The sequence below is a fragment of the Papio anubis genome, chromosome 3 (assembly GCF_008728515.1).
Source record: "Papio anubis isolate 15944 chromosome 3, Panubis1.0, whole genome shotgun sequence".
Classification (NCBI taxonomy): Eukaryota; Metazoa; Chordata; class Mammalia; order Primates; family Cercopithecidae; genus Papio; species Papio anubis.
The window spans coordinates 51913447-51985535 of NC_044978.1; positions in this window are offsets into that span (position 1 = coordinate 51913447).

Sequence of the window (72089 nt, forward strand, 5' to 3'; positions counted from 1 at the left end):
TCCACCTCCCAGGTTCAAGCAATTCCCCTGCCTCAGCCTCCCGAGTAGCTGGGACTACAGATGTGTGCCACCATGCCTGGCTAATTTTTGTATTTTAGTAGAGAGGGCATTTCACCATGTTGGCCAGATGGTCTCGATCTCTTGACCTCGTGATCCACCGGCCTTGGCCTGCCAAAGTGCTGGATTATAGACAAGAGCCACCGTGCCCGGCCAAGTGGGACTTTTAAGTGAACCAAGACTGTATTCAAGTCTAAGAAGTTTAAGCGCAAGAGGCCACAGCTAGTTTCCTTGGACTGCTCTGAGAGCACACTTCTACTTGCTGCCAGGCAATGACATTGATTTTCATGTGTTAATGGGAAATACTGAACAAGGCAGCCAACAGTGAGCCATCTCTAAAAGACCCTTTCCAAGAGGACTGCTAGCCTGGGGTCAGGGTAGCTCCCTAGGAAAGGCTAGCAGTTTAGTCTGGCCTGTAGGAGACGGGCTTTAGTGGTGAGGACATAAACAACCAAATGACAGAAGGAACACCGTAAACCACTTTAGGAATTCCAGGAAAATACACGACTCTCAAGAAAATGCCACTAAAGAAAGAGATAGCTTTTGTCATATACTAAGCCCAATGCTGCATTACGATCTTCCAACGCAGAAGCTCTTTCTGACCCTTATTTCTTCCTTTTCTCTTGCCTCAAACTTTAAAGCTTCCATGAAAATCCATGGAATGGGGCAGGAGATCAAGAAAGGAGCACTGTGCCTCCCTTTTCTTTGCTTATCAGCAGGGGAAAGAGAAATCTTAGACTTGAAGAATGGTTAAAGATTTGATGGTAACTGACAAGAATTTATGTTATCTGAAAGGAACCAGAAATCATAGAGATCTTCTTGTGATTTCCTTCAAAGTTAGGGAAGAAAAACAATCTATTAAATGCACTGAAAAGGGAAATTGTGAAGAAGAATAAAGTTTCTCCCTGATTACATCCTACAACATCCAATTTTTCAATAAGTTGGTTATATGCAATTTTACAAATTTCATTAACTTCTTCAGTAGGTTATAATTTATTCTATTGGGAACTTTGTTGATTAGATTCATTTGTTATTTATTTAGAATTAGAGATCAGTTCATTTACTAGGAACAATTAGGAAAATTATTCTCAATAATACTGTCAGGAATAATTGTGAATGACTTTGAAATGCACAGAAAAAGATCATTGGATGTTTTGTCTAGCTAATCCTTCACTGTCTTGATCTGTGTTACCACTCTAAATTGTAGACAACTGATAGTGATGAAAATCATTTTTCTCATAGGCAATGCAAAATGAATTTTCTCCATTGGAGGTACTATTGATTTCCTTCTCTCACCCAAATAAGTTAGTTTTCCATCTATTAATCAAATTCATTTCAACATTCCTGATAATTTAATATATGTCTCTCTTTCAATTCTCCTTTGAACTGTTTTATAATATCTCATTGGTGCCTTTTTTAACCAACAAGTTAAATAAAAGTTTTGATACTTGTTCATTTTATATCTGTATGTTCATTTCATATGTGTATATTATATATTATATGTTTGTAAAAATTATTTAAAATCTTGGAGATTCTATTGAGATGTTCAAGTGAGTTACCCTGGGGCAGAGCAGGTGCCAGGGAAATGCAACTCATACTGCTGGTCTGCTGCTATTTTCTTGCTGCCAGAGGGAAACACAAGTGACAACAGAACTTTAATTATGTTGATTTTGTATTTCTTGTATTTTTCCCAATAATTTTGTGCTTTGTTTAAGTTTCTATTATTCTTACTGTGTTCAAGTTATTTGCCATTGGTGACAGCAATGTTTGAAAATTCGGCTTAATGATCTGGTTATTTGGTGATCATTGCTGTTGGATTATAGAATCTGTTTTCTGTCAGGTAAAGGATGACAGAGAATGAGGTTTTTATTCTTTTTTTCACGTTTTTATAAAATTCTCAGCTCAGACATATGGTGCCCACGTGAAGAAAACAAACTCAATCTTATCAGTATCTGCATTTACTCTTTACCTATGGATGAAGTTAAAAATGTGAAACTATAAGTACTCTATGTATATTTGTGTCTATATTTCTGTAATTCAGACAAGCCTTTACCTCTGATTGTGTTAGTGTGAAATGTTTTACTCTTTCTAGGGGGTATTAATAACCTACATTATAAAGTATCTTAAATTATAAGCTCTGTTCCAATTGGCTTATAGAGATAAATAAATATGTAAACTAAATGTTCCAAAGTCCCAGAAATAAAGGAAATTAAAAAAATGATTCGTTTAAATGTTCTCAACTTAAAGAAATTTCTTATAGAAAATAGAAGTCTTAAGACTTTTTGAAGATACCAAATTCACATAATTAGAATAAAAATTGACAAATTAGTTGAATAATTTTTGTTTTAAAAAAGCTAGCTGTGTCTCTTCCATGATTAATTTGCTTTAAGTAGAGTAAAAGCATACACAACACTTTATTCTACTTAGGTTTGTTTTCTCAAATTTATACCAGTATCTTGACCAAATAAGGTGAAATTACCCAGGCATAATGTTTAAAATTAAGAAAAATTTAATCTATTCAAATAAGTTGGATCATTATTTTGTCAACATATTTATTTCTACAGTAATTATGCTCTGTAGTATGTCAGTTTGAAGATACTTTCTAAGATGTTTAAATAACTTCTTGATTTGTTATTAGATTAATTAAAGGATATTTTTGTATACCTAACAAATATCCAAGTAAGATAGAAAATCAAAGCATGTATGAAGCATCATTTTAAGTTTGTATGCCTTTTAACATAAATTTTCTATTATAAAGAGAGACTATAGCTTTGCATCATGAATGTGTGAAGGAGACCTATGTGGCCTTAGAAAGTTTCATTACATGTTCTCATAATGGTAATGCTGTGTAAGACAGACAGTTCTCCTTTATCCAGTCAGCTGCTTTTGCTGTAAAGTAGAATTTAGTTACTTGGGTTAAAAGATATTGTTAATATAAGGATTTGAAACTATACCAGTAACAGTGGTGTCAGAGAAATACAATTCTGTGTGTGTTTTTATCAAGTGAAAAAGTGAAGGTTTTTTCCTAAATTCGCAGCAATTCTCAGGTTTCTTAATTTCTGGATTTTTATACTCTTGAGCACTGCCCAAATAACTTTGTCTATGTGGCTATCTATATTTACTGTATTGTGAATTTAAACTGACATCTATTAACACTTGTTTATAAATTCATTTGAAGATAGCAATAATAATGTATTGGGTTTCAACATGATTATCATCTTAGTATTTTTATAGAAATTGTTTTGACCTCATAGACCCCTGAGAGAACTTACTGTCCTAAGGTGAAGTGTCAGTTGGTTCAAGAAAATGATCAAGCATAATGAAGGATAACATTTGGAAGGTGAATTTTAATTGCCCTGGTTTATAATACCTACTTCAAAAAAAAAAAAAAAAAAAAAAAAAAGCTCTGAAATATGTTAAATTTTAGCAACATTCACTCAATTTGTACAAACTTTCGGCCTTCATTTCTAATTAGTGCCTTTAGCAACTATAAAAAAGGTTATTCTTCAATTCAATGCAATCTTCCTGGATAGCAGTGATTCTGTATTATACCAGATTAATTTTCTGTGCCCTATGCTCCATTTGAAGTGCTCTTTATTACAGAGAGAGAGAGAGAGAAAGAGAGAGAGAGAGAAAGAGAGACCAGAATTTCCTAACTCGTGTAAGAGATGTAGTTCTTTATAATTGTGTTATAGTCTACATATTCTATAAATATTCTATATATAAACATATTCTATGTTTCTTTAAAATGTTTTATTGTCACTTTAATTAAATACACATGCCAACTGTGGCTTCTCAGGCACCTGTGTCAGGCACCCTAATCAAGGGCCAAAATTTCCGACAATGCTTTTGATTTTGCCTTTCCAAAACCAGCATTAAAATTGTAAAGAAAAAATCCACTTAAAATTTTATTTGAGACTTTTCGGATGGATTTTGGAAAATCACACATATTTTATTTTTCTCTTTATATGAAAAGAAACGCTAGAAAAAAATAGGCTTGTTTTCTGTGTTACTATTGTAAGAGTTGCATAGAAAATTGTCAGATCAGAAGATATGCTCAACTTTTTCTAAGTTAAATTTGTATAGGTAAAATGTTATTAAAATAAATATTTCTGAAACTATATGCTTTATGGGAAAACTCTGGAGTTTTGTCAATATGCTTAATTTATATAATATGTATATACCCTTGGGAAGAGCACTGATCAAAACTCTTTAGGGACAGAATGTACTATACTGCAATAGAGAATTTTACTATCTTCCTTCCTGATAGACTAATTATAGTAATAAACTAAAAACAGCCAGAAATTAATCCTCTTATCATCTGTGGGTAGTTTTGATTTTACTCTTACACTTGCTTGAAGGTTCTGCTACAAGCCAGTCTTTGTATATTCAACAAATAAACATGGTCTCAGAGTTTTGTAGAAAAGTATTGTACCAGACATGTCAAACTAGTGACCCTTAAAAGTGGACTCATGTGTGTAGGTTTCTGACCAAACATCACTTAGATAACTTCCAGACCATATCTGCTGACTGAGGTAGGATTTCCAGGACTCAGTTTAGTCTAGTGTAAGTCAGCTGCAGGCAAATGGATGGATAAGCCAGGATCCAGCAGAACAAAAACTAATCACATAGGACTGAATAAATGCTGAAGGAAATTACCCTGTGGTTGCTTGGAATATTGTTGATGTATTTTTAAGGTTTCATTTTCCAGATATGTAAGGAAGACTCTTTTCTTCTTTCTTAAGCTATTCACAGTCAATAACAATTTAATAAACTCTACTTCTATACATTGAAATATGACCTCTTAAAATGATATCTGATTCTCTCTGACCTTCCAGAATTTATAAAATCTTGAGTCTCCTTAATTTTCATTGCAAAAACAAAACAAAAAGTAGATTACATAGTTTCTACTGCAATATTTTCTCCTTCTTACAAGCACATAATTGACAAATTGTGCAGTCATAGCCATACTTCAAATATCTTATTTGAGAATGAGGTTTACTGAATAAAGTGTAACAAGTTAGTTTTAAGTAATAATGTTTAGCTTTCTTGACAGAGCCAAAGCATAAAAGTTCTGTCAGAAAAGCTGGCCTTTTACCTTGTTCATTTGGCTTAGTCTTTTAGTGCTGGGGATAGACACCAAATCTGGCCATAAACTGGTCCCAAAACTGGCCATAAACAAAATCTCTGCAGCACTGTGAAATTTTGTGATGGCCATGACACCCACACTGAAGTGAGTGTTGTGTTGATTGGAATGCTGGCAAGGAATACCTGGCTCACCCAGGGTGGAAAACCGCTTAAAGGCATTCCTGAACCAAAACAATAGCATGAGTGATCTGTGCCTTAAGGACATGTTCCTGCTGCAGATAACTAGCCAGAGCCCATCCTTTTGTTTTGGCCCATCCCTTTGTTTCCCATAAGGAATACTTTTAGTTAATATATAATCCATAGAAACAATGTTTATCACTGGCTTGCTGTCAATAAATACGTGGGTAAATCTCTGTTCAGAGACCTCAGCTCTGAAGACTGTGAGTCCCTGATTTCCCACTTCACACGCTATATTTCTCTGTGTGTGTCTTGAATTCCTCTAGCACCACTGGGTTAGGGTCTCCCTGACCGAGCTGGTCTCCACATTTTAGATTGTAAGAAAGATGAATTCCTTCTAGTGCAAGAGCTTTGAGAAATGTTGGGGACCTCAGGAAGAAAAGAATTTACTCAGATTTACAGGCACTGCAGTTGAAATCTGGCAGAGAACATTTCTTGGTTTTGTTTTGTTATCCTCCCAATAGCAAATAGAGACCTTTAAAAGCATAAACCAAAATTCCTTATGAAGACATTCATAAAGAAGTGAATTTTGTGGCTTACACAAAAGATAAAATATCTAGGAATATACCTAACCAAGGAGGTGAAAAATCTCTATGAGAACTACAAAACATTGCCCAAAGAAATCATAGAAGACACAAACAAATGGAAAAATCATTCCATCCTCACGGGTAGGAAGAGTCAATATCATTAAAATGTCAGTAGTGCCCAAAGCAATCTACAGATTCAACACTATTTTTATCAAATTACCAATGCCATTTTTCATAGAATTAGGAAAAAAATCCTAAATTTCATATGGAACCAAAAAGAGCCCAAATAACCAAGGCAATCCTAAGCAGAATGAACAAAGTTGAAAGCATCACATTACCTGACTTCAAACTATACTGCAAGGCTACAGCAACCAAAACAACATGGTACTGGTACAAAAGATAGACACACAGACCAATGGAACGGAGACCTTTGAAATAAAGCCACACAGCTGCAACTAACTCATCTTTGACAAAGTTGACAAAAATAAACAATAGGGAAAGGACATCCTATTCAATAAATGGTGCTGGGAAAACTGGCTAACCATGTGCAAAAGAATAAAACTGGGCCCCTATCTCTCACCATTTATAAAAATTAATTCAAGATGGATTAAAGGCTTAAATGTAAAACATCAAACTGTAAAAAAGTCCAGAAGAAAATCTAGGAAATACTCTTTTAAACGCTGGCCTAGGCAAAGGAATTACCATGAAGACCCCAGAAACAAATGCAACAAAATAAAAAATAGACAAATGGGACTTAATTAAAGAGTTTTTGCACAGCAAAAGAAACTCTCAATAGAGTGAAAAGACAACCTACAGAGAAGGAGAAAATATTTGCAAACTGTGCATCTGGCAAAGGACTAATATCCAGAATTAATAAGGAACTTAAACAAATCAACAAGAAAAAAGTCAAACAACCCCATTAAAAAGTGGACAAAGGACATAATCAGACTCTTTTCAAAGGAAGATATACAAGCAGCCAACAAACATGAACAAATTCTCAGTATTACTCATTATCAGGGAGATGCAAATCAAAACCACAATGAGATAGCATCTCAGGCCAGTCAGAATGACTACTATTAAAAAGTCAAAAAGTAACACATGTTGGCAAAGTTGCAGAGAAAAGGGAATGCTTATACACTGTTGGTGGGAATGTAAATGAGTTTCGCTTCTGTGGAAAGCAGTTTGGAGATTTCTCATGGGACTAAAAATAGAACTACCATTCAACCCAGCAATCTCATGACCCAGTATATACCCAAAGGAAAATAAATACTTCTACCAAAACTACACATAACCTTTTATGTTAATTGCAGTGCTATTCATAATAGCAAAGGCATGGAATCAACCTAGGTCATCAACAGTGAGCCGGGTAAAGAAAATGTGGTACATAAATATCATAGAATACTATGCAACCATAAAAAAGAATGGGATCATGTGTTTTGCAGGAACATGGATGGAGTTGAAGGACATTATCCTTAATAAACTAACACAGAAGCAGAAAACCAAGATAACACATGTTCTCACTTATAAGTGGGAGCTAAATCTTGAGTTTACATAGACATAAAGACGGGAATACTAGGCACTGGGAACTCCAAATGGCTGGAGTAAGGGAGGGGCCAAGGGTTGCAAAACTTTATACTGGTAACTATGTCCACTATCTGGGTGATAGGATCAATAGAATCCCAAACTTCAGCACCAAGAAATATACCCTTATAACAAATCTGCATGTGTACCCCCTGAATCTAAAATAAAAATGAAAGTTAAAAAAAATAATTTTATGGCTTTGTAGGTTTTTAAATATTCTGTGATATTTGATTTCCAAAAGAACACATAAGGAGAACTACAGGGTTAATTAAAACTCTTGCTGAACCTATATAAACAACCAGGCTAAACCTAACCAAACTAGTCAATTCTTTGTAACTATTAATTACAAAGTCTTTCTTTGTTATTATGATATGAAAATAAGTTGGAAGGACTGTCAGAAAAATAACTGTGAATGGACAGATTGAAATGCAAGGCTACAGCAACCAAAATTATTCCTGGGTAGCCTTTTCTGCAAATACATCAGAATTATCTCTGTTTTTCATTTACCCTGAGCTATTTTACACTTTTTTTTTTGGACAGAGTCTCACTCTGTCACCCAGGATGGAGTGCAGTGGCATGATCTCGGCTCACTGCAACCTCCGTCTCGTGGGTTCAAGCAATTCTCCTGCCTCAGCCTCCAGAGTAGCTGGGATAACAGGTGCGTGCCACCATGCCCAGCTAATTTTTTGTATTTTTAGTAGAGACTGGGTTTCCCCATGCTGGCCAGGCTGGTCTCGAACTCTTGACCTCGTGATCTGCCTGCCTCAGCCTCCCAAAGTGTTGGGATTACAGGCATGAGTCACCGTGCCCGGCCTTTACACCATTTAAGTAGTAGGTACTGACAACGGTGAAAGTAATTCTTATCCATATACAGACAATGCATTTTGACAGGTGGAGGTGCAATTGATTTTCATTTACCCTGTAGAAGCAGCCAGTTTATTATGTATTATATTGAGCACAATAATTTCATCATTCCTGTTTATGTACGTATGCTTGCTTTTAGGATAATCTGTTGAACAGATATAACATCTTACATGTTCTCTCATTGATTAATGAGTTAAATTACATATTTTAAATGTGTTCATATTATATTTAGATGAGAGTTGTGATTTTACCTTTTTAGAAATATAATACTGTGTGTGTGTGTGTGTGTAATATCAATTTGCATTTCAAGCCCTTTATTGTTTTTTTCTACCTTTACTGTGTAACAGGTGCTATTCAAGTAGATTTACAAGTCTTTTCAATTCTAAGAACAGCTCCGCAATGGAGTTATTATTCAGCTCATTTTCCATCTAAGGAAATAAACTTGCAAGATATTAAGTGGTGAAATGATAATTTAAAGTTGATTTTTTCCAATGCCTGTAACTTTAGCAAAAGGTTAACATTTCAAAATATTTCATGAAAAGCCAAAATGCAACTGGCGGATACTACCATTTACTGCAATATAATAGAATGTGACATAATTGTTTGGATAATCAAATCAGGAACTAAGCTATAAGAAAACATTATTTCGGGAAAATTCTCAGAGAGATGAAGGAAATTGGCATCTAATGTGCACATTCTGTTGACAATAAAAAACATAAATACACTGGAAAATTTGCCAGTATATCATTCATGGTATAGTTCTATAAAATTGGCTAGTTTCCTAACTTCCAACCTTCCAGCAAGCCTATTAACCTTAGCTGGTATTGTTTTGAACAACTTTCAGAATCATCTACTTTATCACCAAAAGCAAGGAATTGCTTGTTCTATTTTTATGTTGTTTTCAGTTTTTTTTTTTTTTTTTTAATAGAATGCTTGATGGAACTGCTTTTTCTTACATACCTCAGCAATATGACTTGCCTGTACTTAGATATGAGGTAACATTTTGAATGTCTTGCTGTAAAATATTTCTCTCCATGTAAATTGCAATGCCTTTGCATTTTGCTTCCTTTTACAAATTTTCTCTAGTCTATAAACATAGGTTTTCTATAATTATTTTTGTAAGAACAATAAAATGTTTCTCTCCCTTGTCCCAGAATTCTATTTGGAAATGTCTGCTTGCTTTCAAATATTCACCAATTTTGACTTCCCTGTAAATTGAAAAGTCCAAAACAAAAACTTCACTTGTGCTTGTGACAGTACTAGATAGTCTATGTCTTAATTGATTATCTTTTCCTTCATGATTAAGTTTTGGTAAGCCACAGACAACCTGTCTTCCCCTGTCCATTTCTATATGTCCAACAATATTAGAGTATCCACTTGGGTGAGTAATTGCACGGCCTTTAATCTTTTACCTAATATAAAGTTACGTATACTGAGTGATCCCCTTCTGAGCACAAAGCAAATTTCATTTTTCTCTCTTCTTTTTCTCTTTTTTATGTTTAAATTTTTCTTTATAATTCTAGCACTTATTATCAATGATATCCCAGACACACCACTACACTCATGCAGTTGGAGTGAGTGGGTACCTCCACTCCTGATATCACCAGGATTAACTACTCTGCACCTTCAACAGACTTGTCTGACTCCTCTACTTGAATATTTCTTTGGAAAAAATATGTTAACGCTTTCATGATTCTTAGATATTTTGCTTCTTTCTCTGCCTCTAATGTGGTTTTCTTGTATGTTTTTTGGTTGATTGCCTTACTCATTAACCCCATGTTTAATTCTTTTGTCTATGTTTATTTCTTTCTCTACTGTCTCCTTTATACCACTCATACATCCAAGTACTGGATTTTAAACTGATCATTTCAAACGATCTCAGCCTCTTTTTATCCTGGGCTTTCCATTGCGTCAGTATTACTCTAACGTTATATATAAATTGTTACTCAAAATTAGCAAGTCAAGGCTAATTTTATTAACTTCTCTAAGAAACATAACATTTGAACAATTCTTAATTCAACATCATTCTGCCTTACTATCAATCTTTATTCAAAAGTGGCATAGGTAGAAAGCAACTATATGGCTACTTTGACTCACCATCTCATTGGCTTCTCATGTGTTCATCCTACCATTAAAGTCTGCTTATACCCTCTTAAATAAGCATCTTGGTTTCTTCTTCCCTTTCTATTTAAACAGCTACTACTTACATTGAAACCTTCATAATATGCATCACGCAAATAGGTAAACACTGATCTTTACATTTCATATTCTTACCTTAATATAATAAAGCTACGCCTTGGAATTTCTTAAACAAACTTTATCCCCCCTACCATTTCTATTGCATTACTTCAAGATTCTTAACTCATTAATTAAAACCCCTCCACTTTTCAATATCCATTTCCAGATTCAGCTATTTAAAATCTTTCAACATTTCTCACAAATGGCTCCTTAGTTTGTTAACTGTATTTTTAAATACATTTGGATGGACATTAATTGTATTTTATATACTCTGTGATCATTATATTGCTCAGACAAGTCTAGCATGTTTTCTGTTAGCCACGTAGATAAGAGTTCTAATATTTAAAATCAAATAATGCAATTAAATGGGGAACAGTTTTTCTTCGAATATATGGTCTAGTATTAAAACAATGTTTGGGTAAATTACTTTGGAATTTGACATCCATATTTGAATTCAGAACCATTAAAAATCTCTTTATCTTTTTTGACCAACCCTGGAACTAAATGCGGCGTTTTCATTCTATCCAGTATTGAAAACATGTGATTGATCATATTTTTCTCTCTTCATTCATTCTCTCATTTGTTCATCCACTCATTCATTAGCCATTTTATGAGCATCAACTTTGTATCAAACCCTTGTGAATGCACATATATACTTATATATGCATATATATACCCACATATATATATATACACACACACATACACACACCCCATATACATATATAAACAAGATGTCACTGTATTTTAAATGCTTACATCCAATTGGGCAAGAAAACAAATACAATATTAAAATGCAATGTGGTAAATATCACAATGCTATGAAAGAACAATCTCTGAAGTATTTGAATGTTACAAGGGAGAAGGGGGGATTCAATTTTGTGGAAAGAGAGACAGCACAAAGTCTTCTAGGCAGAGGCACAAAGTATTCTCTTGTGAAATGGCAGGTGGCTCTAGGAAAGCAGTGTGAGGTAAGGCATGAGGCAGAGTTTGCTTGTGATTTTAAATGAAATAATTGCTTTCCCCTGCTTTCTGTCTTTGTTTCTATCAGTAGTTCATAAGAACTTTCTTTTGTCGCCCCCACAGTTTGCAAAACTCTTTTGAAAGAGTTTAGGACCAGTACTAATCTAGTGCTTTGTTTTAATGAAATGAAAATAACTGTTAAAACTCAATTTGCAAGTGCCATGGTAACTGTGTAGTTGAATTTATTTTCTTATTCTCTATAGACACAACATCTGAGCTAGCCTGTCACAGTAGCCTCTATTTAATAAATGGAATAGTCATGAAGTAAATTAATGAATGTCTCAACATGTACATTTTTACACCTTTATCTAGGCTTTCACATGGACAGCTCTCACTGGTTTGGCTCAGATTCACTTCAGTTCATACACTCAAGAACACATTTATCAGGCACCAGACAGTGAGGCTCTTTTAGACAGTCAATATACTGCAGGAGAGAAGCTGAAGAGTGAAATTCTAATTATTCTTGACATAGGGCATTCCAAGAGTGTCTCATGCCAAAATAATGAAAGTTATCTTTTTTCAGGAAATTGAAAGACGATGCAAGAAGTGTCTTCAGGTTTCCACAGAAATGGAATTAAATGAGAAACATGTGGCACTTTCTGATGGATACAGATCATCCTGAAATCACTTCACATCTGCTGGCTAAATAGAGAAATAACTATAAATCTTTTCAAAAACAAAGGAGAGAAAAATGTAGGAAATACATCAAGCAATACTTTTATGGCACCATTAGTATGACTCTATAAAGAAGGTTATTTATAATGGTGGAATTGTTTGTCACACAGCATATGAAAAAAGGAAATTCAAATTATATAGATGGGTTACAGTGTTAAACATGATCTTGTAAACTCTAGATATGTCACCTTCCTAGATGCAAACCTTATTTTTAATTTTTAGCAATATTTTAACAAATTAGAGATGTATGCATATTCAGCATGGTTTAAATTCAGATCATTCGGATATTTTTCAAACAATCCTCAGTAGAAATTTAAACAAGTTTATCTTGTTCTCATACATGTGTTTATGCACAAAGGGTTATTTTGAAGTATTGTTAATGGTGAATAAATGTATGCTATGGAATAAATTCTTTACAACTGTGGAACTACTTCATGAAAAATGTGTATAAAGCACACAGAATTCAGACTTCTTCCTTCCAAAAATAAAGTTTCTGGTTCATACTTCTCCCCATCATGCTCCATTTCCAATTATGCACCATTGAACTATTCACATGCAATTATATAAGAATGTTTATGTTTAAGCTTAGCAACAATAAATTTTTCATCACTTCAAGAAATAATATATGTATCCATGAGTGTTAAAAAGACAATATTTTATCAATCTATAACTAGTCTCATGTTTCAAGTGCAAAGGCAAACTATATTATCACAATATAAATATTTTCATGTGAAAATATAAGAATAAAGTCTCATGCATATTCATGTAAAACAAAAAAAGTATATGGCTACAAAATGTCCTGTGTTGGCAATATTTTCATCATAATCAGCATTCCTGTTTCTCTTAACCAATCTTCTATCATTGATAGAAAAGAACTATCAATATTTTAATAAGATTAAGTTAGAAAGGAAAGTATAACAGTGCTTATTTTATTCCACTCAGACTCCACTACAGACCTGGATGTGGTCGTGCCTGTGGAGGCAGAAGGGCTGTGGGGAGTTTTCATTCAGCAGCCTAGTCTGGTAAGCTAATGAATACAAATTTGACTCTTTGCTCTCTCCTTCATGTCTTCATATACTTCCCCAGTGGTATCAGCTGCAAAAAAATGAAGACTGAATCAGACTGAGACGTAAGCAAGGATTGCACTCTGAGTTAGGCAGCTGTCAAAAATAATGTGATTCCTTATGTAATATTAGAGAATAGGTAGAGATACATACATAGTTGTATTTTATTATTTGATTTGACCATTAAAGTACAGTTCTGTCTGCCATACATTTTTCCATACTGGAGAGTAACCTCTATTAAATATTAGGTTCTAAATTCTGCCTGCTATGAATTTTCAACCAAAGAAAAGAAAGCCATTTCAATAAACTGCTATACAAGATACTAAAATTTAATGATATAATTTAAGTGTTATAATTTTTTGAAAGGACATTAGAGGTCAGAGTTAAACGTCTTCATTTGCAGATGCAGAGGCAGTTGAACAATACATTTTAACGGCTTGTTCAAGGTAATTTTTAGCTTTCATTGGACATAAATTGCGTGTTTTATTTAGGTTCAAAATTCTTGTATGTCTAATGGTGCTTCTCAAAAATTTTCCATTACAATATAAGATGATGCCTGTATTGAGTGGGGAATATATAACGGGGAAGTCATTCTACCCCCACGAAGAAATAACAGAGTGGTAATTAGGAGATGTAACTGAAAGATGAATCTAGTTCAGAAATCCCCCCATCCCTCCTCACAGTTCAGAATAAAGGAACTTTCTGTGAGAATTTTGTTCTAAACTAGGGTTTTAACTGTGACATGTTAATTTGCAACATGTTAATTTGAGGCATGTTAATTTAGGGTGCTGTAAAAGAGAGAGAGAGTAGAAAGAGAGAGGGAAAGGAAGAGAGAGAAAGAGAGAGAGATAGGGAGGGAAATAGCTTGTAAATGAAGGGGCAGATAAAGGGACAGAAGTACAATTGCAAGCTGACTAGGCATGACTTTCTACGCAATGCAATTGGCACTGCAGCATCAACTTCCTCCTGCCTGCCTCATTCAACAGTGCACAGGTTCACTGCCTGTCCATTTCATAGTAAGAAGAGAAATAGAGGACATTTAGTTTTTTGGTTAAGTCTTGATGATTTAATTAATCATTAATCTTGATGATTTTTAGGAATCAGCTTAATTACTTTGATGGGAAAAGTCAAAGATTTAAAAACAGGCATGAGAAATTCACAGAAAGATGTGATTTAAAAAAAAAAAAAACCACCTCATTGTACAGTGGTATGCAAGGAAGCATTTTTTACCACTTTCCCGTATTTAAATCTGGCCTCTTGTTTCAGAGTTATGACAAGTTTAGTCAGAGCGGCGGTGGAACAGAGGTCATTTTATCAGGCGTGAGTGGTATGGAAATTCTGTCCCACTTCCCACATCCCACAAAGTAGTGACCTAAACACATTTGAGTTTGAACAGAGGGGTGCATAGGCTAGAGCAGAGAAAGCAAACTATTATGATCACTCTGATTCACTGAATATCAATACTTCTTTACCATCTTGCCTCACTGTCCACTTTTCTACATATTGTCTAGTTACATTCTTTGATTTTTTTTTTTTTTTTTTTGATTGCCAAAGTTACTTTCTGATCTGTGGTCAAATCTTTTCTTTTAGTTGTTAGAAACTCTCTGAGGGTGGAGGATAATACATAATAAGACAGCCACATTTACGAAACTGTGGATGATATGTCTGAGCATCACAGATTTTTGGCAACATATGGATATTGATTAGATTTTCACATTCTATTTTATTCCCTTTCCTCGGGATTTTGTTTCCAATCTGCCAGGGAAGGGAAGTTAAATTATTTTACTGCAGAATTTCAATATATAAAAAGGTCACTATTTCATAGCTACTCCTTAGGTAAAGATAGGGGCTTAAAGAAGAACAAATATTAACTCTATATATGGTCACAACAAAGAATCTAAATATATTTAGCATGATAAATTAGGTACTTCCAATGCAAGCTGAAAAGGTCTACAGTCATAAACCATATGACATTTTGGTCAAAGACAGATCGCATATATGAAGGTGGTCCTATAAGATTATAATATGATGATGGTCTCATAAAATTATAATACCATATTTATACTGTACATTTTTTGTAGTTAGATACATACACTTACCATTGTGTGACCATTGTCTACAATGTTCAGTAGTAATATATTGCCCAGGTTTGTAACCTAGGAGCAATAGACTATACCATGTAGCCTAGTTGTGTGGCAAGTTTCACCATCTGGGTTTGTCTAAGTATGCTGTATGATGCTTGCACCATGATAAAATTCCCTAATGATTTATTTCTCAGAATGTATCCCCACTGTTAATCGATGCATGGATTGCAGTTTTTAGAATCTCTATTCTGGGCCATTAATCATATATTTAGAGATTAACAATATATATTTTTAAGACATCTATTACTTCCTGTCTGTTAACTAAGAAAGGGTTGAACTTGAAAGAAGGGAATTAGTACTTATTTAGCACCTATTTTGTGCCAGGTACTATATTCTATGTATTTTTTTTTTCATTTAATATAGTATCTTATGAAGTATGTGTTCTTCATTTTTTAGGCAAAAAGTCTCAGAAGTTAAGGAAATTTAACATATATTGAATGTTATTTAACATATATTGAAATTTAACATATATTGAATATAAAGTATTTTCTTTTTTTGAGACATCAAGGGTTTTTTCTTTACCATTTATGACTTATGTCACTGGATCCTATCTGGTATATAAAGTTGTAATGGGAGACTTGCGTTTCTGACTTACTCTCTAGATGCTGCCCTACAGTTCACTGAAAACGATCTCAGAGAAAGAGGGAGAATAATTTCCCTGCCAGTCCTTCTGTAATATGGAAAATTGCAGCTTGAGAAGATGGTCTCAGATTTAACCAATTGCACAATCAATGATCTCTATGCAATCAGAGAGCACAGGAGAGGCCGGGGCACAGCTGAATTGCTCTGAATTCTCTTCAAGTCTGTTCAACTCTGCAGGAGCTACCTTCCACTAGAGACCCATCTTTTCTTTCCTGGCATCTTGTGATGGCCTCTTTACTGGGCTTCCTATAGCTTTTATAACTATATTTGTGCTCCTTCCATACAATCTTCATATAGCCAAAATTATATTCCCCAAACTCATTTTCAGTCATCTTACACAACTACTTTTTAACCTTTTAGTGGGTTTTCCCTCTCATTAAGATAAAGTTCAACATTCTTAAACTGTTCTTTAAGCCCTTGTGTTATCTGACCCCTTTGATCTGGGCATTAGAGTATAGTTTTCTAGAGAAATGTGAATGGGTTGTGGATATTGACAGACGGTTGTGCATGTATACATATCTAAAACATATTTTTATATCTAAACATTTTTATATCTAAACATATATTTAGATATATCAAAATCTATAATTACTAATACATTTCTATGAGGTTGTTTTCTGTTGCTGCTGTTGTTTTAGAAGTGGGGTCTTGCTCTGTCACCCAGATTGGAGTGAAGTGGTGCAATCATAGCTCACGTAGCCTGGAATTCCTAGGCTTAAGGAATCCTCCCACCTCAGCCTCCCAAGTAGCTGGGACTAAAGGCATGTGTCACCATGCCCAGCTAATTATTGTTTTATTTTTGTAGATATTGGGTCTTGTTACATGTTCAGGCTGGTCTGTAACTCTCGGCCTAACGTGACCCTCCCACCTCAGCCTCCGAAAGGGCTGGGATTACAGGCTTCAGTCACTGGGTCCAGTCTCCCATGAGCTTTTTCCTTATACAGAAGATAAAATAAGGAACCTTATCGTAAGAAATCATTAGGAACCCCTTTACCTAAGATTTTGATGAATCTTAGGTAATGCCTGAATTTCTCTCTCTTGTCTTTCAAAAAATATCTGAGGTCAGTCTGAAGCTAGGATATTGTTTGCGTTAGCCCACCTTAGAGCATTCCTTGGAAACCATTTTTATAAGACGGTGTCTGAGTAAAAATTATTCAACTATGAAACATAAAGGAGAAATATGGAGCATACAATATAGCCAGTTTTTATGAAAAAACTAGGTGTTAGAGGGGAGACAATTCCCAAGGCCATGCAAGAGTTAAAAGAGAACTAGTCACTGTGATTCCAATTCATTGCTTTTCAACCACTCCGTAATCACTTGCTTTCTAAATTTCAGAAAACATTGTAAAATAGGAGTATCCTTTCTTATATTTGTTCTGTCAGCCTATTACATTGCATTTGAGGATAAAAAGTCAGTTTCTGTGCAAATAAGCAAAGTCTCTGTGCCAGGTACTTTGGACAAATGATTAATAGGGTCAAATTTTAATAGGTGCGTGAAGTCCTACATTGCTATACTATTGCTTAAAAATCACACACATATTTATTTATTTTAAATATGAACAAAAGGAGCTAAAAATCAAATCAGATATAAGCAGGTGAAACCACTCCAAGTACACTGGAAAATTTGTTGAGAAATGTGATATATTTAGTAAATTGAAACATACTTAATGAACTGTAATGATACAAGTTCTTTTTGTATGTTTTGAAAGTGGAATGTCATAACTTCTTATCAGAGAAAAAAATCAACATCTATTTTAATAAAAAAACAGGATAGATGATTATATTAACATGCTTTTCATGTTCCTGTTACACATAGAAAGGAAAGTTTAAAATCAAGAAAACATAGACTTAAAAAAAAAAAAAAATGACTGTGTGGGACTAACTGCTTTGTTTCACTTTTTGAACTGTTTCTCAGTTCATGGTCTGCTTGTATCTCTCTGCTAATACACTTTGAATAGGGAGAATTCTTTTCAGTGATTGGCATGACTTTGATTCAGCACAACAAGGACAAGCTAGTTTGGATAGATAGATATACATTTTTTTTTTTTTTTTTTTTTTCTGTATGGTAAGATCATAGAGTTCCACTTGTAGTGTGTAGTTTCTGACTCTCTCAGTTAAATCAACACAATTGAAATATGCTTTGTTGTTTTAAATAACAGCTTGGGCAGAATATGTACCTGCCATCAAACACAGGAAATAGATTTGACACAATCTTTTACACTGGTCAATTATAAAAATGAGGAATTTATACTTTGAGCCACCACATCATCCAAAAGTAAATCACTCTTTTATAACTACTCTTTGTAGTAACTCATAGATGAGATTCCTAGTAGTTCTGTGGAGTCAAAAGTCACATGATTGAATGATCTCTCTGCTATTAAACAACTAAATAATGTGCTATGTTGCATAAATTAGATAATTTACTTGAAAATATTTTATACATGGAAAAGATGTATTGTGGTAATTATTTGAGAAACTTAGAGGATAATTTACTACATTTCTCTTTTACAAGGAAGTGTTTTGGTTAAAGGTTATAAGGTGTCATTAAACAGTAATGGAAGGATATTTTCATTTTAACTGGATAAACAACCTGCAACACTCAATCATTGCATGCACAACTGACTCATCTCACAGTGGACTTGATGTAAGTGTGAAATATTACACTGTAATTTTAAACCACTGAAGATTACGTTTTACAGTCACATAACTTAAATTATGTTTTCCTATATATTATACAAGAAATTTTTAAAAAAATTTTACAAAACACAGTATAAGTGAAAATATTGATACATACGGTAATATTAAAATAAGCCACTATCAAATACAAACATAAATGCTTCTTAGAGACAATAGGAATTATAAAAATATAAAACTAAATGATTCAGACTTCAAATGTATATAGATATTACAAAGCAATAAGAACAACAAAAAAAAACCTAATAGGAGAACTGTTAAAATGTATCAACAGGCAAGTCAGAGAAGAAATCACAGTAGCCAAGACACTTTTGAAAAAAAATAAACGACATACAAAAATTCAAATTCAAAGGAAATATCGTATTTTTAACTTGTATATTGAAAATAAATATTAACATTCTAAAAATATTAAGTGTTATCAAGGATGTAGAGCAAAGAACCCAGATTGTGTGCTGGTGGGAATATAAACTAGGTAATTTTGGAAGGTAATTACATAAATTGAGTAAAGTTGAAGATGTACATATTCTAAAACTAACTGCTTACATTCTAAGTTTATTTCCTCAGACATCTTTTACTTGTGTAAAATCATTCATTAGGACATTAGTTATAAGAGTGAAACATTTTTTTATCTAGAGAGTGTTAATTTACTTGAAGTATATTTTTACAAATGACGCTATTTAGTTCATAAAATATTTGAAGTAGAATTCATGTATAAACAAAGCAATTTCACATAAAAATGTTGTGAAGTAAGACAACTGTAGAATGGGAATCTCAATATTATATTTTAAAATATAAAAGTATGCAAACTGGTTAGTATGTATTAGGTATGAACTCATATGTATGGAAAAACACTATGAAATGTTTGGAATAAAAATCACTATAATTTAGGATAGTAATTCTGTGCTAGACAAAGGGAAAAAAAGAGGTGAATAAGATCAATGTATTACTCTGTTCTTGTATTGCTATAAATAAATACCCACAAGTAGGTAGTTTATAAAGAAAAGAGGGTTTAACTTGGCTCACGGTTCTGCCAGCTCTACAGGAAGCTCAGGAAACTTACAATTATGGTGGAAGGGGAAGGGGAAGCAGGGATGTCTTACATGTCTGGAGCAGGAGCCAGAGAGAGCAAGCAGGGAGGTGCTACACACTTTTAAATGACCAGATCTTGGGAGAATCACTCATTGTCACAAGCAAGGGGGATGATGCTAAACCATTCAGGAGAACCAACCCCATGATCCAATCACCTTCCGCCAGACTCTACTTCCAACATTGGGGATTACAATTGAACATGAAATTTGGGTGGAAACACAGATCTAAACCATATCAATCAAGGAAGGAGAATTCAGAATTTTAATTATATCTGTAATGTTTGTATTTAAAAAATAGTAATGAGACTTTAGCTTCCAGAATTGGTGCACTAGTAAATCTGAATCAACAATCCTACTGAAAACTACAAGAAAAGCTGGGCAAAGACTAAAGAAGCATCTGCTTGAAGAATTGGCAAATCACCAGTTCTCCAACTATTGGAGGATGTACAATTCAAGGCATCTGAGCCTGGCATTTAGGGCCATTTTAGCCCTCTGGGTATGTGCCAATCCAGGAAGAGGTAACAGAGTTTGAGACCCTGGGAACTATTTTTGAGAGTCTCAAGAGACCAGGGAAACAAAAATTAGATTCCATACATTTCCATGATGTAAAAGATGCCCTAGAGAAATTCCTCATCTTTGTATTGAGATACTAAAGTGTTGGAATACAGGAGCAAGTTTTACTTACAGTGAAATTGACATTCTGAGGAACTGCAACCCAGCATCAATTAAATTTAATCACGGATACTTGATTTAGTTGATCTGGGATTGTTATGATGCCTAAGCCCCTGATAGAAATTGTCAAGATTGTAGTTACTTTAGGAGAGGAGACGGAATAGAAATGAAAGAGGACAGGAACGCAATCTGTGGGTTGTGGCAAACGTTTTTTTTAACTTGGGTAGTGGCTACGAAGGTAGTAATTTTGTGATAAATCTTGGGCAGTATTTTTTTTGTTTTGTGTACTTATATTGAAATATTCCATTCTACATCAGTCTAAGTCTTTTAAAAAGTTAGTAGGAATTCAAAAAATGTGAACTCATTTTTCAAAAAGTCAAGCAAATAAGACAAATTTATTAATATTTGATAAAGCTGGTTTATTGCTACATTGATTGCTTTTTTGTATCATATACATCACAAATTAAGTAGTAACAGAGTAATAACACATCAACAGCATGTTCATTCTGAGAAAGACAGGGCAAAAAAAAAAATCACTGTCATTCCAAGGGAGCAAAATCTACCTTAGTAAACAACTTGTAGGTAATATTTACGACAGCTGGAAGCCATTTCAGAACATTGTTTAGGGATCTAGATTTCTCCTCTTATCCAGTATACCTTTTCATTGATTCCATTGTTTACAGGAAAAAAAAAATAAGTTTTTTCACAGGTCTTGGAAATGAGCACTCGCTCATGCAGTTTCAGCTCACAAAGCGAACTCAACTATCCTGTAAAAAGGCAGCAAGAACCAATATTTTGCCCTTTGAGCTTCCTAGAATAGTTACCAAGTAGAAAAAGTTTGGGAAAAGTAATTTGAATGACAAATCACATTTTTTGAACCATACAACTTGATACTTTTTTATTGCATTGCCTGATTGTTTTATTTTAGTATGCTATATACAATATATTTCTCTTTCCTAGGAGGTCAACAAGGTTGAAATTTATTTTTCTTCTATTGTTGATCTTGACAAGTCATCCAATTAGATTACTAGAGCATTTGTAAAAGCAAGTGTCATTTTTTTCTCTGAATTTTCCTGATATCTAAAATATGTATGAATTTTTGTTTTTATGTCATCCTATATTTGAAACATTTTCTGATACACTTTTGCAGCATTTGCAGCCTTAAGCACTTGTCCTGTATCAATGGGGATCTTCTGTTGTCATTTGTTTACCTCTCTGTCTCTAGAGATTAACATGAGGACACAAATCATGACCTAAAAATCTTTATACCTTGTGCCTGGTAAGTCATTCAATACATGTCAGCAAATTGGTGAAAAAAAAATAAACTTCCTAGATATTTTCTTGAGAGATCATCATGTCAATGAAAATAGGTAATCCTTGACATACTAGAACGATGGTAAATAGGAGATAGGACTGGCTTGCAGCTCCCACTTGCATGGATAGAGCAGCGTGCGGAGAGTCACATCACGAACTTTTGCTCCAATAACTACCACAAGAACATACCAGAAAATCTCAGAGAATCCACAGACCCTTTGAAGGAACTGGGACACCATTGCAGGCTCCCTGAGGTGCCGAAAAACTGAATCTGCTTGCTTTCTCCATGGGGAGGCTCACGGTTTGGGGCAAGTTCTCAGCCCTTGTCACTGGCTGCCTGGAAATAGACTCCGTGCTGTTGTGCGGGGGATGATGGGAGCAAGACTAGCCTTTAAGACAGTGGGCTGTGTGGGAGCAGGGTGGAGCCTGTGACTGCCAGCTTTCCCCCACTTTCCTGGTGACTTGTATGACTCAGCAGACACAGCCACAATCTCCCTGGGGAATAATATAACTCCATTGGACTGGAAACCACACCCTTATCTCTCACAGTAGCCACAGCAAGCCCTACCCATGGAGAAGCTGAGTTCAGACAAGCCTATCCCTGCTGATACCTGGTGGTCTTTCACTACCTGCCCTGGCTGCTGAAGACAAAGCTCATATTCTCTTGCGAGCTTGATGGCCTGCCCAATGCCCAAAAAACCTGAATACTTAACCAGGTGTCCCTAGGGCAAGTTTGCCTCCTCCGTATATGACCACAGCTAATATGCTCTTGAAAGCACCACCTCCTGGCTTGAGGCCAACCCACAAGAAACAGGTGCACCAACCAAAAACACAACCAAGGACCCTCACAGAATCCACTTTACTCCCCTGCTACCTCCACAAGAGCAGGTGCTGGTATCCATGGCTGTCAGACCTGAAGATGGATCACATCACAGGACTCTTTGCAAACAATCCCCAGCAAAACCAAGATCCTGATAGCTCCCCTGTGTGGCTAGACCCAGAAGAGCAAAAACAATCACTACAGTTCTGCTCTCAGGAGGCCCCATTCCTAGGGGAAGGGAGAGAACACCACATCAAGAGCACCCCATGGGATAAAAGAATTGAACAGCAGCCCTTGAATCCCAGATCTTACCTCTGACATAGTCTACCCAAATAAGAAGGAACCAGAAAAACAATTCTGGTAATATGACAAAACAATATTATTTACCACCCTCTAAAGATCATACCAGATCTCCAGCAATGGATCCACACCAAGATGAAATCTCTGAATTGCCAGAAAAAGAATACAGAAGGTCAATTATTTAGCTAATCAAGGAGGAACCAGAGAAACATGAAGTCCAACTTAGAGAAATTTAAAACGTGATACAGGATATAAAAGGAAAAGTCTTCAGTGAAATAGACAGCATAAATTAAAAACAATCACATATTCTGGAAATGAAGGATTACATAGAGAAATGCAAAATGCACTGGAAAATCTCAGCAATAGATTAAAACAAGCAGAAGAAAGAACTTCAAAGCTCAAAGACAAGGATTCTGAATTAATTCAATCCATCAAAGAATTTAAAAACCATGAAGAAAAAAGAATTTAAAAAACGAACAAAACCACCAAGAAGTTTGGGACTATGTGAAACATCCAAACCTAAGAATAATTGGTGTCCCCAAGAAAGAAGAGACATTTAAGAGTTTGAGAAACATATTTGAGGGAATAATCAAGGGAAACTTCCCCTGCCTTGCTAGACATCTAGACATCCACAGTCCAAGAAGCTCTCACAATACCTGGGAAATTCATTGCAAAATGATCATGGCTTAGGCACATAGTCATCAGGTTATCTAAAGTCAAGACAAAGGAAATAATCTTAAAAGATGTGATGTGGTTGATGGGTGTAGCAAACGACCATGGTATGTGTATACCTCTGTAACAAACCTGCATGTTCTGCACATGTACCCCAGAAGTTAAAGTATAATAATAATAATAATAATAATAATAAAAACAAGCTATGAGGCAAAAGCATTAGATAACCTATAAATGAAAACATATCAGATCAACAGAAGATTTCTCAGCAGAAACCCTGCAAGCGAGAAGGAATTGGGGTCCTATTTTTGACCTCCTTAAACAAGACAAGTATCAGCCAAGAATTTTGTATCCAGTGAAAGTAAACTTCATAAATGAAGGAAAAATAGTCTTTTCCAGACCAAAAAAAAAAAAAAAACTGAGAGAATTCACCACTACCAATCCAGCACTAAAATAATTGCCAACAGGGGCTCTAAATCTTGAAACAAATCCTCAAAATACACCAAAATAGAATCCCCTTAAAGCATAATTCTCACAGACCTATATAACAATAACACAATAAAAAAGGCAGCAAATAGCGTTAAGAATAGAAAAGTACCTCGCATCTCAATAATAATACTGAATGCAAATGGCCTAAATCTCCCACTTAAAGGACATAGAATGGCAGAATGTATAAGAATTCACCAACCAAGTTTCTGGGAGACTCACCTAACACATAAGGACTCACATAAACTTAAGGTAAAGGGATGGAAAAAGATATTCCATGCAAATAGACACCAAAAGCAAGCAGGAAGTAGCTATTTTCATATCAGACAAAACAAACTTTAAGGCAACAGCAGTTAAAAAAAGACAAAGAGGGACATTATATAATGATAAAAGGACTATCTCAACAGGAAAATATCACAATTCTAAATATATATGCACCTAACATTAGAGCTCCCAAATTTATAAAACAATTATTACTAGATCTAAAAAATGAGAAAGACAGCAACACAATAATAATGGGGGACTATAATACTTCACTGACAACACTATACAGGTCATGAAGACAAAAGGTCAGCAAAGAAACAATGAATTTAAACTATATCCCATTACAAATGAACTTAACATATTTACAGAACGTTCTACCCACCAACTGCAGAATACACATTCGATTCCTCAGCAAATTGAACATTCTCCAAGACAGACCATATGATAGACCACAAAACAAGTCTCAGTAAATTTAAGAAAATCTAAATTAGTATTCTCTCAGACCACAGGGGAATAAAATTGGAAATCAACTCTGAAAGGAACCCCCTAAATTATGCAAACACATGGAAATTAAATAACCTGCTCCTGTATGACCATTGGATCAACAATGAAATCAAGGTAAAAATTTAAAAATTCTTTGAACTGAATGATAATAATGACACAATCTGTCAAAACCTCTGAGATACAGCAAAAATGGTGCTAAAAGGAAACTTCATCTCATTAAATGCCTACACCAAAACGTCTAGAAGAGCACAAATAGACAATCTAAGGTCATACTTCATGGAACTGGAGAAAAAAGAACAATCCAAACCCATACCCAGCAGAAGAAAAGAAATAACAAAGGTCAGAGCAGAATAAAATGAAATTGAAACAACAACAACAAAAAAAAATACAAAAGATAAATGAAACAAAAAGCTGGTTCTTTGAAAAGATAAATAAAATTGATAGACCATTAGTGAGATTAACCAAGAAAAAAAAAAAAAAAGAGAAGGTCCTAGTAAACTCACTTGGAAACTAAGAAAGAGATATTACAACTGATAACACAGAAATGCAAAGATTATTCAAGGCTACTATGAACATCTTTACTTGCATAAACTAGAAAACTTAGAGGAGATAGATACATTCCTGGAAATATACAACCCTCCTAGATTAAACCAGAAGATATAGAATCTATGAACAGACCAATAACAAGCAGGGAGACTGAAATGATGATAAAAATTTGCCAACAAAAAAAGTCCAGGACCAGACGGATTCACAGCTGAACTCTATCAGACATTCAGAAAGGAATTGATACTAATTTTACACTATTTCAAAAGATAGAGAAAGAGGTAGTCCTCCTAAATCATTCTATGAAGGCAATATCACCTTAATATCAAAACCAGGGAAAAACAACAACAAAAAAGAAAACTACAGACCGATACTCCTGATAAACATAGATGCAAAAATCCTCAACAAAATATCAGCAAACCAAGTCCAACAGGATATAAAAGAGATGATGGTGGTTTTAGCTGCCATTTGATGCAGGGTTGGTTTAACATACATAAATCAATAAATGTGAAACACCAAATAAACAATTAAAAACAAAAATTACATAATCATCTCAATAGATCTAGACAAAGCACTTAACAAAATCCTGCATCCCTTTATGTTTAAAACCCACATCAAAATCAGCATAGAAAGGTATACCTAAAAGTAATACAAACCATTTATGGGCCGGGCACGGTGGCTCACACCTGTAATCCCAGCACTTTGGAAAGCTGAAGTGGCCGAATCACCTGAGGTCAGGAGTTCGAGACCAGCCTGCTTAACATGGCGAAATCCCGTGTCTCTACTAAAAATACAAAAAAAAAAAAGAAAAAAAAAAAAATTAGCCGGGCATGGTGGTGTGGGCCTGTAATCCCAGCTAATTGGGAGGCTGAGGCAGGAGAATAGCTTGAACCCGGGAGGCAGAGGTTGCAGTGAGCTGAGATTATGCCTCTGAACTCCAGCCTGGATGACAAGAGCGAAACGCCATTCAAAAAAAATAATTGCCATTTATGACAAATCCACAGCCAACATTATACTGAACAGTGAAAAGCTGAAAGCATTCTCCCTGGGAAGTGGAATAAGACAGGAATGCCTACTTTTACCACTTCTATTTAACATAGTACTGTAAGTTCTAGCCAGAGCAATCAGATAAGAGACAGAAATAAAGGGAATCCGTATTGATAAAGAGAAAGTCCAGCTGTTGCTGTTTGCTGATGAAATGATGGTATACCTAGAAAACCCTAAACTAATTCAAATGAAAAATTAACTTCATAATCATGGGGAATGTAAAGTTTGTCAACCAACTATCATGTATTTATTTGACAATGTTATTTATGTTCATATTATGTTTCTAAACATATTACAGTGGAGAATTTCTCATATTAATGCCATCTGAGTAGCAGATCTTTGAGCAATCTCTGTCAATTTTCCGCTAAAATACATTTAAAGACACAAGGATAAAAACTGAAATGTAAGATCCATAGCTTGGGCAAATTATCTACCAATATCAAGAATATAAAGGTATTGGCCGGGCGCGGCGGCTCACGCCTGTATTCCCAGCACTTTGGGAGGGCGAGACAGGCGGATCACCTGAGGTCAGGAGTTTGAGACCAGCCTGGCCAACATGACGAAACCCCTTCTCTACTAAAAACACAAAAATCAGCCAGGTGTGATGGCAAGCGCCTATAATCCCAGCTACTTGGGAGACTGAGGCGAGAGAATCACTTGAACCTGGAAGGTGGTGGTTGCAGTGAGCTGAGATCACGCCACTGCACTACAGCCTGGGTGACAGAGCAAGACTCTGTCTAAAAAAAAAAAAAAAAAAAAAAAAAAAAAAGAAAAAAAAAGAAAAAAATATATATATAAAGGTATTGAGAAAGGGAAGACAACACAAGAGGAGAATGGACCAAATATGGAAAAGGATGTCCACATGAGAGGGATCATAACTGAACACTAACCAATGAAAAATTATTAACCTTACTAGTAATTAGGAAAGTTAAAGCACAGTGAGATAATATTCTCTATCCATCAGATTGGAAAAAATAAAATTCTAAGTTGCAATAATCCTACCTCTTGGTATTCAACCCAGAGGATTTTTTGCACATGTACAAAGGTAACAAGTAAAAGAAAGATACATCTACAATTGTTTTTACTGGGGAAACAGAAAGGATCCAAATGTCTGGTAACATGAAAATAAAAAAAAAAAAAAATAGTGACTGTATTACTCAGCTAAGGCTGCTATAAAAACATACCACAGACTGGACAGCTTACATAACAAAAATGTATTTCTCAGGGTTCTGGAAGTTGGAAGTTCAAGATCAAGGTGTCAGTGGGTTTGGTTCTCCTGAGATCTCACACGAGCTTTTCTCTGTACCAACCTAGTGTCTCTCCCTTTTCTTTTAATGACACTAGTCCTATTAAAGTAGAGACCCATCTTTATAATCTCATTTAACCTTGATTACCTCTTTGGAGGCCCTATTTCCTAATATATCATATTGGGGATTAGGGATTCCCCATACGAATTTGGTAGGATGCAATGCAGTTCAGTCCATTAAGAGTGACACATTCATATAATGGATCACTGTAGAGAAATGCAAATATATTATCCGTAAGGATGACTTTCACAAACAAAATGTTAAGTACAAAAAGCAAGCATCATGTAAAGTTTTAAGATATGGAAATGATGCATATTAATTGCTTTGGAAGAAAGTAATTTATAACAAACATATAAGTAACTGCATAAGAATAATTAAAAAATTCAAAATAGTCTTTCCTTCTGCAGGGGAAAGATGAAGATTCAATAAAGAATGTGTATACCATATTGGATACTTCAGCTCAACTGTGGTGAGGGTTTTTGTTTGTTTGTTTTTTAGGCTGAGTAGTACATATATGCTTGTTTATTCTACTTTTTTGTTTGTTTGTATTAACTTTTACATTTAAACTATATATTGTGCAACAATTTTGTGTGAAGTCGCCTTGTAGAATCTTAGGATACATTGGTAAACATGCTAAGATACCTACTCTCATGAAGCTTATATTCTATTCCAGTAAACAGACAATAAATAGTAAGCAAAAGAAAACAGCCAAATGCATACAGTCCTTGCTATGGTTTGGACATTTGTTCCATTCAAACTTCATGTTGTAATTTAATCCAAAATATTGAACGTGGGACTCAATGGGAGGTATTTGGGTCAGTAGGGTAGATGCCTCATGAATAGGTTATGCCCTCCCTGGGGAGCGTAAGTTCTCATTCTCTTTGTTTCCATAAGACATTGTTGTGAAAAAGAGCCTGGCACATCTACCTTCTCTCTTTTGCTTGCATTTGCATCATGTGATCTCTGTACTCAGACCCCCTTTTCACTAGCCAGCCTAAGGCTGTTGACCATAAGCAGATGTCCAACCTTGAACTTTCCAGCCATCAAAATTGTGAGCCAAATAAACAAGGAATACGGAGCCTCAGATATTCCTCTTATTTATTTAGAGACAGTTTTGCTCTATAGCTCAGCTCCCCGCCACCCTCCTGGGTTTAAGCTATTCTTTCCTGTCTCAGCCTCCCAAGTAGCTCAAGTACTTGGGATTACAGGCATGCTCCACCACACCCAGCTAATTTTTGTACTTTCAGTAATTACGGTTTTCCTGTGTCACCCAGGCTGGTCTGGAACTCCTGGGCTCAAGCAATGGGCCCACCTTAGCCTGCCAAAGTGCTGGGATTACAGTAATGAGCCAGCACGCCCGGTCAGGTAATCCTCTCTACAAACAAAAACAGACTAAAGCAACATTTAGGAAAAATAAAAATTGAGCATTTTTTTTTTCAAAAGGATATATATTTTTCAGTATTTGTTTTCATCCAGAATAATTGTTTTCTTTTTATTATATATCTTTTGAATGTTTCTGAATTAATCAGAACTTTTTCTCAAATTCACTGCCACAGTAAATATGTAGGCATTTGTTATATGTTATGCATTTTTTATGTAGTTGTAACTTCCTTCTAGATATTTCATTTCAATGCTAATATACTGTTTTTTGTTTGTTTGTTTTTTTGTTTTTTTTTTTTGAGACGGAGTCTCGCTTTATCGCCCAGGCTAGAGTGCAGTGGCCGGATCTCAGCTCACTGCAAGCTCCACCTTCTGGGTTCCCCGCCATTCTCCTGCCTCAGCCTCCCGAGTAGCTGGGACTACAGGCGCACGCCACCTCGCCCGGCTAGTTTTTTTGTATTTTTTAGTATAGAGGGGGTTTCACTGTGTTAGCCAGGATGGTCTCGATCTCCTGACCTCGTGATCCACCCGTCTCGGCCTCCCAAAGTGCTAGGATTACAGGCTTGAGCCACCGCGCCAGGCCACAATGCTAATATACTTGTAAGCTGACTTAATTCTATCTTTAAAAATCTTTGGAATATAAACAAATAAATAAGAAAGGAGCAAAATATCAGGTAATCCTCACATTGCAAACAGATTGAATATGAAAAGTGCATCTATTAATTATTCATTTAGAGCATAATACATATGCTCTTTTTTCAGTACAGTTAAAAATCTTGATCAGCTACCAATAGTAAAATTATGAAGAGCCAATTGAAAAAATTAATGCCAATGCTAATAAATGATAAAAATATTTTGATTATATTAGTCATTCAAAAATACAAGTTAATAATAATTTAACTTATACCAGCAAATATGTGTGTCTATATCTGCATATATATAATGAAAATTGGGAAATTAGCTTTTATGACCACATTTTAAATAAAACAAGTTATATCCAGATCATATCATCAAAAGCATTATTTTGAAAAATGTTAAAGCACTTAGAAAATACACATACTTTCTAAATACACATATTAGAATATTCAGTGGAAATTGAAGAATACAAAATTATTTTCTGTGACAAATTGTTTGTTCCCGATTATGTAATATACACACACATGCAGAAAGATATAAATAATGGTTGACATTTAATGAGCTCTTACTTTGTGTCAGACACTGAGCTGAGGGTTTTATCAGGATTATTTCAGTAAGTCCTCATAAGAACCCTTTGATGTAAGTAGCAATATTATCTACATTTGACAGATGAGATGAGTTTTGGAGAGATTAAGTTTACAAACCTAGTTATTGTGGAATCCAAGATATGAACCAAAGACGTGAGACTCCAGAATCTATGCTTTTAATTACTGTCCCGACTTGGAGGTCAATTGAGGTTACTCTTTACGATAAAAATACAATTAGTTAGAGACTGAAGTAAGAATCCTGCTTCTAAAGGTAAAGCTCACGCTATCCCAAATGTTATGCAAATTCCTAGGGGTTTATATTATCGTTTTCTTTTGATTCATGGTGGTGATATTCATTATAGCATCATAAACTGTGTATAGGTGAAACCTCTGTTGTTCAGTTGTTGACTATCCTGACTTGAAAATTATTGCTTGCCCCATTTTCCCTTAGGCTAGAGCTTCCTAATCTTGTGATTTTTTTCTCTTTTTTCATTCTCCTCTCTTCTTTTCTTTTCTCTACCTTATTCTGATTCACTGTTCATTTCTTATACAGATTAATTTGTTTTCTTCCAAACATGTTGTCTGCGAGGAATCTTTCAAGACATTTTCTCTTCAATGACAAAAACCACAATTATTTTTGCACCAACTTGATACTTGCCTGCTACATAAAATGAACAGGATAATGTAAACAGAATTTATATATATATAGAGAGAGCAATATACATTTGGGAAAATTTTTGATCTCACTAAGAATGAAAATATATACAGTCACAATACCATGTTTACCTCTACAATTGGAAAAGCTTTAAAATTTATATGATGTAATACTGAAAAAGGTGTTTTGGCAGTAGTACCCACTGGTGTGACTTCGCATTGCTATTTCTGGAAAGTAATTTGGCACTATATTCAAAATAATCTCAGTACTAAATTCATACACTTTGGCCCAATAATTCTATAAATATCTTCTAAATGCAAGACAGAAGACAACAGACATTGTAGGTGTTTCAATAACATGTATCAGAGCTAGCTTTAATATGAGAGGTTGAGTGCCCATGGTTCTAAGTTACACACCGTCAGGAAGTATTCCACAGCAAAATTGTCTAAGGACCAAAAATTACTGCTATAAATGATGAATTATTTTAAATTTACAGAGTCACTGACACAAAGAAAAGGAAATCAACACCACTGCCATGGAAAATGGTGATTCCATGACTAGATGACGTTTAACTCTGGTAGTAGACACATCGCTGGTTCTCTTTTACTGCCTGAAGTTTGAAGTATTTCAATTATCAGAGCCCCAATGAAGTTTACTTAAACGTTCTTAGTCTACGTTCACCCAAAAATGTTTTATATGATAGATCGTCAGTGTCGGTTGAATCCAAGTTTCTTTTATCTCTAAAGGATTCTTCAGACAATCATGTGAATTGGCAGATAAAAATTAATACATAGAAAAAGTACACAAATTCAAATGGAGATACTGGAGGTTGGATATAACCCTCCAGTACCTCATATGAGTAGGAATAGACCTCAGGTTTACCTGATATGTCTTGTTATAAACATGTATTAGATTGTTTATCATTTGCATGCCTGTATATCTGGAGCTCTCTAGGTCTAGTATCTAAAGTAAACTACCTGGCAATTCAACCTCCATCACCACCTGCTGGGAACTATTTCAAATTGCATCCAAAGACCCTAGAGGACTGATGCTGTTCCTTCTTCTCAGCCCCACTCCTTTAGATATAAATTAGGAATTATAGATAGAGGAAAGGTTGGTGTCACACAACGTTTTCAGTAATGTTATTGGGAAATTCAGAATTTATTTATAAATTAATAAATAAGAAAGAGGATGAAAGAAAGTTTATACATGAAACTCTGTGGTGTAATTCTACTGAATCCTTTGAGGTTCTGTGTTCTTTCTTGCATATTAGAAAAATTAATTACAAAATATTAGTTACCAATGAATGACTTTTCATCAGTGAATATTTATCTACTAGTATACAAAATGCAGAGATGTTTGTAAGTAGTTTATGATTTATTCTAAAGATTCCAGGTGTTTAGTTCATCTGCATATAAATATGACACCCACACAAGCATACAAGTTTATTCACCAGAGTAAATGAGGCCCCTCTAGCTATATACTTTGTACTTCCTTCAGAGATCGATTCAGCAAGAACCACATTATTTATTCAAGATGACATTAAGATGCTCATTCTTCACAAGAATAAACACATTGATAATGTTTATGCTTCATTTTCTGTGGAACACCTACACTTAAATACAGCAGAGGAGTGCATGACATTTTCTTTGCATTTTTCATTTCAACATGTGATTACAGCTTTCTGTTTGTGGTTAGTCACTTGTGCAAGATTTCTCAGTTTAAGATTTTAAATGTTATACTTCTAGCTTTCCAAATAAGTAACCTCAACATGATTTCATTATTGCTGCTCTTTGACAGAAGTAGAGAGTAAAATTTTAAAAATACATGAGGACACCAAATTCTATTTCTCTAAAGAGAGATGAAAGGAAAAATAAATATAGAAAGCATTGAACATGAAGAAAGTCACAATAGTCATATAAAACTCTGGATAAAACAAACCTACTGAAGAAACAGATGGGTCTTTTTACAATGAAATGAGCATTTTTATGGCTCACTGGAGCTCATACTATAAAGTGTCAATGAAGAAGGTTAGATAAGTCTCTAAACTAAGATTCAGCCTTCGTAAGGGATAATAAACAACTCCAGGATGTGTCCAAAGGGCTTTTTAGTTCCTGCTACACAAACAACAAATATAGAAGGCAAGGTATAGCTGAGGCAAGGTTCATTCTTTTGTAGTTTGTATAAAAAAATATTAGTTATTTGGTTTCTGGGCTTAGAACCTTGCTGTTGCCTATTCAGGGTTAACATCATTTCCACGTTTAACTCTTTCGGCTCTTGGCCCCAAAGCTATTGATGATCATTTAATTCTATATATTTCACTTTCTGATAGAACAGAAGTTATTTCCAGATCCCATAGCAGAGATTTCTTGTTATATATATAGCCATATATATTATATATGTAGAGCCATAAAAGAAATAATTTAACAGCAAATATTTTGTTCTAAATAAAATCATATTAACCAATGTAATCTTACTTTGACTAACTGAAGAAATAAAATTCAATTTCATAAATAATAACATTTCAAATAATTATAGAACATATCTGATACAGAATATCACAGTTAATTTATTGTTACTTTAGGAAAGAGTGTAAAGAAGAAAAAAAATGGTTATATTCTCAAACTTAAAAATTAGAACTACTTCAGAAGCCATATAGTAGTAATTAATCTCAAAATTAAAAGCAATTGTTCTAACATAAGTTGTTATAGAGAAAGTATTTTGAAATTATATTTTAAAATATGTATTCGATTATTGAAAAGGTAAAATTTGCAATTAGAGAAAAATTCAGTGTTGCAAGTGGTATACAATGAAAAATCAGCTTTTGCCCCTTTCCCTCCTAGATGCAACCATGATAAAAACCATATGTAAACCAAGATCTTTACATAAACGGAGTGTTCTTTGACATATTTTCCCACAGGTTATAATGTAATTTTAAAAAATTAATATAGTCCTGATTTCTTCTTTTTTAAGATTGCAAAGCACCCCATTGATGGGCACATTACAATTTATTTTTAGTTTTATAGTTTCTAACGTTAGTTCTTACACCAATGTTGACACTACTCGTATTTGTGTGTATCTGGATAAATATACACATAGAATTTTATCATATTTGCCAAATCTTTCCTTTGATTGTGAGATATGACATTATTTTGGTATCACTAAGAAAGAGAAAACAACATGAGATAAATAGTACATTCCATCAATTATTTAATATATCCAATTTTGGCCGACCGCGGTGGCTCACGCCTGTAATCTCAGCACTTTGGGAGACTGAGGCATGTGGATCATGAGCTCAGGAGATCGAGACCATCCTGGCTAACATGGTGAAACCCCGTCTCTACTGAAAATATAAAAAATTAGCCGGGTATGGTGGCGGGAGCCTGTAGTCCCAGGTATCCGGAAGGCTGAGGCAGGAGAATGATGTGAACCTGGGAGGTGGAACTTGCAGTGAGCTGAGATTGTGCCAGTGCTCTCCAGTCTGAGCAATAGAGCTAGACTCCATCTAAAAAAAAATATATATATATATATATATATACACACACACACACACACACACACACACACATATACATATCCAATTTTAAAGATGGTAAAATATATATCATAATCAATATAATATAGTACAGTTATGGGTATCTTAGAATCAATGAAATATGGAGCTAAAAAGTAATATAGCTGTGTCAAATTGCTATATTGTCACCTACAGCACCTCAATAATTTACCACACCATTGACAATGCAAGACAATGCCTGTTTCCCCTTTCCAAAAAAGTGCATGTAAATTTTGAATCTTAGCCAATCTCATACATTAAAAAATGGTATATTTTAACATGTAAAAATGACATTGATATTTCCTGGCCCACAAACTGCTCCAGATTTCCTAAATAAAAGTTGCAAACAAAAAATGAAGACATTGATAAAAAATAAAGCATATTGCACATCTTTTCTGAAGTTGGACAACAAGAGTTTAATATGCTGTATGATCTGGGACCATTCATTTAAATATTCTAAGTCTCAGTTTTTCTTTCTGTAACTGAAGATAATAATAGATTTTCATGAATTGTCATAACATTGAGTAAAACTAATGTATGTAGGATATTTCTGGAACATAGTGGTACTCTTTGTGTATTACACATTACTATTATTATTATCATCACTACTGTGTCTGGAATAGACTCCTTCCAGTGGGTTTTTGGTCTCGCTGACTTCAAGAATGAAGCTGTAGACCCTCAGGGTGAGTGTTACGGTTCTTAAAGATGGTGTATCCAGAGTTTGTTCCTTCAGATGTTACGATGTGTCCAGAGTTTCTTCCTTCTGGTGGGTTTGTGGTCTCGCTGACTTCAGGAGTCAAGTTGTAGACCCTTGCAGTGTTACAGCCCTTAAAAGGTGGCATGTCCAGAGTTGATTTTTCCTCCTGGTGGGTTTGTGGTGTCACTGACTTCAGGAATGAAGTTGCAGACTCTGGCAGTGAGTGTTACAGCTCATAAAGGTAGTGCAGACTCAAAAAGTGAGCAGCAGCAAGATTTATTGTGAAGAGCAAAAGAATAAAGCTTCCACAGAGTGGAAGGAGACCAGAGTGGGTTGCCACTGCTGGCTCAAGTTGCCAGCTTTTATTCCCTTATTTGGCCCTTCCCACATCCTGCTGATTGGTCCATTTTACAGAGAGCCAATTGGTCTATTTTACACAGTGCTGATTGGTCCATTTTACAGAGTGCTGATTGGTGCATTTACAATCCTTTAGCTAGACACAGAGCACTGATTGGTGTGTTTTTACAGAGTGCTAATTGGTGCATTTACAATCTTTTAGCTAGACACAGAGTGCTGATTGGTGTGTTTTTATAGAGTGTTGATTGGTGCATTTACAATCCTCTAGCTAGACAGAAAAGTTCTCTAAGTCCCCACTCGACCCAGGAAGTCTAGCTGGCTTCATCTCTCACTACTACTACTACTGCTACTGCTAAGATACTGTACCTAAGAATGGAGAAAAGTTTTAATTCACTTATAACATTTTTTATTCAGAGTGAGATTTTAAGTAAGTGAGTGCATATACAGTCGACCCTTGAACAGTGGAAGAGTTAGGGGTACCGATGCCTTGTGGAGTTGAAAATCCATGTATATGGCCAGGCACGGTGGATCACACCTGTAAATCCAGCACTTTGGGAGGCTGAGGTGGGCGGATCCCTTGAGGACAGGAGTTTGAGACCAGCTTGGCTAGCATGGTGAAATCCTGTCTCTACTAAAAAGACAAATAATTAGCCAGGCGTGATGGCACATGCCTATAATCCCAGCTACTTGAGAGGCTGAGGTAGGAGAATTGCTTGAACTCAGGAGGCGGAGGTTTGCACTCCAGCCTGGAGGACAAAAAAAAGAAAAAAGATAAAAAGAAAATCTGTATACCTCATGACTCACCTAAAACTTAAGAGCTTACTGTTGACTGGAAGCCTTACTGATAACATAAACACTTGATTAACACATATTTTGTACCTTATATGTATTAAATACTGTATCTCTGCAATAAAATAGGCAAAAGAAAATATTACAGAGAGAATCATTAGGAAGAGAAAAGAAAAATATTTCGAAACTATTAGGTGGAGGTGGATTATCATAAAAATCTTCATTCTTGTCTTTACTTTCAGTAGGCTGAGGAGGAGGAGAAAAAGGAATGCATCTAGATGTCTCCGAGGTGGCAAAGGCTGAATACAATCTGTGTATAAGCCTACTGGCCCAGTTCAAACCTGTTTTGTACAAGGGTCTACTGTATAATGGGTAAGGAAAAAATTAAATCTTTTTGGGATGCCATTTTCACAACAATAAGTATTGTGTTCAATTTACAAGGTGATGTCAGAAGACATTATATTTAAAAAAATCATAATCACAAAGAAATTTCAAAACTGAGAAATATTTATTTCATTAAATTCTAATGGGTCAAAACCAACATAGTTTTGCAGATTTGCTGAAACTTTCAGGAAATAATGTGTATTTCACTGGGTAAAACAGAAAAAGTCATATTTGTGCTGATGTGTATTACATAAACCAAAATAGAAATTATATGCTTATCTGATTAGAATATGTTCTTTAATTTATTTATTTTATATTGACAAATAATTGTATATGTTCATGGGGCATAATATGATGTTCTGATGTTTCCTTACAATGTGGAATGTTTAAATCAGACTAATTAATAAGTCCTTCACCTCACATACTTATTTTTTTATGATGCCAATTTTAAAAAATCTATTCTTCTAACAATTTTAAAATAGATAATATACTATTATTTATTATAGTCACAATTCTGTACAATGTATCACTAAAACATATTTCTTCTATCTGATAGAAACTTTGTACCCTTTGATCAACATGTCCCTTTTCCTCACTGACCACTCTTCCCTATCCCCTGGCAATCCCCGTTCTACTCTCTGCTTCTATGAGTACAACTTTTAAAGATTCCACATATAAGTGAGATCGTGTGGTATTTGTCATTCTGTGCCTGGCTTGTCTCATTTTGCACAACATCTTCCAGGTTCATCCATGTTGTTGCAAATGACGATATTTATTCCTTTTTTACAGATGAATAATATTTCATTACTTACACAAACATACCTCAGATATATTGTGGTTTGGTTCCAAACAGCCATAATAAAGTGAATATTGCAATATGGCAAGCCACATAATTTTTTTCTGATTTCCCAGCACATACAGAAATTATGCTTACACTATACTGTAGTTAAGTGCAATATCATTATGTCTAAAAAGTACATACTTTACTTAGAAAGTACTTTATTGCTAAAATGTTAACAGTAATCTGAGCCCTTAGTCATAAGTTTTTTCTTATAGAATATGTTGCTTCAAGGTTGATGGCTGCTGACTGATGAGACTAGTGGTTACTGAATGTTGGGGTAGCTGTGGCAATTTCTTAAAATAAGAATGCAAAGAAATTTTCCGTATTGATTGACTCTCCCTTTCATGAAAGATTTATCTGTAGCAGACAATGATATTTGATACTATTTTACTCACAGTAGAACTTCTTTCAAAATACAAATCAATGTTCTCGAACCCTGCTGCTGCTTTATCAACTAACATTGCATAATATTCCAAATCATTTGTTGTCATTTTAACAATGTTCAGATCAGCTTCACCAGGAGTAGATTCTGTCTCAGGAAACCACCTTTTTTGCTCATTCATAAGAAGCAACTCCTCATTCATTAGTTTTATCATGAGATTTCAGCAATTCCGTCACATTTTCAGGCTCCATTTCAATTCTAGTTATCTTGCTATTTCCACAACATCTTCTGTTACTTCCTCCATTGAAATCTTAAACACATCCTTTCCCTTGGACACTTAGAAGCCATTTTATGGTTATTAATTGGCCCAATTTTAATATTGTTGTGTTTCAGGGAATAGAGAGGCCAGAAGAGAGGAAGAGAGGTGGAGAACAGGCAGTCAAAGGAACAGTCAGAGTACAAGCAGCATTTATTGATAAGTTTGCCATCTTAAATGGGTGCAGTTCATGGCACCCCCCCAAACAATTACAATTGTAACATCAAAGATCACTGATCACCATAACAGATATAATAATAATGATAAAGTTTGAAATATTGTGAGAATTATCAGTATATTACATAGAGACACAAAATGAGCACATGTTGTTGAAAAATGGCGCTTAGACTTGCTCACTGTAGGCTCGACACAAACACTCCTTTTAAAAAGTGGAAATCTGTGAAGCAAAGTAAAGCAAAGTGCAATAAATGAGGAATGCTTGTATATACAACATTCTCTTTATTCATTATTTTGATGGTGGGTACCTAGTTTTCCATAGTTTAGCAATTGTGAATAATGCTGCAATGAACGTGGGAGTGCAGGTGTCTCTTTGGCATGCTGAATTCAATTGTTTTGTATATATACCCACATATTGGATTGCTGGATTATATCATAATTCTATTATTATTTTATGAGAAACCTTTATACTATTCAAAAATGGCTGTATTAAATTTATTTTTTCCACCAACAGTGCACTAGGGTTCTTTTTTCTCCACACCCTAGGCAATACTTGCTATCTTTTGTCATTTTGTTAGTTGCCACATATGTGTGAGGTGACAACTCATTGTGATTTTCATTTACATTTCCCTAATACTTAGTGTTGATGAGCTTATATATATGTATAATATATGTGTGTATGTATATAATATAATATAGTATAATATAATATAATATAATATAATATATATCTAGTGGACATTTATATATCTTCTTTTGTGAAGTGCCTGTTTAAGTCCTCTGCACATTTTTTGATTGATTAATTTGTTTTCTTGCTCTTCAGTTGTTCAAGTTTCTTATATGTTTTCGTTATAAAACCTTTCTCAGAATCATGGTTTGCAAATATTTTCTTCCAATGTGTGGCCTATTCCATTCCTCTATTGATTGTTTCATTTGCTGTAGAGAAACTTTTTAGTTTGATGTAATTCCATTTGCTTATATTTGCTTTTGTTGCCTGTGTTTTTGGGGTCATATTCAATAAATCTTTATCAGTGTTGTGGAACATTTTTTCTATGTGTTTTTTTAATAGCTTTATAGTTTCAGGTCTTAATGTTTAAGACTTCATTACATTTTGAATTGATTTTTGTATATGGTGTTAGATAAGATTCTAATTTCATTCTTTTGCATGTGATTATCCAAATTTTTTAGCACCATTTATTAAAGAGACTATCTTTTCCCTATTATGTATTCTTGGCTTCTTTGTTGAATATCAACTGACCATAAATGTGTTTATGAATTTCTAGACTCTCTATTCTGTCCCTTTGGTCTATGTGTCTGTTTTTATGCCAGTTTCAAAACAAAGCCATGCTGTTTTGATTGACTTTGGAACAGATTTTGAAGTCAGGTAGTGTTATGCTTCCACTTTTATCATTTTTACACAAAATTGCTTTGGCTATTTTTGTGGTTTCATACAAATTTTAGTATTTTTCTTTCTATTTGCTTGAAAAAATTATCTAAGAGTTTTGATAGGATTTCATTGGATATGTAAATCGCTTTGGGTACTATGAAGTTTTTAACAATATTCTTTCAATCCATGAACATGAAGTACCTTTCCTTCCATTTGTGTCATATAGAATTTTATTCAATGTTTTACAGTTTTTAATATACAGATCTTTCATCTAGTGGGTTAAATTTGCTGCTATGTATTTTATCATCTTATACCACTGTTAATGGGATTGATTAGTTAATTTCCTTTACTAAGAGTTTATAGTCAGTGTGAACACATACTACCAATTTTTGCCTGTTGATTTTGTACCCTGCAATTAAACTAGATTCCTGTATCCATTCTAACAGTTTTTCGGTGAAGTCTAGGATTTTCTATATTTAAGATCATGTCAGCAGCAAACAGAGAAATTTCATTTTTTTTTTTTAATTTGGATTATTTTTTCTTGTCTAATTGCTCTGGCTAGAAATTTCATTACTATGTTGACTAGAAGTAGTCTTTCTACTTCTAGTCAAGTTGTCCTTGTCTGATTTTGGAGGAAAAGCTTTTGACTTTTCCTCACTGAGTATGAAATTAGCTGTGGCCTTTTCATAAATGAGCTTTATGGACTTTATTATGTTAGAGTATGTTTCTTTTATACTTAATTCGTTGAGAATTTTTTTGTTATGAAAGGATGTTGAATTATGTCAAATTTTTTTTGCACTTATTTTAAAAATCATATGGCTTTCATCTTTTATGTTAATACAGTATAACACATTTATTAATTTGTGTATGTTGAAACAGTCTTGCATCCCAGGAATAAATCCCACTTAATCATGGTGAATCATTGTTTTATTGTGCTGTTAAATTTGTTTTGCTAATATTTTGTTAAGGATTTTTACATCCAAGTTCACTGAGGATATTGACTTGTAATTTTTTTTTTCCTTTAGTGTCCTTGAGTAACTTTTTATCAGGATAATGTTTGTCTTGTAAAATGTATTTGAAAGAATTCATTCTTCTTCAACTTCATGGAAGAGTCTGAGAAGATTAATATTAGCTCTTTTTAAATGTTTAATAAAATTTTTTTACAAAGCTTTCTGGTCCTCGGCTTTACTTTGATAGGTGATCCTTTTTTATTATTGATTCAGTCTCTTGCTTTGTTATTTGTCTGTTCAGACCTGCTGTTTCTTCCTAATTCAGTCTATTTAGGTTTTATGTTTCTAGGAATTTATCTATTTCTTCTAGGTTATCAAATTTGTAGGCATAATATTATGCATCTTAGTCTCTTATGATCCTTTATTTTTCTGTGATATTAGTTGTCGTATCTCCTCTTTTGTTTCTGATTTTATTCTGGTTAGAGTTTTGAAATACAAATTTAGAAAGGTTATGTTCATGGCATACATATGTGTTCATGGAATACATATATTGCTACAGAATTACAATGGTAAATTTAAAAATGGCTTAAGAATAAAACTACTTTGATAAAATGAAGTCATCCTTATTCATGAGAAATGAGGATAATGTGAATTATTACACTAATTTTTATTAGTCTTACAATAATTTATAAGTATTTTGAGCTTTGTCTTAAATGTGGTATCATTTGTATAAAAAGTGACAATACATATGTGTGTGTGTGTGATTTGTAATCTTTTAAATTTGATTGGACATTTTAATATAAAAATAGCAACAACTTACAATAGTAACAAAAGTCATAATTTCTATAATTTGTATATTTAGTTAATATAACCATGTTCTGTGCTTCTGTAACCTGTTAACACCCACCAAAAATTCTAATCTCTTGAAGGCTGCAGATCACAGTAATATCTGACATTTATATTGTGCTACATATAACAGACATGCTGATGAATAATTTAAAGATATTATTTTATTTAATTCATACAATAATCCTATGAGGTAAATATCATTAAACCTACTTTATAAATAAATAGAACTGGGAGAGATTAAGCAATTTCCTCTCAGTCATAGAACTTATTTATCTAAAATTACATTGTCTTTAGCTGCTTTGTATAGTATGACTAGTCACTTATTCATTGATCCATTTACTCGCTCATTTATTTGTGCCACTAAATGAGAAATTTGTTGGTACCAAAATTGTGCAAAGAATTACAGGCACACTTGTGAGTATATAGTTTACTGAAGGAGTAATTGAAGATAATTTCATTTTAAAAATTATGAATTATAATGTATAAAGTAGAAAGAAAATAGATTTTTAGGAACCTATCTTTATAGGTCAGGATTGTAGTAACTAATTATAAAGGACATTTTAAAGGAGATCCATCAGATAATTTAAATTTGTACAGTATTGGGGGAAAAAACAAAACCAATCTCGAATCTTATACAGAGACAAAACTGCTGTTGTTGGTACACCTTGCTTCGAACCTATTAATCTAATATCTAGGAAATCAACTAGTAGAATTTAACACAGCTATTTTAGAGGAATCAAATACTTCCACCACATGATCTATTCTCCCTAACTCTATTTTCCTCTGCTTCATCATTGTTTATATGTGGTCACGTGGGAACTCCAGACAAAAGGGAAATCTAGGAAATTTAGTTTTGACTTTCTGGTTTCTATAGAACACATACTAGAAGTTTGAAGTGAACTCTGAGTCAGAGTATCCACCTTATTTGACACATCTTGGCTTTTAACATATTCTAACTTTTACTGGAGTAAAATACATTAAATAAGAATAAAATAAACAAGGAAAGAACCAACCTAGGCCTATTTTTAATGTTTACAAATATGTGCCATAAGAATACACTACAAATATCTACATTATGCAGTAGTATTAACTTACATTTACATATTCTATGCTCCTGTTATGTGGATATAGTATAACATATATTATATAAGGTAATTAGTGCAAAGAAAAAATAATGAGTATGGGTGGAATATCCAGAATACGTCAAGAACTCTCACAACTCAACACTAAAGAAAAAACAACCCAATTAAAAAACGGGCAAAGGACTTGAATTGACATTTCAAAGAAGATATACAAATAATCAAAAAGTACGTTTAAAAAATGCTTACCATGGCTAATCACTAGGGAAACGCAAATTAAAACCGTAATGAGATACCACTTCACAAACATTAGGGTAGCTATTATAAAAAACAAAAAGAAAAACAAACAAACATGAAACCTCATAAAACAGAAACAGTGTTGGTGAAGATATGGAGAAATTTGAACCCTTGTGTATTGCTGGTAGTAATATAAAGTGGTGCAGCCGCTACAGAAATAGTACGGACGTTTCTCAAATTATTAAACATAGAATTTTCATGTGATCCAACAATTCCACTTCTGGGTACATAGTTAAAAGACCTGAAAGCAGGGACTTGAACAGATATCTCTACACCAATGTTCATTACTCACAGCACCCAAAAGGTGGAAACAGTCCAAATGTCCACTGACTGAATGTGTTGTATACAATGAAATATTATTTATCCTTATAAAGGAATACAATTCGGATACATGCTACAAGAAGAATAAACTTTAAAGACATGTTGCTGAATGAAATAAAACAGACACAAAAGGTCAAATATTGTATGATTCCACTTGTATGAGGTACCTAGAGTGCTCAAACTCTTATACACGCAGAAAGAAGAATGGTAGTTACCAGGATCTAGGATGGATGGCAAGTTGTTTGCTAATGAGTTTCAGAGTTATAACTTGGAATGAAGAAGAAGTTCTGAAGATTAATAGGGGTGACAATTGCACAACAATGTAAATGTGAATTATATACTTAAATATAGTTAAAATGGTATATTTTATGTTAGATATATTTTACTAAAATAAAAAAGTTTATATGACATTTAATACTGTGCTTGAGAGATTATGTTCCATTTTAAAAATTTAGAATAGGTTTTTAACTACATAAAATTTGCAAATATATACTTCTTTAACTCACAGGTAGTTTACTCTATTGATAATATCTTCTATTGATATGATATATTTGTAAAAAATAATGAAGCAATGATGATATATATTAAAGCTCAAACTTTGTTAGGATTTCCTTGTTTTTACCTAATGTCCTTTTTCTGTTCTAGGTCACCAACTAGGATACCATGTTATATTTAGTTATTATATCTCTTAACCTCCTCTAAATTGTGACTGTTTTTCAGGTTTTCCTCTTTTTTAATGACCTTGATAGTGGTGATCAGTACTGGTCTGGTGTTTTGTAGAATATCCTTCAATTTGTGTTTGTCTTGTGTTTTACTCAGAAACTAAGGGTATGGATTTTTGGGACAATCACAAATGCAAAATGCCATTGTCATCACATCACATCAAGGCTATATTCTATCAACATGCCTTATGAAAGTTGACTGTATTCTATCAACATGTTGATGAAAGTCTTTTACCTGGCTGAAGTACTCTTTGTCAGGTTTTTCCTTTGTAAACAATGTTCTTCTCTCTTTCCATACTGTGCTCTTTAGAAGAAAGTCATTATATGCAGCTCACACTCAAGCAATTGTAAGTTGTACTCTACCTCCCTAAGGAAGCAGTATCTACATCAACTATTTGGAATTCTCCTGCACAGGAGATTTGTCTAGTCCCCTTCACTTAAAAACTATATTCAATCATTCATTTATATCAGGATGGAGTCATGGATATTTATTTTATACTCTGGATTATAATCCAATGCTCATTTTCTTGTACAAACCAGTCCAGATTTGACCACTGGGAAATCATTTGCTTTTTTCCTGTGTCTCTTTGATATGTCATCCTTTTTAAAAATCACTTCCTTACTTTCTGACATTACAAGATGCTCCAGGCTCATCTTGTATACTCCCTGTCCCAGTCCTTGAATCAGTTGGTTCTCTAAGGATCCCTGATACCTTTTATTGGGGAAGGTAAAGATAATGCAAACCAAGATCTGAGCACTGGGTGAGTTTGCTGCTACTGCAGTGTCGCAGTGTCTAGACTCTTCCAGTCGAGAGTTTGGAAATCTATGTGTGTATACTAACCTAATACATGTGTGTATGCACAGGCTACTACACATATATATCTATAACTTTCACTATATGTCCACCTGTATGTATATTATGCTAAACATATGTTTATATTTAATTTGAGGACTCCAACTCTAATCCAATGTTGTATGAGTCATTGTAGACTTTGTCCCTTGCTTATCTATAATCTCTCTCTTCATTGGTGAGAGACATGGTTTCCACCATCTGCTATTCATTTATTTGTTTGTTCAGTTCAAGTATACATGTATAGTAGTTTCAAAATTGTTAACATGTACTCCTTTGAAAAATGAACTTTATCAAATAATGTATAGTGTCTATGTATAGTTCCTTTTGCTTTTAGTCATACAGATTCCACTCTATTCCAAATTTAATTAGGTCAGCACCTTTTGCCTCCACGCTTGAGGAGTTATTTTGTAAATTGGTCTAGGAAGTTCTCTGCTGAGGTGACTTTTGATGAGCAGATCTGAACTGAGGGAGGTAATAAGACACATGGAAATTTGATGATATAGCATTGCAGTCAGAGAGAACCAGTTCAAATGAGGAAGAAAGGGAATTATAACAGCATTACAAAGGAATTTAGTTTGGATGTAACTATGAAGCTTATGGAATTTAATAGGTAATATTTATTATCCCAAACCGTTAGTGGGATGTTGGAATAACACACTGGTTTTCAAAAATCATGAACTTAAGAATTGTCTAGGTGCTTGTTAAAAATTTAGAACATTCTGAAACAAAATGTTTTGCTTAAAAAGCTAGTGTCTTTAGACTATCAAGTTCTAGTGTCTCTAGAGCCTCATTCTCATTGTTTAGCTCCACGAAGAGGAATGACAACTATTACAGTTTCTTATGTATGCATTCAGAAATATGAGTATAACATGTGCTGTTTGTGTAAAACTCACCACATTAAAGATTTTGTGACAAAACAGAGATTATTGGATACCACACCTCAAAGTATCTGATAGAATACATTTCGGCTGGAGATAAGAATCTGCATTTTAAACAAGCACCCTAGGTAATAGTGTCTCAGGCTGTCCAGGAATCAGACTTGGAGAAACACTGGCTAAAGCAGTAGGAAGCCATAAGCTGTGTGAAGTAGAAATAAGCATAGAGCCTAGGGTTGACTTTAATGGTGAACAATGAGCAATTGTGCTGAGAAACAAAGGAGAGTGGATTAAGAACACAGCAGCCTGCCTCCACAGCTTTGGGTAAGCAGAGACCAGGAAAACTCATCAGTGGAGAGGATCTTTTCAAACTCAAATTGTGTGAACAAATTTTGTGTCTGAAGATCGGATAAATTTATGATGATATTTTACATTGTGATTATTAGAGGCAGTATAGCATAGTGCTTTTGGAGCAAGACCACTTAGGTGGAAATGCTGGTTCTGACAATTACTAATGATATAACCTGGGAAATTGCCTTAACACGTCTATGCCTTTTCCTGTGCATCAAATGGATATAAAAATAGTACTGTCCTCACAGGAGCATTAATTCAGTAGCACTAGGTTCATAATAAGGGCTCGAAGAATAGCAACTCCTATATATTTGGTTTCTTGTAAACATGATGGTGTTTATATGTATAGAGTATTTTACTTGAAAATGGGTATATGTCTAGGCCTATATCATTGAAGAACTCAACATTAAGTATTATATTTAGCTTTGTCAGACAATACTAAAATATATCATGAAAATATATTTTGCTTTAATGGAAATGCTAGCTTATTCTTATGAGACTATCCATGAATAGAGATGCTAAATATAATATGAAATAACCTACTCAACTAAAGCTGGTTAGTTCTTTAGTTTTCTGGTGTAGAAAGAACAAACAATGTAGTCATTTTGACATGACCTTTTATTAGTCCTAGATGAAATTTCAGGAGAGGTCTTGAAAGGTGATAGATCTTTAATTCTGTATAATATTCACCTTATTGGTTTATTTGAAAGCAAAAGGACAGTCTGCGAGTATCCAGGATCTTTCCAGTATGTCCTGGATTAACTTTTAAAGAATTTTCTCAAAATATTTACCCCGGGGGAAAAAAGCTTTGGGTTCAATAGTCTAGTTCACAGATAATTGGTCCTGGGTGCATGCTACAAGTTTGAATTTATGGTGCTCTGAATAAATATGAAATTTAAGTGTTAACTACTGTTCTATCTGTTATCCCTCTAGAAACGATAAAATGATAGAAGTTCTAGTCTTAGGGAAAGTTGTTTCATGTGATGGCAGAGAAATTGTCATTTCGTTGAAAGACTACAAAATGTGAAAGAAAAAAAAAAAGATACTTTTGCCATGGTGATATTTCTTCTCCTGAGTGGAATCATCCATCTTCTTTGTATTTGGTATATTTACAGACCAGACACACTTGATGGTTGGGTGTTGCTGTTATTACAGTAGGAAGATTTCTCACTGAGCCCTGTGCTTTATGGAAGTAGGTTCTTTGTGGCTTCTACTGTGCTTTGTGGGCCCAACGCTGGAGGCTTTCTAGTCCAGTTTCTCCTTTGTAAGGTGGAGGAAGAGTTATCACCTAGAGAAATGCAATAGAGAATATGACTTCATGGTCTAAATACCCTTACTGTAGACCTTTGACCAATCCTCCGTTCAGCATCGAGCTTCACCTCCACCTGCCCCTTCAGCCAGTAACTTCAGTTCCTGAACCTTTCTATAGTTGTGCTTTATGAACAGTGTTGCTTCTCACTGTCTTCTCTCTCTGCAGTCAGTTTTTCAGTTTTCTGTGTTCCCTTTCCTTTTTCACCTTCACCTTGTAAAAAATGTTGAAATCTTGTCTATCATGGTTGCCTTTCTGGTTCTATTTCCCTTTGAATATTTATATGTATATTTTTAACTGGTATCATGGAATTTCAGGTGTGCACAGATATAAACATATATATTCAACATCCCAGGTTGATTCTGAAGTTATCCAAGAAAATATACATTTTTTTGCACAATCTTGATTTTGTATACATATAGCTAGTAAAATTATAGATTAACTCATTTGTCAAAATTGCCCACTGAAATTATATTATTGGTTATTCATTTAACCTAATTGCTTAGTATGAAAATAATTCAGAATCTGGAAGAAGTCTAATAGTTAGCAAATAATTTTATGAAAAGTATCCTTATGATCTGGCATTTTTATAAAGAGACTAACCATAATTTAATTTTTTGATTCCTTATTTTTCTAGGTTTCTCAATTTAAAAAAGAAATATTATTTTCCATAAACAAACACTACACTGTTCATATAATTCTTTTATGTTTTTTTCTTCTTGTTTCAAGGACTCTTTCCATTTTTCCCACTTATCTATCGAAATCCTAACTATTCTTCCAAATACTTACAAAACACCATACTTTTTCACTTTTTAAACCAGTCAACATATCTCCTTGCTTAAAACACCAAGACAAGTTTTCAACTCATCAAATCTATTAAAATCTCACTCACAATATTCTAGTCCATGTCTGCATTGTCTATTTCTTGAACTATGATAAGATATTTATGTCTGTGTGTATGTGTGTGTGTGTGTGGTTTTTTTGGCCACTAATCTTTCCCCTTTAAGGCATTCTTCTATAAGAACTATTCTCCATGTAACTTTAAAAAATAATTTCCTTTCCAAACAACGTCTCTTGTTTTGCTCACAGTTACAGAATAATAGCAAGCGCTGCAACATGGATACTCTTCCAGTTTTGCCCTCCTGGCTTCTTCCACTCCTCTGTCTCTTCATTCCTAGATCACGATAATATGTTTGACTCCAGGAAATGCTTGTAATTCATGTACAAATAGGTGAACATTTACTAATAGAAAATTAATATTTCTTCTGATAATACTAAATGAGTTTTGCACTAATGTTTAAATTAGAAGATCACCAGAATATTCTGATAGACTATGTAGGATTAGTTTCTCACTTATTATATGATGACGAGGAGAAGAAAAAGTCAAAAGGTGACTAATGCTTGAGGCTGGGCAATTGGTAACATAGTGTTGCCAGTAGCAGAATTCAGGGACTATGCAAAGAGGAAGGTTTAGGCGGAAGTAATGTGTTCAGTTTGGAAATAGGTTGCTTATGAGTACACAGTAATAGAGATAACATAGCTAAGTTGGAAATGTTACCATATAGATTTAAGGAGGGTCAGGCTGATACATGTGCATTGAAAGTAATTTACATTAGGGTAAATGTCATGAAACAATTTGAATTACTGAATATTACACTAATTAAAATATTTAATTTAAGCTGTCTTTTATACGAGGCAAATATCTTTTACTGTGACATCTTGATGTAAATAATAAATATTAGAAAAATCATGGAATTTCTTATAAATGATTCACTTGTTACACATTTCTTTCTTCAATCAACCTCCCTTGCTAAAATTATAACAAATGCACGTACTTAAAAACAAAATACAAGATTATATTATTATCATTTAAACCGAGAAAAATAATAATACAAAATGAAGTAGATTCTTTTTGATATTCAAATGCCATTTCAACAGTGGTATGCAGTATTGTGCCTCATGGTTGTCATGGAAACTGCATCTCAATTCTAGAGTATCAAATCCTCATTTTCTATGAATTTCCAAAAGAAAAAAAGGTATAAAGTAACAAATTATATAATGGTCCTCTTTATCTTTTATTTTGATGCAGCACATTTCATATGATATGAAATACACTTCAAATAAAGGGATAACTAATATCAATGTTGAAAATTTGAAAATTTAGACTAGTAGGTTATTTATTGTTCACTCATTTTAAAGTTTAAATTGCACTAATAAGTTATTTTATTGTTCATTTTATTTATTTCTCACTCACTTTCTGACAACTAATACCCTAATTTTCTTCAAAAAAGTATTATTTTCCAGAAAATTATTTCCATCTTCTACTTAATATTAGTTATCTAGTCAATAACTGGTTGAGGTTTTTTGAAGGAGTAGTAATGATTACGACTGGTTCTATTTTAGCTACACCCAGATCACATAGGAAATAACAATTTAAGATTCCCTTATTTTCTAGGTTTCTCTTTGACACCCAGATGCCTAATGTACTGAATAACTATCCTTTATATGTTAAAATATTACTCTGTACAACAACAGTCTCCATACAGGATAAATAAAAATGTCTCATGTCAGTATTTTGTTTATTATGTAAAAATCATTTCCCAGGTCCAATAAATATTTTTATTTTAACTTGTAGCAAACCAAGTGCATAATATTTGCATGTAAATGAGGTTATAGAATTTTAAGTAATAACTATAGGTCCAAAAACTATTATGGGAAGATCTGAAAGATTTTAATGGTCAATCACAAGCTCTGTTTGCTATGAAGGTAGAAATATACCTTACTTAGAACAGCCAAAGTGGAATGAATATATAAAATAAATACTTCCAAGAGAATTTATTGTTCAATACATTCACGTAGACTATTGACCCTATTAAAATCTAATGCTCCCCCATACTTGAATGTTTTGATAATTTTATGTAGTAATTTGCTTTATTACAGGCTAATAAAAAAGAAAACCACAGGATAGGAGTTGGTATACTTTTAAAATCAATAGTTTTAATATAATAAAGTTATATTTTTATTAGTAAGGATTATTTTATCTAGAAATACTGTAATAATTTTTATATAAGCAATTAGAATATAAAAATTTATACAGCAAATTAGGCTTCCTCTAGAATACATTTCTATGAATATTTCAAGCAATGCTGGGCAAAAGTGGCAGCATTGATTTCTTCCTCAGCAAGGAAATAGGTAATGCACACAGCCGGTGACAATGTGCAGCCTTATGTTGATGGAGATAGCCCTCTCATCTATTTGTGACTGCATGCAGCCCAGGGAATAAACCATTTTGGCTGAAATGATTGGATTTTGCCACCCTTCTGATTTTGCTGAACTCACTATTTTTTAAAAAAATTTGAATCAATAAGCTATTCAGGCAATCGTGCAGATACGACTTTTAATTCTTAAGTCGATTTGACATGTGGTGAATTTTAGCATGAATCTAATCAGAGGAGAGGCCATTTCCAAGCAGTGAGCTCCAGGCTAAGATTTCCTTGCAAATAGCTCTAGAAATCCTTGTATTAAAATATGACTCTGCCTTAACAAGGGAAAAACGTCATGTTGTTGAAAGGTACCCCAAAAAACTAAGACTTTTGGAATAACATTTACTTATATCATCCAAGTACTGGACGTCCTGTTTTTATCTGTGACTGAGAATTTTTAAATTTCTGGTTTTATAAAAAATTTTCTTTTAAAGCCATTTTTGCTTTAATGATGACTTCAAATGTTTAGATTGCTTTCTTATATATTCAAAAGAACAGGAGGTTTGGGTGAAATAGGCCACTCAAATGTAATTCCAATACTATATAGTTGTGTAACACTAAACAATAAATCATGATATTATGATAATTTCATCTGAAAACAAGAATAATTATTATAATTCAGAAAGCCATTGTGAGAGGTAAAAGAAAATAAAATGGTAAAACACCTGGTACAGTGTCTAGGACAAAATAGGTATCTGGTAATTAGCAATATCCTTCTTTCTTCTCGCTCTCTACTCTGTCTCAAGTGGGCAACTGCCTTGAACTTTGCCTGTCATGTAATGTATAGATTCTTCTGGACAACAAGAAAGGAATCAGGCTTAAGGATATGTTGAATAGAGAAATAAAATTTCTTAGAGCAAGCATTTCAAGTAGGTTATACATATCACAAAAATGCATGTAATGATAGTTTTTGGAACATCTGCACAAACAAAATAACCATCTAAGTAAACAGAAGAGTAGGGACTGTTATTTTTTTTTTTCTTCAGATATTTGCTTGAGCAGCTACTCTTTGATTTATGTAATTTTATCATTATGCTGCAACTGCTTTCATTCTGAATTATTCATTCAACATAAGCTGGCAATAAAGGAAATGCCTTTCTTCAGCTGAAAATTCTCTGACATTAAGAAGGTGGTTTAAATGAACCACGGAGTTTTTTTTCTCTCCATTTTATGGTCTGAATAGATGTTGCTCTTGGACAAACCACATTTTGAAAAAATTATCACAGCTTTAAGAAAAGCTACACACACACACACCAATAGAATAGTCTTTGAGCCATGTCCTTGAATGGCCACTAGTTTCTTTTCTTGACTGCCTGCTCATATGGAGAGAGTTTCATTGAAAGGCCTATAATGAAAATAGCACAAATATTGGCTTCTGCTGCTAAAATTACTCCAGATGGTTACATTTTTTTTCTAGAAAATGCATGTGTGCACATACAATTAGTTTTCACAGATTATGCCTTTACACATGAACCCAGGGAATAATGAATCATTAGTGTAATATTTTGGTCTTTATCAGTAAAGCCCATATTAACATAAATAGCACATGGAAACTCAAGCAAGCTTTTTTGTTTGGGCTTAATATTTTAAACGTAAATATTTACAGGCTATGTGATTTTTTTGTCCTTGTTTTTGTGTATAAGGCAGGCACTGGCTATACCACATTGAAATTATGTAAATTCCATTATTTACTAATAATTACCCTTGAATGTTACAAAGGAAACTAAAAATTACTCTTCAAACTAGAATTCCTTGTTTGTTTAAAACGATATACACAGCAATTAGAGATTTCCTATTAGTATTCTATATTTTGATCTTTCACTTATATTTAAAGAGGATTCTCACGGTTTTATTTTTATTAACAATAGCTGACACATTATTTGGAAGAAAGACATGTCTCTATATTAAATTGATTGATTGTATGAGTCTTTTGTACACTGAAACTTAAAATAAATTGATGAAAGATATTAAAGAAGATGCAAATAAATGGAAAGTCATCCAGTGTTCATGGATTGGAAGATTTCATGTTAAAATGTCCTTACTAATCAAAATGATTTATAGATTCAATGCTATTCACATCAAAATCTCAGTGGCATTTTTACAGAAATAGAAATAAGCAATCATGAAATTCACATGGAACCACAAAAGACCCTAGATAAACAAAGTAATATTGAGAAAGAAGTACAAAGCTGGAGGCCTCACTATGATTTCAAAACATATTACAAAACTATAGTAGTTAAAACAGTATATTACTGGCAAAAGAAACAGCACCAGACACATAGACCAATGGAAACAAAAAAAAGCCCCAAAATAAACTTACGCTTATACTGTCAAATGTTCTTCATTGAGTTCTAGGAATAAGCAAAGAGAAAAGCACAGTCTCTTCAACAAGTGACATTGAGAAATTTAAATATCCATATGCAAAATAACTAAATTGGTGCTTTGTTTATGCCATACACAAAAAATCAGCTCAAAATAGATTAAAGACTTAAATATAAGACATGAAACTATAAACGTTTTGGAGGGAAATAGAACAAAATTTGTGATATTGGTTTAGAACATGATTTTTTTTTTAAAGATATGACAACAAAACCATGGGCAATAAAAGCAAAATTAGACAAATGAGACTACACCAAAATAAAAAGCTTCTGCATAGCTAGGAAAACATTCAACAGAGTGAAAAGGAAACCTATTCAGTGGGAGAAAATATTTGTAAATTGTACCTGATAATGAGTTAATATCCAAAATATAAAAGAACTCTTACAACCCAATAATAAGTAAAAACAAATAACCTTATTAAAAAATGAGCAAAGTACTTGAATAGATATTTCTATAGAGAAGACATACAAGTGACCAACAGGTATAATAAAAGATGTGTAACATCACTAATCAGGGAAATGCAAATCAAAACTGTAATGTAATATTATCTCACACCCATTATGATTACTATTATAAAAAATAGGAAAATATAAAAAGTGTTGATAAATGTGGAGAAATTGGAATACTTTTATACTGTTGATGAAATATAAAATGGTGCATCCTCTATGGACAAAAAGCATGAAGGTTCCTCAGAAAATTAAAAATAGAACTACTGCATGACCCAGCAATCCCCACCACTGGGTATATAGCCAAAATAATTGAAATCAGGTGTTTAAAGAGATATCTGCACTCCCATGTTCACTGTAGTATTATGCACAATAGCTAAGATATAAAATAACCTAAATATCTATTAACAGGTGGATGGATTAAAAATGTGATATACAAATAAAATGGGATATTAATCAGCCTTTAAAAAAGGGAATTCTGCCATATGCAACAATATGGATGAACCTGGAGGGCATTAGTCAAATTAGCCAGGCACACAAGGACAAATACTGCCTGATCTCACTTATATAATAGGTATGAAATAGTTAAACTCAGAGAAGCAGAGACAATAGTGGTTTGTTCAATGGGTGTAAAGTTTCAGTTATGCAAGACGAATAAGTTCTAGAGACCTCCTGCGAAACATAGTTCTTATAGTTAACAATCTTTTATTCCACACTTTAAATAACATGTTAAGAGGGTAAACCTTTTTTTTTTTTTCTTTTCTTTTCTTTTCTTTTCTTTTTTTTTTTTTTAATTATACTTTAAGTTCTAGGGCACATGCGCATAACGTGCAGATTTGTTACATATGTATACTTGTGCCATGTTGGTGTGCTGCACCCATCAACTCGTCAGCACCCATCAACCAGTCATTTACATCAGTTATAACTCCCAATGCAATCTCTCTCCGCTCCCCCCTCCCCATAATAGGCCCCGGTGTGTGATGTTCCCCTTCCTGAGTCCAAGTGATCTCATTGTTCAGTACCCACCTATGAGTGAGAACATGCGGTGTTTGGTTTTCTGTTCTTGCGATAGTTTGCTGAGAAGGATGGTTTCCAGCTTCATCCATGTCCCTACAAAGGACACAAACTCATCCTTTTTTATGGCTGCATAGTATTCCATGGTGTATATGTGCCACATTTTCTTAATCCAGTCTGTCACTGATGGACATTTGGGTTGATTCCAAGTCTTTGCTATTGTGAATAGTGCCATATGTGAACATATGAACATATGTGTGCATGTCTCTTTATAGCAGCATGATTTATAATCCTTTGGGTATATACCCAGTAATGGGATGGCTGGGTCATATGGTACTTCTAGTTCTAGATCCTTGAGGAATTGTCATACTGTTTTCCACAATGGTTGAACTAGTTTACAGTCCCACCAACAGTGTAAAAGTGTTCCTATTTCTCCACATCCTCTCCAGCACCTGTTGTTTCCTGACTTTTTAATGATTGCCATTCTAACTGGTGTGAGATGGTATCTCATTGTGGTTTTGATTTGCATTTCTCTGATGGCCAGTGATGATAAGTATTTTTTCATGTGTCTGTTGGCTGTATGAATGTCTTCTTTTGAGAAATGTCTGTTCATATCCTTTGCCCATTTTTTGACGGGGTTGTTTTTTCTTGTAAATTTGTTTGAGTTCTTTGTAGGTTCTGGATATTAGCCCTTTGTCAGATGAGTAGATTGCAAAAATTTTCTCCCATTCTGTAGGTTGCCTGTTCACTCTGATGGTAGTTTCTTTTGCTGTGCAGAAGCTCTTTAGTTTGATTAGATCCCATTTGTCAATTTTGGCTTTTGTTGCTGTTGCTTTTGGTGTTTTAGACATGAAGTCCTTGCCCATGCCTATGTCCTGAATGGTATTCCCTAGGTTTTCTTCTAGGGTTTTTATGGTGTTAGGTCTAACATTTAAGTCTCTAATCCATCTTGAATTAATTTTCGTATAAGGAGTAAGGAAAGGATCCAGTTTCAGCTTTCTACTTATGGCTAGCCAGTTTTCCCAGCACCATTTATTAAATAGGGAATCCTTTCCCCATTTCTTGTTTCTCTCAGGTTTGTCAAAGATCAGATGGCTGTAGATGTGTGGCATTATTTCTGAGGACTCTGTTCTGTTCCATTGGTCTATATCTCTGTTTTGGTACCAGTACCATGCTGTTTTGGTTACTGTAGCCTTGTAGTATAGTTTGAAGTCAGGTAGCATGATGCCTCCAGCTTTGTTTTTTTTGACTTAGGATTGTCTTGGCAATGTGGGCTCTTTTTTGGTTCCATATGAACTTTAAAGCAGTTTTTTCCAATGCTGTGAAGAAAGTCATGGGTAGCTTCATGGGGATGGCATTGAATCTATAAATTACCTTGGGCAATGTGGCCATTTTCACGATATTGATTCTTCCTATCCATGAACATGGTATGTTCTTCCATTTGTTTGTGTCCTCTTTTATTTCACTGAGCAGTGGTTTGTAGTTCTCCTTGAAGAGGTCCTTTACATCCCTTGTAAGTTGGATTCTTAGGTATTTTATTCTCTTTGAAGCAATTGTGAACGAAAGTTCATTCATGATTTGGCTCTCTGTTTGTCTGTTACTGGTGTATACGAATGCTTGTGATTTTTGCACATTAATTTTGTATCCTGAGACTTTGCTGAAGTTGCTTATCAGCTTAAGGAGATTTTGGGCTGAGATGATGGGGTTTTCTAAATATACAATCATGTCATCTGCAAACAGGGACAATTTGACTTCTTCTTTTCCTAACTGAATACCCTTTATTTCTTTCTCTTGCCTGATTAAGTCAAGTGTTCTTACCACAAAAAGCAGGGAGAGAGATAGGAGGAAATTTTAGAGGTGAAGGATAGGATTGTAGTGAGGGTTTCAAAGGTGTATATGTTCAAACCAAAGTAAATATATATATATATATATATATAGAGAGAGAGAGAGAGAGAGAGAGAGTACAGTTTTTGGTAATAAAAAAGGATGAATTTCTGCAACATGATTTAAGTGTGTATAAAATGATTTAATGAATTAAATAAATTAGTTACTACCTGAGACAACACATACATCAAACTTAGTACATGATACATAAGTACTCATGTAAATGTTCATAATTACTATTATTCCTATAATGTTTCTGGTCATCCAAAACATTATAATAACAAACACACCAATTATTAATTATTGACTATGTGCCAGGTACTAGGCTAAATGTTTTATATTTAACAATAATCTCATCACAACTTTGAAATAGAAATATTTATCTTTTTTATTATTATTATTATTTGACCACGAACCACAGAATCCAGAATTCAAATCTGATTTTTTCTGACTTTAAGCCCAGCTTCTCTCTATCGACCAGCCAATTTACTATTATCCAAATCTCAAGATGCATAGAATACACATGCATACAATACAATTTCATGTTAAGGTTTAAGTACATTTAATTCATTTATGGAATCCCAAAATTTAGTGGAATAAAACATCTATCCACCAGAGGACATGAATGCTGAGGACTGGAATCAGCTGACTTCTCACTCACTTTTCTGGTTGGCTGTTGATGGAAACCTACATGTGGCCACTCCATCTATTCTGGGCTTCCTACAGTAAGTGGCTGGTTTCCAGGGCAAACATACCACAAAGGACAGGATCAGACTGAAGGCATGTCCTCTTCATGACTTGGCCTCCTGAATCACAGAGCATCACTTCTTTTGTAGTCTATTGAACTGAATAGTCACAAGCACACTGAGGTTCCAGGGAAGAGAAAATAAACTGTACCTCCTGAAGAGAAGTGGCAAAGTTCTAAAACAGCATTTGTGGCCAGAAATAGTCCTGTGGCAAATTTTGGAAATTACCATCTGCCACAGTTTTACAAATAGTAATTATTTAAAACAAAGAAATTGTTTGTATATAAATACAAAAGTGAAAATGTGATGGCCTAGTGTGCTAAACATTTATGAAACTTTCTCCAATAAAAGTACTTTCTCAAAGGCCTTGTACAATATGTTAGATCAATACAATTCAGTTGAATTTCTGTGACAATGAAAATATTTTACTTCTGTTGTGTCCAAAGGTAGCTGCTAGCCATCTGTGGCTATTGAACTCTTGAATGTGGCTAGTGCAACTATGGAACTATGTTTTAAATTTTATTTAATTTTAGTTAATTTAAATTTAAATGCCCACAGAATTATATGCTTGATATAATCTGGCTCTGTGTCCTCACTGGAATCTCATCTTTAATTGTAATTCCCATGTTTCATGGGAGAGACACCATGGGAGGTGATTAGATCATGGGGACAGTTCCCCCATGCTGTTGTGATGGTGGGTGAGTTCTCATGAGATCTGATGGTTTAATAAGGGGCATTTCTCCACTTTACTCTGCACTTCTCTCTCCTGACACCATGTGAAGACGGATGTGTTTTCTTTCCCTTCTGCCATGATTGTAAGTTTCTTGAGGCCTCCCTAGCCATGTAGAACTGTGAGTCAATTAAACCTCTTTTGTTTACAAATTACCCAGTCTCAGGTATGTTCTTATAGCAGTATGATAATGAGCAAATACAGTGGTATTCATATATTTTTATTTCTTATGTGAGATGTTAGCATTAATATGATGGTCAAATATAGAGGTAATTCAAGTAGCATAGACTCCCAAATAAAACTTGAGGTGCATATGAAAATTAAGGATCAATATTATAACTGCATTTTTTAGTAAATTGAGTTTGTTCCCAATAATACAGTAAACATTAATAATGTGGAGTCAGTTTATAATTTAATTAGAAATCGTTAATTTTAAACCAAAATTTAAGAAAATTTTTTAAAAACATGCATTTTATGGTAATAGGACACTAATAATTGAGAGGTCAGTAACTTGTTTTAATCTCTAATATTAATGGTCTGAGTGTTTCTTTATATAATCTTTAAAATGCATTACAAAAATATATTTTATGAATAAAAGCAGTCTTAGATTGTGTCTATAAAAAATGGTGACACTGATTTGCTGGGTGCAGGGAGAAGCAAATACTTGGCTAATAATGAACTACGTCAGTCAGATCTATTTTAGTGCAACCTTTAGATGGTTTAGAATGCTTCTAAAATGGTTGTCCATTTAAATGGAACAGAGACTTTTGAAAAATACCAATGCCCAGGTCCGTTCCCCAGATACTCTAATTTAATTGGCTTGGGAAGAACATTAGTACTCTGTAAAATAACCTAAGTAATTTGAATATGTAACCTGGATAGAGAATCATGGCTATAGACAAGATTGTAAGCTAAAATAAATTTAGTAGAAATATGTTTAATATATACATATACATATGGCTACAACAACATTAATTCATAATAAATATATTACTGAAAACACATCTAACACACTGGGGCCAGAAAGAATCCTGTGGCAAACTCTGGAAAAATACCATCTGTCTTATTTATTTATTTATTTATTTATTTGACACGGAGTTTCATTCTTATTGCCCAGGCTGGAGTTCAGTGGTGCCATCTTAGCTCAGCGCAACCTCCGCCTCCTGGGTTCAAGCAATTCTCCTTCCTCAGCCTCCCGAGTAGCTGGGATTACAGGCATGTACTGACCACACCTGGGTAATTTTTGTATTTTTAGTAGAGACAGGGTTTCTCCATGTTGGTCAGGCTGGTCTGGAACTCTCAACCTCAGGTGTCACGCCAACCTCAGCCTCCTAAAGTGCTGGGATTATAGGCATGAGCCACCACACGGGGCCCATACTTTTATAAATAATAATTATTTTAACCAAAGAATTAAGATGCACATATAAACATTAATGTGAAAATGCAGTGACCTTAGTGAGCCAAAAATTCATAAATATTTTCCAAATAAAGTATATCTCCTAAATGCCTGGTACAATATATTAGATCAATACTGTCCAGTGAAATTTAAATAACATATATCTAATGATCATACATCTAATGAAAACATATATGTAATTAAAAAATATATCTAATGAAAACACATATCTAATGAAAAATCTTATTTAGCAGTGCACAATAAAAGTAGAATGTAAGCATTAATTTTGCTCTTAAATTGAGCTCCTCAGAATGATTTTTATAAGAAGTCAAATGTAACAATTATTGTTACGAGTGATTTAAGAAAGTCACTAAAACCTGTAAACATGTATTCAATCAAAATTGATATCCAAATTTGGTTACTGTTTTTCTCCTTCTTCCAAACTAACATAATAGAAGATAGAAAACCAATACATTTAATCTTTAAATAGCATGAAAATCCACATAGGGAAATTTGAGTATACCTTTATTTCAATTATAGTCCAACAATTAAATTTGCTGTAAGGCTGCCATTCTTTTGGGAATATCTCATCATCCATCTCTTGTGTTAGTTCACTAACACAAATCTGTACAAATTATCCCATCTGTGGATTAAGAAGGTGGTGATTTAAAGACAAATAAAGTGGCTAATCTAGCTATTTGATCCCAATGATAATTATAAATTGATATCTATATTAGGATAAGTAACAGGCGACTGAAAGAGGTCAACAATAAAGGGTTTATTACATCGTTAACAAGAATGCTGGCAGCAGAGGTACTCGTGGAACAAATGAAAGAACTCCAGCTCGGCCTTAAGACCCTAGATCAGTTTCTCTGCTTTCCCTTGCCTTCTCCTCATAGTTCCAAGAAGGCTGTTCCGTATTAGATATTGCTTGCAAAAGGAAAATATCCAGAGCAAAAGAGGATCCATGCTCTTGTTTGTTTGGTGTACGTTTTTCAGAGTAACAACATGTTATTCTGTCCTCAAAATATTCCCTATGGTGCTTTGTTTAGGGTTGCGACATATGCCCCTGCTTAAACAGTGACAGGAAAGGGAAATTAAATTATCATGCTTGGGTTAGTCTAATCAACCTTTGTCCCCTGGGGCTGGGAAGGGATCATAATTAACATGACCATCCAAAATGTGAACAAAGTACAGGTTTGCTAGCAAGGAGAAAGCAGAAAAAAAGTTGTTGCATACACCACACGGGGGCCTCTCAAATGTTAATGCTCATACAATCATCTGGGGATCTTGTTAAATGCAGATTCTGATTTAATTGCTCCCAGGTGATACTGATGCTGCCAATTTGTGGGCCACAGTGTAAATAGAAAGGGAACAAACTACCAACTAAATTCCCACAGGTATTCCTTTCATAATATTTTCTTTTTTGTTTAATATTATGTTTTCAAGTAATGCAGAATGCTGATGTTGATAGGAGAAAATAGAAATCAAAATATAATTTTTGAAGTTCTTGTTAAAATGGATCAAGAAATCAAACAAATGGGTATTTTTCAATATATATGTATAAAATATCATTATATAACCAAACAAAATCTGTGTTTATTGTCCACATAGACACATAAACTTATAGTTTACCAGTAAGCAATGTAATGTATAAGCCATAGCATAATATATGAATAAAAAGATTTATAAGCTTTTAACTCATAAAACGTATTTTGATTACATTTATTTATTTATTTATTTATTTATTTTTATTTTTATTTATTTTTTTTTTGAGACGGAGTCTTGCTCTGTGCCCCAGGCTGGAGTGAGTGGCGCGATCTCGGCTCACTGCAAGCTCCGCCCCCCCGGGTTCACGCCATTCTCCTGCCTCAGCCTCCCAAGTAGCTGGGACTACAGGCGCCCGCCACCTCGCCCGGCTAGTTTGTTTTTTTTTTGTTTTTTTTTTTTTTTTTTTTGTATTTTTTTAGTAGAGACGGGGTTTCACGGTGTTAGCCAGGATGGTCTCGATCTCCTGACCTTGTGATCCGCCCACCTTGGCCTCCCAAAGTGCTGGGATTACAGGCTTGAGCAACCGCGCCCGGCCTTGATTACATTTATTATAAGTCAAGACCTAGTTAGAATTTTTATACTTAATCCTAAAATTTTTAGAAATTATGATAGTTCATAAATTTTTATTTTATTTGTAAAGAAAATACATTTTTACTAAAAAAATTGTATTTCTCAATCAACCAGTCTTCCAATTACTAAAAATATACTGAGCCCCTTATTTTATCAACTTTAAAAATGGACTTTCTCAAATTTGCTTTTGTTAAAAGAAATTATTTTCAAATTTCCTAGTAATTGTGAATTATGACCAAGATATATGTGATGCATAACTCATTCAAATTTACTTTATGGAAATGTAGACACGTATCTTCAAATTCTCCATCAGAAACCTGACACCAAACTCTATTAACTTCTCAATACCTTACTTGCAATATATCAGAAGCTAACATCTTCAAAGACAGATTATTTCAAAATTATTTATCCTGCAACTGGTAAATCCTCATAGGCAAAAGTCTTAGGATATTCTGTAGTTTTTCAAAAGTCCCCAATAAGTATTTCTCCAAGTCATAGCGGTAGATACAGTAGGTAGTTAGGCAGAGGTGAGCCAGGCAGGAGAGCCTCTCCCGACCCCAGGGAACTTCAGGGGACCATCAGGTGATGGTCAGGTGGTTGTTAAACTGTGTCTCTGAAATTATAATTGGTCAAAGCTGGTGCCAGGGACCGGCAGGCTCCCAATAAATAGGAAACTCCTGGAGCTGTGGAGGAGCAGCAGCGTCCCAATAAGATCTCAGAGGTTGGGCTAGTGGGCTCAAGCATGCGCTAAGAGGCAAAATGGCAAATTTTAACCGATATATAACCTTCCTCTGGGAATTTTTGTCTAATGAGGGGAAAACACCTCAAGTGAGCATGCGCACAACTTCAGTAAACACACTGTGTATGCACCCCTTCCCAAGGGCTGGCAGGCCACTGTGCATGTGGACAGCCTGCCCCAAGGGAGAAATCAAGGGAGGGGAAACTCAAATCCCAGAACCAAGTTAATGTATTAAAAATCCCAAACCAAAGGTTGGACGGTGCACTTGGCTCTCTCAAGGCACCCACTTGACCCCTCTTCCAAGTGTGCTTTGCTTCCTTGCACTACGGCTCTAAACGTTTTAAATAAACTCTCACTTTTGCTCTAACACTTGCCTCAGTCTCTCCCTCTGCCTTAAACATACTTCTGCCCCTTAGCCAAATTCTTTCCTTCTAGGAAGCAAGGATCACGTTCGCTGCAAATTCGCGTTGGTAACAATAGTACTTGGAAGCATGGTCTGCATGTCCAAGCAAATTTTCTGAGAGCCCCTCTTGTAAATCTGCTTCATCACCCTTTTCTGACTCCGCCTCTGTTCTGGCAGAGTGAGTCCTTAAATCCCTTTTGGAATCCTCTGGTGGAATTGCTGGTTATTTTAATTAATGTTGTACATCTGTATTTTTTCTTCATACCTCATCAAACTTATGATGCTCAAAGCAGGCAATCCAAGAAAATTCACTCTTCAAAAATAGCTGCCTAATTTTGTGTGGTGTTTTTCAGTTAGTTGTTTAAAGAGTTCCAGGTTTGTAAAGTAAGGGAAAAATAAGCAAGTGGGAAACTCATGTGTTTTATTCCCTATTGGATCCCTAGTGTCCAGAACAGTGTCTGGCAGGTAATAGGTGTTCAGTGGGTGGGTGAATGAACACGCATTTCTGTTAACATAATACAATTTTCCTTCTTCATTTACTCAACTAGTATTTGAAAACAATTTCAACTTAGTTAAGAACACCATATAGTGTTAAAATACTAATGATTGATACATCTGCATGAGGTGTTTTTCTATATTATAGTATCTTTTTAAAATATCTTTGTAATGTCTTCTTTGAATAGCTTAGAAATATTTTACACACAGTAGGGCATAATTTTCCTACTACTTCAATAACTGAGTAAGGTGCAAAGACCCTCCAACGTATACTTAGAAAAATATTTGTCCTGATTAATGAGGAAGTTTGGAACAAGTTTTGCAAATACTACTTTCAAAATTTTTATCATCCTCCACTTAGATTATATTCTGCATGTTTATACTGTGGCTCATGCTGCACAGACAGTTCCTATTTTTCTTCTTCTTCTTTTTTTTTTTTTTTTTCTGCAGGCAGCATAAAACAGAATAATGCTTTTTCATTATCATGATGTATGCAACCAGGGTGCTAAACTCCTAAATAAGGACCAGGCGGCAAAATCATAGATCTTCTTAATAATGCCATATTTTATGTTAATTCTTTAATACTACATACTTATTTTAAACAGGAAAATGAGAGTCTATGTCCTATAATTGTGCAAATATATTGGCAACATTATTTGCTTAGTATAATAATCTAACATTTCCTCCTTTCGAATGGTCCACATTTTAGTCCTACTCATTGTGCTTCCAAACACCATTAGATCAAGAAAACAGGATAAAAAAAAAACAAAAAAACAGAAATAAACAAACAAACAAACAAAAAACAGTAAGTATCTGTTAGATCAACCATTGCCAAGTCCTAAGTTTCCTCATTTGTGAAGGTGAGTACTGGACTAATATGGCTAAAACTGCCAGTGATTGACCAAAGTTTGTCTACCTCCCGAGTGCAGCGTTGTCATCAGAAGGCAACTACCTTGCCAGGGCTATGTTTTCTTGCTCTTCTCACATCTATTTGTAGCCCTATAAAATATGAACAGAAGTGATGAGTATTCCTTTCTGACTAGGGCATTTAAGGAGCAGATGATGAAGCTTCTCCACACTTCTGTTCCATTGCCCAGATGCAGAGGACTTCAAAGTCCTGGAGGACTGGGGAGTCAAAAGATGTTAGAAAACTAAGCTTCAGGTCACTGCATGGGAGAGATCTACCCATTAACTAAGAACACCTGCATTAGGAAGTGTAATAAGTGACAAACTATTCTGTGATGCCACTGTTATTTTGGGGTTTCCTTGCTTCACCAGCTAGAATTATCCTAAAGAAACTACTGATCACTGTAATTCTACTTCATAGAACTCAAATATTACATCAGTAAGTAAGCAAAACAATACTAAAATCTAAATACAGTTACAGTGCACATATAATTGAGACATTAGTAACATTGATGATTGTAGGCTTTTGTTATTAAATTATGGATAATTACTAAATAATTAGAAAATGCCATAAAAATAAGTATTGTGGGCTAGAAACTATAGAGTCATTTAAATGTTACAGCAATCCTGTGAATTAGTTATTATTTTCCTTCATTATACAAATGTAGTAACTGAAGCTCAAGAAAGAGAATTTTCTCAAAGTTTTAGACTTGATAAATACAGGATTTTGAAATTTAATAGAAACATTTGTACAGCCAAAGTTATTTTGTTCCACTATAGTTTGCTATCTTCTAAAATAGCTCATTATGCAAATAGTTCATTTTGCCTCTTCCTTTCACCACCAATATTTGACAGCAGTCTATACATCATGGCCAACACTGCGTTCTACTGATTCTTGTAATCGGACTGTAATCTATTACTTTGTTGAAACTAGTCAATTCAACTTCATTTTCACAGATTTAAGAAGAATACAGATGATGAGGACAATCTCAGAGAGGTATTGTGTTTAAATAAAAATAGACAATAATATGTCTTTTGCTAGTATTTGTGTAAAAATTAAAAGAGGAATAATGTATATACTTGTATATACATAGAACAATGTGAAAAACAATATAAAAGCCTTGTGATTTGTTCTCTCACCTGGAATACAAGACAAAGAACTTTGCATTTAATCGCAAACTTTTAGTAACTTTTGAATTTTTGTGTTTAATTCAGAAAAAATATAAACCATACGTTTGATTTTATAATGAATGAATAGTCACATTCATTATTCAGGGTACTGCTATATTAGACACTTATGACCAAATTTTTTTCTAGATAATTTCTGTTGTTTATGCTCATGATTTTTCTACCTGAAGTGTCTTCTTTGTTCCAAAATCCTATTCATTATTCAAGATCATTTGAAGTTTATCTGGAGTCTTCTGTGGTTTCCTCAACTTCACAGAAAAATAAAATCATACTCAAGTGTGTCATTCTCTTTATCTCTTATAATACTGGACTACTTATTCTTTGGTAAGACCTGGATATATGAGTTTCAGATCATAAATCCTTGAAATTAGGAGTTATCTTGTTTTCATCTTCGTTCAACAAAGTCTAGTCCTATTTGGGATAGAGTAACCCAATAAAATACTGAGCTCTGGTTGAGTTATTCCTCATGTGACATATGAAGTGATGTTTTCCGATTTACCCATCAATCGTTCAGATCTAGAAAATCTTCTTATACTTGTCTTTCCCTCTCTAATCATGCATCAAAAAAAAGTGACAAAAGAGTTTTTTGCAATAGTACTTAACAGCACATTTTTCTTGAACCATTTATAGAAAGTGAAATCATAAGGCATGGTAAAAGGACCATTTTATCAGCAGCATCAATTTTTAAAACTTGTCAATTCTGACACCACTAAAACACTAAGAAATATTTAAACAAGCTAATTGAGTAGACTATTGAAAGACTATAAGTGAAATACTTAGGCTTAAAGTCATTGTATAGATTTTTATTTCTATAGATTTCAGAGTAATAAAAAATTGTTCACAATGTGAGTGAATAATGTAATAAATGGCTAATTTAGATGACTTAAGTCATAGCTTAGAAATTTGTTAATGATAAAGTATGAGAAACTATGGCTAAGACAACATTCCAGACAAAACTACTGAGATGTGAAAAAGAGAACTACATACAACGACAGCACTTGGGCAATAAATCTTTGCATCCTCCCAGACGGTTGTGTTGTCCAGTATAAAATATGTATGATAGATTTATATGCCTCCCTTCTATGCAATGTTTACATAACTTGTTTAGCTGGGTACCTAGATCACATCATTAATCTTCAGAAGGGTCATTTTTGTTAATTATTCTTCACAACACTTAAAGAGAAAAGTATTATTAATCAACTCTCATTAAAGGTAAATAAAATAGCACACACATATATATATATACATATGAATTCAGTACAATCACAAAGTGAGAACTGTAATACTAAAATTTTGTATATTGTCTCACTTTTTCATCATTAATAAAATAATTGTCTCTTTTTAAACTTTTTTTACTCTAAAAGTTTAAATCTAGAAATATTCTCTGGACTATTTTATTTGAACAAACTTTAATATTTTGTTCTCTTCTGTAATTCTTGAATTTACAAAAGGAAAAACAGAAATGTTACCAACATGGTGGAATCCTAATACTTTGCATTGTGTATGAAGTAGAGAATCATAAAAAATGATTTGCTTTCATTTAAACTGTATTTTCTGAAATCAATTACATATTGCAGTTCTCTACTAGAGATGTTAAGAATAGTTAGTTCTTTTTTCTTTTTTAAAAGTATAATTTGATAGTTTTTCTCTTTCCTTGTTTAATTACAGAACTTGATATCATATCTTTGCAAGAAATTTGTTTTAGCAAAGGTGGTGTAAATCTGATAAGCAGAATATGTTACCTGTTTCACTCAGAGTTTCATTGCACACAACAGAAATCATAACCACAATTTCAAGCTTGAAGGTATTTATTGTCATCTATTGAGTTTCTTATAAAATTGTTGGAAGGCCAAAATAGTAGGTAGCCCATGTCTCCAAGAGTAGCTTTCAAACTTCAGTAATAGTCTGCTCCTGTAACATGGTTAAAGCTTTCATAACCACTGCAGAAAGGTCTAAAATCTTCTGACATGCTGACAGCAGAATGACACGTTATATTTCTATACATGCCAGCAAATAAATGCTTTATATTCTGCTTTTCTTTACACTCAATTCTGTTCTACAGCCAAATGGCACTACGAGAGTGTCTGTGGAATCTAAATCCTATCCAGGACCCAGGCTATGTGGGAATCACGGAGACACAAAGATTAGCATTCTAGAATCCACAACACTGAAGTCATACTTAAAGGGAACTGGAATGTTTTCAGAAGGAACCTTTTGATGGTATCTTTCCTAATTCTCCCACTAGGAAACTCCACAAAGAAACCTAATAAAGCAGCAGAAATTGCAACAGTAATATGTTCCTGACATAATGCAACCCTCTTACCCTTAAACAGGGATGAGTTCTCTTTTTCCCCTATGAAAGAGTTCTTTCATCTTTTGGTGATGATCACTATTCTTGTGGCTCAGGTACAAATCTAAATTGACATCCTGTCAATTTAGTTTATAAATTTGGAGCTGATAAATTTGATTTTCATGACCACCATCATGTACAGACTACAGAACAAAGAAAATTTGTATCATTTTCACAGTCCTTGTTAATTATGAAATCATAGCTCAGGAGACTGCACTGAACAACTTTTCGGATTACATTTCATATTTGTTCTAGCACTAGTTTTGTGCTGTGAGTGTGTGCCTTTACATAGAATCCAATGTGAATGGCTCTTGAATAGTGCCTCAGATTTGGACATTTCAGTAGTTCTTCTAATCTTATCATTGTTGTTACTTATGACTTCTCATAACCACTAGCTGTTATATTTTCCATTGTTCTCAGTCAAAACACCTACTTAAGGAACTGTGCTTGCCAGGGTGACTCAAAACCCTTATTTTGACACATGATGAGCTTTAGTACTCCTGTTTGTATTGAGTTGACATAGTCTTCCCTAACTTTTACCATTGGACATAAAGTACCAAACGGTAATCTAAACAATTTTCTAGACTCCATCCACTCTCCTCCTTTGCCCTGTTATATGTAGCAGGAATCCCCTCATTGTTTTTCTTTTCTTTTTTCCTTTTATTTTCTTTCTTTTCTTTTTTCTTTTCTTTTCTCTCTCTCTTCTCTTCTCCTCTTTGCTTTTCTCCTTCTCTTCTCTTCTCTTTTCTTCTCCTCTCTTCTCTTTTCCTTTTCTTTCTGCCTCGCTCTGTCACCCAAGCTGGAATGTAGGGGAGCAATCACAGTTCACTACAGCCTCAACATCTGGGACTCAAGTGATTCTTCCACCTCAGCCTTCCAAGTGTGCATTATCACGCCTAATTTTTTTTTTTTTTTTTTTTTTTTTTTAGAAACGAGGTCTCACTATGTCATCCAGGCTGGTCTCGAACTGCTGGCCTCCAGTGATCTTTTGCTGGGATTTCAGGCTTGAGCTACTTACTGCTCCTGCCCGTTCCCCACCTCACACTCTTCTTGATAATAAAAGCTGATCACTCAAGCCAGTACAGTAACTTCTCTATTGGCTCAGAGACTCAGAAAGTACAAATAACTAGGATGACAATCCTGACTTACAGCTAAATGGAACCACTGTGTCCCTGGGTGGAAACACTATTCTGTTGGGAAGTAGATCTCTAAACTAACAGAGCTGATATTATTAAACAGGAGAAAAAATGAACCTGAAGGGCCATTTGAAGTACAGTTGAGAGGAAGTACTTTTAAATCCATCTCTCGGTTTCCAGGCCTCTATATCTGAAATATAAGAGAAATTACATATATATATAGTTTTCAGATTTTCAGCAAAATATATCACATCAGGTAGAATAGGTCTCAGCCACCTCCAGGTGTTGTTATTTAACTGATGCTATTATTGAGTGATATGATTGAGTCTTTACTAATTAATAATGTTTGAGCAATAATTCATCATATAGACAAGAGAAAATTGTGTATAATCCTCACCAAATCTGTCCAGATAAATTCCAAATGAGTCAGACTTTTGAAATTAAATATATAAATATTAAAATAATAATGAAATTGAAATTTGTTACAACCTAGGGGTAGAGAATATTTCCTAACCATAACTTTTAATTTATTTGAAGCAGTTAAAGAAAAGATGGTGATATGGTTTGGCTCTGTGTCCCCACTCAATTCTCATCTCCTGTTGTAATCCCCATGTGTTTAGGGAGGGAATAGGTGGGATTGGATCATGGGGGTCATCTTCCCAAGCTCTTCTCATGATAGTGGGTGAGTTCCCATGAGATCTGATGGTTTTATAAGACTCTTGCTCCCTCTTTCATGCCACCATGTAAGTCATGACTTCTTCCCCTTTTGCCATGATTGTAAGTTTCCTTTAGCTTCCCCTGCCATGTGGAACTGTGAGTCAATTAAGCCTCTTTTCTTTATAAATTACCCAGTCTCAGGTATGTATTTATAGCAATGTGTAAAATGAACTAATGCAGTAAATTGGTACCATAGAGAGTGGGGTATTGCTATAAAGATATTGAAAATGTGAAAACAACTCTGGAACTGGGTAACGAGAAGAGGTTGAAACAGTTTGGAGGGCTCAGAAGAAGACAGGAAGATGTGGGAAAGTGTGGAACTTCCTAGAGACTTGTTGAATGGTTTTGACCAAAATGCTGACAATGATGTGGACAATGAAGTCCAGGCTGAGGTGGTCTCAGACGGTGATGAGGAACTTGTTGGGAACTGCAGCGAAGATGACTCTTGCTATGCTTTAGTAAACAGACAGGCATTATTTTGCCCCTGCCCTAGAGATCTGTGGATCTTTGAACTTGAGAGTGATGATCTGAAATTTGAATTTATATTTAAAAGGAAAGTACAGCATACAAGTTTGGAAAATTTGCAGCCTGACAATGCAATAGAAAAGAAAAACCCATTTTCTGAGGAAAAATTCAAGCAGGCTGCAAAAATTCGCATAAGTAACAGGGAGCTGAATGTTAATCACCATGACAATGGGGAAAATGTCTCCAGGGCATGTCAGAAATTTGGTGGCAGCCCCTCCCATCACAGGCCCAGAGGCCTATAAGGAAAAAATGGTCTCATGGACAAGGCCTAGGGCCTTTCTGCTCTGTGAAGCCTTGAAACTTGGTGCCCTGTGTCCCAGCTACTTCAGCTCCAGTTATACCTAAAGGGGGCCAAGGTACAGCTCAGGCCATTGCTTCAGAAGGTGAAAGTCTTGGTGGCTTCTATGTGGTGTTGGGCCTACGAATGCACAGAAGTCAATAATTGATGTTTGGGAACCTCTGCCCAGATTTCAGAGGATGCATGGAAATGCCTGAATGTCCAGGAAGAAATCTGCTGCAGATGCAGCATCCTCATTGTGAACCTCTGCTAGGGCAGTGTGGAGGGAAATGTGAGGTTGGAGTCCCCACAGAGTCCCCACTGGGGCACTGCCTAGTGGAGCTGTGAGAAGAGGGCCACCATCCTCCAGACCCCCAAATGGTAGATCCACCAACACCTTGCACCATACACCTGGAAAAGCCATAGGCACATAAAACCAGCATAGGAAGGAGCTGCCCAAGGCTGTGGGAGCCCACCCCTGCATGAGCATGTCCTGGAGGTGAGACATGGAGTCAAAGGAGATCATTTTGGAGCTTAAGATTTAATGACTGCCCCAGTGGATTTCAGACTTGAATGGGGCCTGTAGCCCCTTGGTGTTGGCCAATTTTTCCTATTTGGAATGGGTGTATTAACCCAATGCTATACCCCCATTGTATCTTGGAAGGAACTAATTTGGTTTTTATTTTACCAACTCATAGGCAGAAGGCACTTGCTTTGTCTCAGATGAAACTTTGGGCTGTGAACTTTTGGATTAATGCTGAAATGAGTTAAGACTTTGGAGGACTGTTGGGAAGGTATGATTGTGTTTTCAAATGTGAGACTGTGAGATTTGGGAGGGGCCAGGGTAGAATGATATGGTTTGGCTGTGTCCCCACACAATTCTCATCTCAAATTGTAATCCCCATAATCCCCACATGTCGAGGGAGGAGCCAGGTGGGAAGTGATTGGATCATGGGGATGGTTTCCCCCATGTTGTACTTGTGACGGTGAGGGATAGTGAGAGAGTTCTCATGGGATCTGCTGGTTTTATGAAGCAGTTTTCCCTGCTCTTGCTCTCTCTTACCTGCCACATGTAGGACGTGACTTCTTCCCCTCTCCTCATGATTTTAAGTTTCCTTTGGCCTCCCCTATGAGTGTAACTGTGAGTTAATTAATCCTCGTTTCTTTATAAATTACCTAGACTCAAGTATGTCTTCATAGCAGTGTGAAAATGGACAAATAAAGATGGATACATTTGACAACATAGAACATAAAAGAGACATTTGCATAGAAAATGAAAATTAAAATATTTGGCAAGCTAGAATATATACCTTATATTATCCATAGATAAAACTATAATACTTTTTATTAGTAGTCTATAAGTTAAGAAGTAAAATATAAATACCCTACGCAAAAATGTGCAAAGAAAAGTCAAGTTACAAAGAAAAGAAATGCTACATTTTACTTTATTCCTGCTAGCCTAAAATGAAATAACTATGACAACATAAAGATTAATAATTACTATAATACATTTTAACCCACCATATATGCATAAAAAATTTCTTTTTTTTTTTTGTTGAAACAAAAATGATGAAATGGCACTGGTTATTAGTGAGTGTTTCTAGGTAATGTTATTATTTTGAAAGTGATTAATGAAAAGGATGGAAGAAAACAGTTATTCTGCCTTTTCCATAAATTTTGGACTGCTTTGTGTTTCTCTGAAATTTATGTTGAATTTTTAACCCTCAGTAACTCAGAATGTAACTGTTATATTGATATAGGGCCTTTAAAGAGATA